Consider the following 72,089-nt stretch of genomic DNA (forward strand, 5'->3'; position numbering starts at 1 on the left):
TATTTTAATCTCCCACGAAAATAATGTTTAAATTTACATTTGTATTCGTTTTAAATAAGCTTTTATCTAAAATCGACTGACATTGCATTCAAAAACATTTACTCGCGCTATGCCAGAATACTTTTTTTCTTTCAAGTTTTTAAACCAAATCGCATGACCTAAGCATTCGCAGGGACCTTTTCTGTTCTATAGACTGTTTCAAAGGTAACAATATCCTATTATAACCTATTACTTATTTTCGATCACGCCACCGGAAACCGGGCCTTAGTCCTAGTCTAGAGTTTATCAAATAAATGACACGCATAGTCAAGCAAAAGCACACACTCCAAAATACAAAATGTTAAATGTAGCCTATTTCTGTCAAATAAACAACTACAAGAGCCTACATCTGACAGCTTCTGTTTTGTCCCACAGAGCACGCTGCCATGTTTTGACTGAAACGTGATTCATTTAAGCTTTCAAGCTTTGTTAGATAACGTTACCGAAAGTGAAACCCCGTAGTATACACAAATGACTTACTGTGGTAGAGTAAACAGCACCACAATAAGCGCAAAATGAAGCGACTAATCATTTTTACACAGATTTTTTATATGAAAAAGCGAGGTTATTCTGCTTCTTTAATGGTGCGTCTATCCCGGTGTTGCTGCTCCCGTGAATGCACTTCCTATTTCCTCCTTCACAGAGCCTGCATAACTTCGCACTCGCAGTAGTGATGGGAAGTTCGATTCTTTTCCGCGAACCGGTTCTTTCGGACGGTTCGATTCAATAAACCGGTTGAAAAAACCGGTTCATCGGTTCTTTCACGCTCGACGTAATGACGTCATTGGCGATGACGTAATGGCGTCACGTCTATCAAACATTCAAATATATAAAGTCAGTAATCATAACTTTAGTCAGTTAAAACTTCATAATCATGAAAGGTTTACATTTGAGTTTTGCAACAACACCTAAATACAGTAACAGCAATAATGTGCATATGAGGATTTAAGTCTTCAAGATATAAAGTAAATAAATTAGGTGTCATCAGCGCAGACACCATAATCCACTTACTAAACATAATCCATTGCGATGTATTTGTTATTAAATGAACTTACGTTTCGCCAGATTGCCCTTCATCCAAGCCCTCGAAATACCCGCGCTCATAATATTACTAGTACAGAATCAGAATCAATCACCAAAAGAATCCCTTCGGTTCAGACATGCTGTGAGTCAGTTGGCTTCACGCTGAATCGCGCATGCGCAGTATCATCAGTTCATCGGTTCTCAATTCGGACGCGTCCGACAGAAACGATTCTCGGTTGAGTGTACTGATGATCCGAAAACCGATGCAACCGGTTCTTGATTCGAGAACGAGAATCGCTCTAACCGGCACGTGCTGCAGTTCAGTGTCATCAGCTGCTCTACTCGTGTTCATGTTCTGTTTACTACAAACTCAATTTGTGAATGTCATCATTAACTATAAATACAGTACAGATATCTCATAAATCATCCCTTATTCCTATATAAGAGTCTTTAGAGTCTTAATTATTGTCCAACTTCGAAAACCCATTTGGCCTATACATATACAATATACAGATTGGAAACATTAATCTAAAAAAAATAATAATAAAAAAATCAAAATAAAATATAGTTATTTTATCACACTTTCCTATGTTTAACAAAATACTTACAAAATTACACGCATGCGCAATATCATCAGTTCATCGGTTCTCAATTCGGACGCGTCCGACAGAAACGATTCTCGGTTGAGTGTACTGATGATCCGAAAACCGAAGCAACGGTTCTTGACTCGAGAACGAGAACTGCTCCAGCAGTGGGCGTGTTCGTTCATTATCTGGCTCGGCTCGGTGTTCATCTTCAGTTCGGTCTTCACAGCATTTCATTCAGTGTACTGTTTGAGTAAATGGATTACCCCGGGATATTGGTTTATTCTGACTCAGAGGGAGTGTCAGTCATGTTAAAAAAGTTAACAGCTTAAGTAATTTGTGGATTTATGCTTATTGGAGACGTGAACCGTTTCAAACGATTCAGTTCGATTTGGTGAACTGGTTCAACCGGTTCACTAAGAAGAACCGGTTAAATTGAACGATTCGTTCACGAATCGGCCATCACTAACTCGCAGTGTTGCCAAATCCGTGGTTTTCCCGCGGTAGTTTAGTAGCAATTGTTTAAAACCATATATTTAAACAATGGTAGGCTACATCACGATAAAAATAAATGAATCACTTTTTTAAAAATACAATAGTAGCTAATACAGTACAACAGAAATGTAATAACCATAAAACAATAAAATATAGGATCTTAGAAACAAACAAACAACAAATTAAGTCAATACAAGTGCAATTTTGAAAACCAAGCAAAACTATTTACAAATTCTCCGTAATATAGGTCTACTGACTCAGTTAATGCACAAGGGGCAATTCTATTCTTTATTCACTGGTGGGTTGCCAACTACTGGTGTTACCACCTGTCACATCATTCACAGTTCTATGTATGTGAAGTAGTCAAGATGTAATCGTTCCTGAACCTGTTTTGTTTTGCCTTGTTGCAGACATGGCAAACACACATCAGACAGATGCATGGCTTGTTTAAAATAATGTGTGAACAATTCTAATCAAAAACAAATTCACACAATACTTCTTCAATTTTTTTTTATTTTTTTTTTCTCATTTATTAGTATTATTTATTATATACAGGTGCATATTCATATAATTAGAATATCATCAAAAAGTTGATTTATTTCACTAATTCCATTCAAAAGTGAAACTTGTATATTATATTAATTCGTTACACACAGACTGATACATTTCAAATGTTTATTTCTTTTAATTTTGATGATTATAACTGACTACTAAGGAAAATCCCAAATATATATTAAACAGCATCAATGTTCTCAGGCTTGTTTCTAGGATTTGAAATAAGTAATTGGACTAATATATTTATAGGTCATGATGAGAAGATAAAGCTGAAGTAATCAATGCCATTGGACAGCATTTCAAAGACAGTGATGCTGGTCTAAGGCTGGAAAGCTCTGGGACACTTGAGGAGACTGGCTGCACAAGACAGCAGCAGCAACTTTCTCCTGCACACCCACTGAAGCTAAGCAGGGTTGAGTCGGGTCAGTACCTGGATGGGAGATGTCCTGAGAAAATCAGGTTGCTACTGTGAGGCCACCAGAGGGAGCTCTTTCTGTGCTCTCAGTAGCTAATAAACCATACTGTAAAAAAAAATGCTGTGTATTTATTATGAACCACAGAGTCTTTGTCTAAAAGAATGGGGTATGAAATAGTATCTACATTACCTGCACCCACCCACCAAATCATTGCAAGTAGTTACTGTAGTTCAACATAACAAGTGACATAATAGTTTGAGTTCTTACAACCTTCATGGAATCACATATTATAGTGTATTTTTTATTTTTTATGTGCAACATAGCCTACTATTCTGAGACAAAAAGCTTTAAGGTCAAACAAACTCTGAATATATTGAAAGTGAAAGTAACATCACATACTCAGAATTAAACCTATCCAAAGTGCACACACACAGCAGCGGGCATCATTTATGCGGCAGCACCCTGCGAGTAGTTGGGGGTTCAGTGCCTTCGGCCTAAGTCGTGGTAATTATTGCCAGCCCGAGACTCAAACCCACAACCTTATGGTTAGGAGTCAAACTCTCTAACCACCAGGCCACAACTTGCCATGTGTTTTTGAATCAGTAATGAGTTTGACCCTTTCAGTAAAGATCACTAAGCTGAAAATAGTTCCAATAGCATTGAATTGGTTAAAAAAATTAACACTTAGCTTTAGGTATAGAGTTAAAGTTTTTGGACATGTATGTGCAACATAATGAACACCACACATCCCACATCCTTCACTGCCTCTTCCTCAAACCTTTTTTTTTTTTTAAAGGTCGAGTCATTCGTGTTTTTTTGAAGCATTGATTGTGTTTACAGTGTGCAATATAACATGTGTTCATGTTTCGCATGTAAAAAAACTGTATTTTTCACACAATTCACATATCTTTATACCACTGTTTTCACTGTCATAAAAACGGGCTGATGACTTCCTTGTTCTATAAAGTCCCTCCTTCAGAAATACGTAACGAGTTCTGATTGGGCCAGCGGTTCCTGTGTTGTGATTCGACAGCAGCTGAGTGCAGGCTGCCCTCCTGGAAACGTGATTGGACTAGTTTTGAGAAGCAAGTGGGCAGAATTTGTTTTGAAAACCTGGCAAACCTGATCTGAACACACGTGCTGGAGAGTTTATAATCACAGGAGCGTTTTTACTGACGAGATGCGCATGAAAATCGTATTGGATTTTTTTGCACAGCCCCTACCATCTAGTTAACAAAGCTAAACAGCTTTGCCCTTTGTGTAATAAGTTACAGAAACTGTTAAACGCACCAACTTAAATAATAAAATACACTTACCGGTTGTGGTCCATAAACAACACCTTCACCAGACAAAGAGGGAACTGCTCAATCTTTCAAGAATAATCTTTGTGCGAATCCGGCATTAAACTGATTGAAATTGAGAAAGTTGTCCTCAGCAAGCTGTCCTCAGCAAAATGTGCTGCACATTGTTTTACATGTGGATTATAATTTTCGGGAACCGAGTTAAACATAAATTGTAACCATTAATCTCCAAGTACAGCATCCCTGGGAAGCCCAAACAAAGATGATTGGACTCCGAGATGAAAATAACAGCGTTTGAACGACATGGCGACAAACACAAACGCAACTCTTCCTCTTGTCTGTCGGAGTGCAACAAGGCCACGCCCCCCTGTTTGTGAATTCATGTGGGCGGAGGTTAGTCAAAAAACTGTTTTAGTGACGTCATTACTGCAGGAACTAGAGGGATGTAGTCCAAACGGGTCGTTCGTTTTTAGGCGAATTCTGTTAAATCAAATATCTCGCTTGGCATTGAACTTTGAGCTTTATAATTTTACAGATATTATTTATACTCTAACAACAACATTACACACTAACTAAAGTTTAAAACATGGGATAACGAAGAACATGACCTTTAAAGTAAACTCTGCTTTACTGAACAAGTTGCGCTTTTTTTCCTAATACATTCAGCTAAAATGACAATTTTCTTAGTTCAAAAAATCTAGCTTATGCTTTAGGGAGCCCTTTTACATTGTAAGGTTACAATTAACAACTTAACCCAAAATTAAATTAAATTACTGTTTATTTTAAATATAATAATCAACACAACTTAAATTTGAATGCAGACATGTAAATTACACATATATATACTATGCTTTCTCATCTTGGTGTGTTGTTACCGTAGACTTATGCAGGACAGGAAGAAGCCCCTCTCCTAAGATCTAAACACATACGCTCTCAATGCCCAATCTCATGCACAAGATGTGTGGAGGCCCAAAAGATCAAAACACATTTCTTAAGAAAACCAACCGCAGCAGGTTTCAGTTTGATTCAGAGGCTGAGCTGTGAGTGTCTGTCTATATTTTAGTAAGACTGGTCTTGTGAGATGGGAGGATGTTATACACTGCAAAAATGGTAACGTGCAACACTGTTACCATAAAGAGATATTTCCACTCGATTTAACCCAGAATAATTAATTTTGTTGGTGTAAATCAATGTAGGTTGGTTCAGTGATGTTAAATAACATGTTGAGCTTGAATAAAACTAGTTTATTACATATATGCTACAACCATTTCTATCTGACCATAGTTCATCTAAAACACATATTCTACTAATTTTAGCTTTTTAACACAGTCAGACAACTATCTTAAAAAAAAAAAAAAAAAAAGTCTGTAAAGGTAAAAAATTAAGAATTTATTTAACTAAAAGAAAGAGCCGAAGTTTAAGAACATTTATGTAAATATATAAAAAAAAACAAGCATTCAATGTGTATGTGTGTGTGTGTGTGTGTGTGTGTGTGAACTAGAAGGGTTAAATCGAGGAAGGATTCACTCATCGCTCGCTGTGTTAGATCAGACTGAACAACTGAAGAAAATGTTTGACTTGTTTGTTCTGTTCTGTTTGTGCTGGTGCTGTCTGATGGGTAAGTAACACATGCATTTTACAGCTTTTTTTTCAGTTACTGTGTAATCATAATGGTTGCTACTGTTTAAACATACTGTATATAGCACTTTCATCTGCTTTAAATGCTTTTGAAGTGATCAAACAACTAAAGTCATGGAAATTAAATACTTATCTTTCTTCTCATATATCTCACCTTTCATTGTTGTGAGCTTTTGCTGTTGTTCTCAAATACGCATTGAAGCATTAAAGCCTGATTTCAGGCTTTGTAAACAATTAACAATCATCATCGCAGACCTGCAGGTAATAGATAGTCACGAAGGAAAAAAAGAGTAAAAAAGTGAATAAAAAACTAAGAAACGAAGGAAAATCCCACACATTACCAATACTTGCAAAAGTATCAAAAAGAGACATTTATTGACAACATTTTTGACAGTTTTTTTGATACTTTGCCATGTATTTGTATTGTACGGGATCTTCTTTTGTAAACAACCAGAAGCATTAATCTGACAAACTCTCTTCATCAGGTGTGTTTAGTGAGTCAGTGTCAGTGATGGAAGGAGATACTGTCACTCTAAACACTGATGTTACTGAAATACCTGAAGATGATGACATAGTGTGGACATTTAGAGACGACCAATCTCTCATAGGTGAAATCACCAGAGCTGCTGGAATCTTTAACACATCTGATGATGTTCCTGATGAGAGATTCAGAGACAGACTGAAGCTGGACAGACAAACTGGATCTCTGACCATCACAAACATCACAACTCAACACACTGGAGAATATAAACTAGAGATTAGTGGAGCTGAACTGACATCAAAAACATTCAGTGTTTCTGTCTACGGTGAGTAGAGAACCTTTTTGATGACATTTGCATATCTTGTTTTATTATAACAATACAACTTATGGTCAGGTGAAAGCATTTTTTTTTTCATCTAATCAACATTATCAACATTATATCACTCTTATTAATGTTATTATTGTTACAGTATAAGAGATTGCAGTTGACTTTGCTAGCTAAACTATTGTAATAATGTCATTCCACTATTGCACCGTACTGCCACTTGGCAACACATACGTTTGAACAATTCACCAAAACCTAATTTTAAAAACAATAATAACCTTATAATAAAAAAAAAAAAAAAAAAAAAAACCTGCATGTTATGTGATGTAACCAAAGATGCACTAAAAAGGTTCTCTTAAAGAGACAGTGGCAAGGAAATGAACACAAAGAGTATGTTCTCATATGACCACACCATGCAGTAGAGGGTTAAGAATGAGGAGCCTATAAAAAGGCATAGTATGTCCTCTTTAAAACTTATGCCTAATTTGACCTATAAAGCAATTTGAATGTTAATATTTACAGTCGTTTTAGGGTGTTCTTTTGGGTGAAAAAACTAAGTTTTAAAACTGGATGTAACTTTACACAGAAAAGGTTAGTACGCTGTTTTTGTAATGTTTTTCTTCTTATATGTTTGTTACACTCTTAAAAATAAAGGTGCTTCATGATGCCATTGAATATATATATATATATGTATAAACATTTAAACATATGAATGTTTTTTTTTTTTTTTTTTAATGGTTCAATAAAGAACCTTTAACTTCTGAAGAACCTTTCTGTTTCACAAAAGATTATTTGTGGTGAAAGAAGATTCTTCAGATTAAAAAAAGTAAGAAAGAGATGGTTCTTTAAAGAGTAACTAAAGCCTAAACCAACTTTTTTTTAGTTAATGATCTGTAAGAATGGGGCTTTATTCATTCTGTTCATTGTTTCAAGTAACTTTTTTGACATTTGAGTATAAAGTGTTTTAATTCTACAAAATATGGTGTAAAAACATCTGAGTGCTCCCCTCTTCAGGTTGAATGGTGGCTACTGCAGTTGATTTTTCCTATTGGATGTTGCGGTAGCAAGTGACGTAAGCAGTTTCCAGCTCACCACGCCCCTTGCTACGAGTTACCACGCCCCTGGCAGTATAAAACCATCTTGTTCCGTCAAAATCACTGTAGTGAGTCAGGAGTTGGAACTGCGAGTAAAACGACCAGGATAAACTATTATAGCATCTATTTAGCATAGCAATTATATAGTTATTTGGATATTCAAGTTTAGATTTATAGATTTATCTATATTTAGTACAGTGGTCAGGATGGTACGTAGGTGTGTTGCTGGTTGCATCTCATGTTCACGCCCCACCCACTCAGCCCCACCCTCGGTTCATCCCCTCTATCTCCGCTGTGATCTGCCCACTTTTCTGCATTTTTCAAATATTGTCAGTGGGTGGACCAGGTTACCCTTTAAAGAACTTTTGACTGAATGGTTCTTCTATGACATCGCTGTGAAGAACCTTTTAAAGAACCTTTATTTTTAAGAGTGTATATGCGGTTATATTGAAAGGTGAAGTAATTTACCTTTACATTTGTGGGTTAATTTGTGTTGTAATCAACATTATACCACAAGCACTGTTTATTGTCAGCACTCTACAGCAATTATTTCTTATTAATATTTATCAATTTCATGTTTCCAGCTCCTCTGCCCACTCCTGTCATTACCAGAGACTGTTCATCATCATCTTCATCATCTTCATCATCTTCATTCTCATCACAGCAGAATTGTTCATTGTTGTGTTCAGTGGTGAATGTGGGTCATGTGACTCTCTCCTGGTACAAAGGAAACAGTTTATTGTCCAGCATCAGTGTGTCTGATCTCAGCATCAGTCTCTCTCTACCTCTGGAGGTGGAATATCAGGAGAAAAACAGCTACAGCTGTGTGATCAACAATCCCATCACAAACCAGACCACACATCTCAACATCACTCAACTCTGTCACACATGTTCAGGTATGCTAGTATTGACATTAACTTTAATTTACTTTACACTATATCTCACAGTTCTACAGTGCTGGTGTATGATAGTGACTGTTTTAGATCTGACAGACAGATTCAGTCACACTAACCGCTCATTTTGTTCATTACAGATCAGAGTCTACCTTTATCTTATTTAGCGGTGATCTCTGTTTCTGTTGCTGGATCTCTGTTTATTGTGGCTGCAGTCGTGATCTTCTGGATCTACAAGAAATATAGAAACACTGAACAAGAAGGCAAGTGTAAAAACAAGTGTTCACTAAATAATTGATTGAATTCTCCTAATTCCTGTAGTGAGCATCTTCTAGTTAAACAAATTGAAAACAATCATGTTTAGATATCAGGATTGGCGGTTCCAGTGGATTGCACTGTTGTGAGAAAACTACTGTATATGTTTACAGGGGTTTCATTTGCACACACACACACAAACAATTCAAACAATGTTAAAAACAAATTTTGAAGGTCACTTTTAGCACATTTACAACAATATTTGTCAACTTTAGAGATATTTTAAATAGTTAAATATAAATATTAAATCTTACACCTAAATGTTAAATGTTGAATCTAAATGCTAAATCTAAACCTAAATGTTAAATCTAAATTTTAAATGTAAATGCAAATCTAAATCTAAATCTAAATGTTAAATATAAATCAAAATGTTAAATATAAATCTAAATCTAAATGCTAAATCTAAAACTAAATGTTAAATCTAAATATTAAATGTAAATGTTAAATCTAAATGTTAAATCTAAATGTTAAATCTAAATGTTAAATGTAAATGTTAAATCTAAATATTAAATCTAAATTGAAATGTAAATGTTAAATCTAAATTTTAAATGTAAATGTAAATGTAAATCTAAATGTTAAATCTAAATCAAAATCTTAAATCTAAATCTAAATCTAAATGTTAAATATACATTTAAATCTAAATGTTAAATGTAAATCTAAATGTTAAATCTAAATATTAAATCTAAATATTAAATCTAAATGTTAAATCTCAATCTAAATGTTGAATCTAAATGTTTTGTGTAAAAGTAAATATTTAGCTAATATGCAAATTCAAAAAGTGCCAAAATAAAAGCTCAATGAGGTCAGTGTGTGTGCATCGTGTCAAATAAGTAACTAATAAAAACCATCTCATCCGAGGAAATTGACTTTTGGACATGGATTATCGTGATAATGACTACCTAAAATAATAAACACATTTGGAGAAACTGTATTTGAAGAGTAGGCTAGTGTCACTATTAAACAATTTAAACATTGTTTGAAGCTAAATGTGACAAAATGTTGCTGTTATTTTCAGCGTGAGTTGCTTTACAAATGGTGCCCCATACTGACAGCCCTAATAACAATCTTAGAAGAACCAGATCTAGTTAACACCAGAGATGTATAGTAACGAAGTAGAACTACTTCACTACTGTACTTAAGTACTAAAACGCGGTATCTGTACTTTACTAGAGTATTATTTTTTCCCCTACTTCCACTTTTACTTCAGTACATATTTTCGATGAGTTTAATACTTTTACTCCGATATTTTTTTATGTGCTGCATCGTTACTCGTTACAATTATAAAAATGTTACGAATCATTCCATTACAGACCCACATTACCACTGCCAGAACTGTAGATGGCAGGTTTGATGAAGCTGGCACATCATTGAGCGAATCAAGTGATTAAGAAGACTGCGCGTGCTGACTGAACTGCTGTGAAGAGAGAGATGAAAACAGTTCACCGATTCTTTTGCGCTCGACGTAATGACGTCATTGGCGATGACTGCAAGCCTTCGGTTTACATCGCTCATAACATTAGCACAGAATCAGTTCAGAATCAATCACCAAAAGAATCAGTTTGGTTCCGACGCTATGTGAATCTGTTTGCTTCACGCTGAATCACACATGCGCAGTATCATCAGCTCCTCGGTTCTCGAATCGGACACGGATTCGTAAACGGTTCTTGACTCGTGAACGAGTCAGTCTGTTGTTCGTTATCTGGCTCGGCTCGGTGTTCATCTTCAGTTCTCTCTTCAAATCAGTTCAAATCAGTCAGTCTACTGTTTGAGTAAATGAATTACTCCGGGATATTGGTTTGTTTTAACTCATAGGTCGTGTCAGCCACATAGAACAAGTTAACAGCTTAAGTCATTTGTGGATTAATGCGTATTGGAGACGTGAACCATTTAAAACGATTCAGTTCGATTTGGTGAACTGTTTCAAAAAGATCCAGTTACATCTAATGATGATATTTTAAACTGTGTTCCAAAAATAAACGGAGGTCTTACGGGTTTGAAACAACATGAGGGTAAGTTATCAATGACATAATTTTGCAAATTGGGCGAAATCTGTTTTTTGTTTAAAAAAGTTACAGTCAAAGGAATTGCGATTGTCCTTTAGGTTAATCATTTGAAATAGTAAAAGCAATATGTTCAAACTTTTGACTACTTTCTTTAATAGCTACATAACAAAATACTTGTACTTTTACTTTAAGTACTTGAGTAGTGAATTTTAAAATAGACTACTTGCAATACTTAAGTACAAAAAAATTTGAATACTTTACTACTTCTACTTAAGTGTGGTGCTTAAAGAGCACTTCAACTTCTACTCAAGTCACTTTTTTGATAGAGCACTTGTACTTTTACTCAAGCATGGGTCTTTAGTACTATCTCTGGTTAACACTGAGTTTTGTTGTTTTAATCCATCTATTATTGCTGTTGAAACAGTTCAGACTTGTGATGACGAGACAATTTACACTGAGCCAGTGTTCTTCAAAAGAAATTCACATAAATCGGTAAGAGAATTTAACCATGTCTCATGTGTCTTTATATCATTTCAGCAGTGATTCAGATATAGATGTAGATCTTTTTTTTTCACCATATAAAAAACATTGACATTAAAAACATTGAAGGAAACACTTTCCAAGTGTTTGTTTGTCCTTGACAATCAATGTAAAGATAATTTGTTTGTTGACAATTAAAGACCAGAGAGCTAAATTTTAATTTAGGAAATCTATTCTATTTTCCCCTAAATTTTGTTAGCCATTTTTTTCCTGGATTCTATGTTTTATAATTCAAATCAAATTTACCATAAAACATTGTCTTATTAAATTAATAAAACCTTTAACAGTTGAATCAATCTTGAAATATTAGACCACTTAATTGAAATGTAATTAAGTGAAAACCAAAAAAAAAAAAGAAAAAAAAAATTACATTGTATTATACAATAGTAATGTATTTTGGTCATAATCTCTTCAAGTTAAACCAGACCTTTTTTTGAAGGGTTGTTGTGAAAGACTTTGACTTTCAGTTTCAGTTCGTGTTTGACCATAGTTTTTCTCAGAGTGAAGCTTGTGAAGTGACCCTCACAGAAGCTCTGGAGAGAAGTTAATTTGATATATTTGTTTTAGACTAATATGCCTTCATCTTGTGGAAACAGCTTCTCCAAACTTTGGCCAAGTGGAGATAAGAGCCTTCTGAGGCAAAATCCCAAGTTTAATGAACTTGCTGTAATGCTAACAGCAAATTCTAAAAAGTGAAGTGACATACAGCCAAGTATGGTGACCCATACTCAGCATTTAACCCATCCAACCCATTAACCCATTAACTCACTCAACAGTGTTGGGGGTAACGCATTACAAGGTTACTTTTTTCAAGTAACTAGTAACTTGTGCTGTGTGAACATGAAGTTTTAGAATGTGACTGTGCATTAATTCATCCCACTCACAAAAAAATGAAATACAAATATTTTGTATTTCTCAAAATTAATTAAAACAGTGAAATGCAAACTCAGAATAGTACACAAACCTGCAATAATTCTACATGTTAAATAACACAAATGTATCTAATGCCATTGTATTAACTAATGTCATTGCATGCTGACCTTTGATGATCCAGTTCAACCATACTAATAAGCAAAAATGACTTTAGAAAAACTATCAATTGTGCTTCATTGTTTTTGTTTTGTTTTGTTTTTTTATTGCTGAAGAGTGTTGAACCTTATTTAAAAAAGTAACGCAAAAGTAATATAATGCATTACATTCCATAAAAAGTAACGAAGTAACATAAGTTAGTTACTTTTTTAGGGAGTAACACAATATTTTAATGCATTACAATTAACTTTCTCAAACACTGTCACTCAACAATAATGTATACAGTTTGTATGGGTCCTAGTGCATGTGGGTATTAAGGGAAATTAAAAGGTGGATAAGATAACAAAAGAAGCCCTGATCGAGAGCACATAGATATATAAATCACACTTAGCAAATCAGAAATTAAATTTATCTTGATTGAGCTTTATATATATATATATATATATATATATATATATATATATATATATATATATATATATACATATATATATATATATATATACAGTAGCTTATATAAATTAACATCCCAATGAATTCACAACTCAGTCTAGAAGATGGCTGTAATGTTTGCAAACCGCCAAGAAAAACCTAAAGAGGTAGAACAAGACAAAACAATAAAATAAATACAATAAAATGAAAAAACAGAACACTTAGGAGAATCAGCAGTTAAAATCAATGTAAAATTTACTCTTGTGTTTTATTTAAAAAAAAAAAAATCAGTGTTTACAATAACTCGAACAGCATAAGATGTGACACTCACCAGCTCAGATGATATTTTTGGCTTAATCTGAATTTTCCATCTTTCTTTATTCATTGATTCCATCTGTTCTGAAATGCCCTGTAATGTATTCAGACCTGAATGTCCTGTAATGTTGGTGTACCTCTCGGAAAAGCTTTTCTCTGACTTCTGCTGAGCCCATGAGCCCATTGAGTTTTAACAGACTGCGTTGCATGCCGTGTATTTGATGGGAATAAGGAAATCATGTATTCATGGGGAAACGTTATGTATGGGGCGGCCTCCTCTGAGCTATAATTGACTGGTCATACTGCCAGACATTTTTTTTTTCTCCTCAGGTCTTTGATGAATAGAAAGTTCAGAAGAACATAATTTATTTGAAATAGAAATATTTTGTAACAATATGAATGTTTACTGTCATGTTTGATCAGTTTTGCATCCACGCTGAATAAAAGTATGAACTTACATGAATAAACAAAACTCTTACTCAACACAAGCCGGGTACAGGTTAGTGTATCACAGATTCCACAAAAAAAAGAAAAAAGAAAAAGGAGCACAACTTTGTTTGGCCTAATAATAATAAATGTTTCTTGAGCATATTAGAAAAATAAATCAGCATATTAGAATGATTTATGAAGGATCGTGTGACACTTAAGACTGGAGTAATGATGCTGAAAAATCAACTTTGCATCAGAATAATAAATTATATTTGAACCTGCATTCACATAGAAATTTGTTATTTAAACTGCAATAATATTTTACAATATTAATGTTTCTATCCATATATGCAACCTTGGTGAGAATATAACAAAATAAGGAACTAAAAAGTCTTAATTATTCTAAGCTTTGTTACCAAAGTATATTGTGTTATTTTTTATGTGTATTATTTTTATAATTTTTGACAGAATGGTGAAGAGGAAGAACGTGTTGAGTTTGCACCTACCGCCTTGAGAAGTGAGAAACTTTCATCAAACACATCGAGTTCGGAATCTGTTGGCTTTAGGAATTCATGAGGATCTCCACATGTGTCATTAACATAAAATACACAGAAAAAAATAAAAATGTGGGGACATCCCATAGGCGTAATGGTTTTTATTCTGTAGAAACTGTATATTCTATGGCCCTACACCAACCCTACACCTGACCCTAACCCTCACAGGAAACTTTGTGCATTTTTACTTTCTCAGAAAAACTCATTCTGTATGATTTATAAGCGTTTTGAAAAATGGGGACATGGGTTATGTCCTCATAAGTCACCCTCTCCTTGTAATGTGTCATACCCATGTCATTATACAGAGTTGTGTCCTGATATGTCACAAAAACAAGCACGCACACATACACACACACACACCTGGAGCCCATTGTTCTTGGCTATATATTCTTCACTCTCTGTCTGGCTGGATTAATGTTAATTGTGATTTGTTGGTTGTTGTTTGTCCTTCGTGTTTTACATTCCGGTTTCTTCTGAATCGTGTCCCTGTTGTTAGGTTCTGTTTTGTTTTTGCCTAGTTGGCCTTTTTGTTCTCATTTATTAAAGCTGCAGTCGGTAACTTTTGACGCTCTAGCGGTTAATAAACAGAACTGCTTGCGTCCTGCGGAAGAACATCGTAGCCGGAACTACTTCTCTCTGTTTATATCTATGAAGAATCACAAAGGTACTGGGTTACTCCGCCGCGGTATCCCCGAAGCAATCTAAAATAGTCTGAATATAAACACTTATTATAGGTGCACCCTAGTGATTCAGGACAAGCTAAAAACACGGTTTGGAAAATGGATTCATGGTGTACTCGCTTATTATATTCATTTTTCTACATTTTGAACACAAACAAAGTTACGGACCGCAGCTCTGATTGGTTGTTTTCTTACCGGGAGCGATGGAGTTTCTGCAAATGGCAATAGGAGCACCGGGAGGATCCAGAGGAGCTTGATTTTTTCACAGATTATCTGTCTCATATTCTACTGTCAGGACATAATGACAGGTTCAACAAATATGTAAAAAATATATTTTTACAAAAGTTACCTACTGCAGCTTTAAATAGTAATTTCTTCCCTGCACTTGGACCCAGACCCTGTTCTTTCTTTGGCGGTCTCTATCGCTCCGTGACAGCTATTTTTTTTTCCTTGGTGAACAGAAGAGACTAATACAAAATAGAAAAAAAAAAAAAAAAAAATTGATGTAAAGTTGCTTTGCAATGATTCGTATCGTAAAAAGCGCATTACAAATAAACTTGAATTGAATCGAACAATAGTTAAAGTGAACTTCAAACTGGCTCTGAATTTTTCTGTTATTTTCAATGCCCTCCTTAAGTATTGGAACAGTGAAGACAAAATTGCTTTCTCTGCTGTGGAGTCAAGACATTTGCAAATATGATTAAAAGATGAATATGTAACAAAACTAAAGAATGTCACATTTTATTATTAGGTCTTTTGACACATACATGTCTTACCAAAAAAAAAGGACAGCACTTTTAGAATTCATACAACTATTTGATGTGAACATAAGTACTGGAACAGCTGAATTTAAGGCAGATGTAAAAGATTAAAAGTTAATATTTAGTTGCAGATCCCTGGCCTGCAATCAGAGCAGTGAGTCTGCAACCCATAGACATCGGCAGTAAAACTTAATAATGAAATGTGACATTCTGTTGTTGTGTTTGGACAATAGTTAACGTTGGTCAATTTCTTTGAAAGCAACATATAATTAATTATCATTCTTTAACTTACTATTATAATTATAATATCATAATACAATATGCCTAAATCTTAAAAGAGTTTTTCAGATTTTTTGTTATTTTCTATGACAGTGTTCTCTGATAGAAAATGAAACTCACAGAATCCAGCTGGTGTAAATGATATCAGATCTGTTTTTAATTGCATTTATCACAAGCATACAAACATTTTTTTTTAAAGTTCCTTTTCTAGTTTCATTTACATGCAAAGTTAAAGAAACCAAAACTATGTCAGAAATGTTCTGTGCTAAAAATTGTAAACATTAATGAAATTATAATCCATGACCGGTTCTTACTTGCAATAATAGATCCCAACACAGGCTTCTGAGAGGAGTTTGGCTTTTCACAGTATTTTAGCTCTTCAAAAACATTCACAAAAACAGCAAATCATCTTCATCACACAGTTATGATAATTGCTCACAGTGTACATTTATTTCATAGCTTGAGCCTAAAGTTCAGTCATCACAAAATGAAATCAGCCACTTCCAATGAAACCATTAAATAAATGATTCTGTGACTCACATGTTCAGTGATTCGGCATCAAAACTAAAGGTATGTTTCAACCCATGCAACAATTCTAGTGTTTTATTATTCAGATTCTTGAATCTTGAAACTTGTTTTAATAACATATCCTAGATTACACTCAAACTGATTTGAGTAGATTTCTTTATTATAAAAAATACTATTTTGCATACCTGTAGCTAAAACAAAATGTATATATCACGTTTATTCCTATTTTAACCTCTTAACTGTCACCCATCCCCCCCCCCCCCGAACATACACATTAAAAGTACATGATTCAATCTTAAACCACTTGAAAAAGCATAATTTTGATATGTTACAAAATTATTATTATTATTTTTTTTTTACTAAAACACAATTTTAGTAATGTCACAGTTGTTTTAATATATATTATGTCATAAAGCAAAAAAAAAAAAAAAAAAGACAATATATATTCTTTATCAACTGATAAATAAATGGCCTATTCGCAAGGAGATGTTGTATTTCAAAAACAACTGCAGAAACATGTTATAAGTGGTCCATTTAGTCTGTTTTATATGCTTTATAATTTTCCAATAGAGAGAAATTTGTTCAGGCTTGAAATGACATGCGAACCTCGGGGCAATTATATTAAAGAGAATTACCAAATATGGTTCAGATATGCAAGCAGTCACTGTCAAAACATCATTCAAGTAATTTACCGATACCTTAAAAAAAAAAAAAAAAAAATCATTATTTTCAATGTCAACAGTCAGAGTCTAAATGCAAAAAAGTGCCCAATATAAGTGATCGGAAAAAGCAACCTAATTAGGTATTTCACATTTGTTTATGCATACATATGACAGTCAAACCTGAGTCGTCATTCATTAATAAAAAAAAATATAATTATTCATTAATAAAAAAAAATTACAACAATACTAATCTCCATCCATATCCATGAGTTTTATCACCAAGGCCATATGTAAATCTTTTTCACAGAGGTCCCCAGGAGAAACAACTACCGTCCAAATCAGGCTTAAGTCTTGGTATCAGCATCAGCACACCTGTGTTTCTAACGTTGTGATGACTGTTTGCGTGCAGTAGATGCACATTTGGGAACTTTTTTTTAGCCAGTTAGCCTATACAATTTACATTTATTCATTTAGCTGACGCTTTTATCCAAAGCGACTTACAATTGCTAGATATGTCAGAGGTCACACGCCTCTGGAGCAACTAGAGGTTGAGTGTCTTGTTCAGACACATTGGTGTCTCACAGTGGATTCAAACCCGGGTCTCTCACACCAAAGGCATGTTTCTTATCCACTGCGCCAACACCACCACAATGTATATGTTTGAAAACCACCGAAACTGACCCCAAACCAGCCCAAATTTTGTCCAAGCTAAATTTTACCCGCACCATCACATTCAAAACCGCTCAGTTGGGCGGGAACCTTTACCACATGGGTTTACATAAGGAAGACTTAATCACTCTAGCATTCCTAGTGGAGAGAAAGAAAACTGCCAACAAAATTCTTATTAACTCACTCATGCCTGGCCCACACTGGGCAATCATGGGATTAATCGTTGGGACTGCGGTGAGGCCAAAGCTGAGGGCCTTGCACTGGGTCTGTTTAGGTTTGGGGTGGGCTGGCCCAAGCCAACTATTTCCCTGCTAAGAGACTGATATGGCCCCGCAAGGACATGATTGCATGGACAGTCACTCCCTGCTTTGGTCTTGGTGGTCTACAAAAGTGACTACAACATCACTTCACACTAATGTTCTTCCAGAAAGTTTTCTTTTTTTCTTTTTTTAAATCGGCCATGTTTACAGCCCCTTCTGCTAGAGTGCTTTAACCATGCAACAGTTGCAGCCACCAGCAGGACAAGAGCAACAACAGCATATACAGCACATATTCCTGCATTAAGACCTGAAGACATACTTGATTCTGTAAGCAAAAAGAAACAGTGAATAGTATTAGTGACCAGAATCATTTTTTCAGATTTTTGTACATCTTTCTAACTCTGGTCAACAGTATTATGTTATTGATTTAACTGATAAATGACGCCATCTGGTGTTCTTCTGAAGAACAGCTGCTAAAACAGCATCACAAGCAGCAGTGTTCAGAGGACGACTGACTGTGTGACACATTGGTTAACTTTAGTCAAAATGTATATAAAAAAAATAATAAAAACAGTCCACAATGAAAACAAATACTTGGTTGAATTAAGTATACTGTATATATATATATATATATATATATATATATATATATATATATATATATATATATATATATATATATATATATATATATCAATTAGAGAGAGAGAAAAAAAAGACACTTACCAACGACAGTGACACTGAATTTCTCTACGCTGATGATGCTGATGCGGTGTCGGTGGCTGATGCTGTGGACGATCTTTACTTTGTATTCTCCAGAGTGTGTGTTTGTGGTGTTCATGATGGTCAGAGACCCAGTTTGATTATTCATCTCCAGTCTGTCTCTGAATCTCTCATGATCTGTACAGATCTTACTCTGATCTCTGGTGATTTCAGCGAAGGGAATGTCACTAAAATGCCACGTCATCACATGATTTGGGTTTTTTATTACACCAGGATGTAAAATGAGAGATTCTCCCTCCTTCACTGACTTACTCTTCACTTTATCTCTCTCATTAGCAGGAACACCTGAAACACAAAGCAACAAAGCTGATTGTAGCTCAATCTTGGTGAAAAAAATACCATAAACTTAATGAGAGACCTATGTATGTGTTTTCTTGCTAAATGTGATATGACTTACTATGAACAGCAACGTTGAAGATCTTGTGAATGACTCTTCTGCTGATGATCTGTAGTTTATAAACTCCAGCGTCTGTGGTTCTGATGTCTGTGATGGTGAGATCACCCGTCTGACTGTCCAGCTTCAGTCTGTCTCTGAATCTCTCTTTACACTGATCAAGTGTACAGATCTTACTCTGATCTCCAGTGATTTGAGCGATGAGAGTCTTATTACAATACCATCTAATTCTGTCTTGATGGTTCATCTTAACATCGGTGTGTAGAGTGACTGAATGTCCCTCCATCACATTTGCTGTCATGCCATCTGTTTCAACACCGGACGCATCTGAAGAAGAAATAAACAGGCCATAAAAACATGATTCCTACTGATCATACAGAGTAGAAGTAGGAGCATGTAAACAAACAACACATGGGGACATTTCACACTAATACATTTTCATTCCACTGTGCTACATCTCTAGTGTTTTACATGTACACACGAATTAGACAGATGTGTTCTGCTGGTCCAATCAAACCAGCTGTTCATGATGATCTGCTGATGATCACACTGAGCATCAGAATGGGGAAGAAAGGTGATTTACATAAGATCAGAATGGGAAATATGGGAAAAAAACAAACAAACAAAAAAACCCAGGTTATTTCCAAAACCAGAAAATAATCCTCACGTGACTTCTCTGACCTCAATCACAATAGATCTGACAACACTATAGGACAATTTTTATAAAAAGTACAGCTATCCCAGAATATAGCTCTAACTGCACTGGGGAACCAGGCCAAAGACAATTCAGTTAAGAATTACAGCTACCTGACAACTACCGTAAGTGAGTCTCACTCTGAGTTGGATGACATTTTTGCTGTTGTTTGGAATATTTAATACTCAGAAGCATACAAATGTTAAGCCTGCAAGTAAAAGGAACCTTAGCTGTGATTCATTTAATTAGTTAATTCTTCACAGGAAGAAATGTGATTACTGAGCATCAGAATAGTAAAGCAAGTTGTGAAAATGGCTACTTTTAGAAATGATTACGTAAGTGTGTCGTCTGCTACAAAAACACAAATTTGTGAAAACAGTGTTCAGTCTATAAGAATGTATAGTTAAATTAAATTAATGCATTTAGCAGACACTTTTATCCAAAGCGACTCACATTGCATTCAGGCTAACAGGTTTTTCCTAACATGTATTCCCTGGGATTTGAACCCCCACCAATTAAACACTATTTATAATTTGTTTATGTTTGCGTTTACAAAAGAAACACTGGCATAGTGAAAAACAAAACCACTAATGAATAATATTATTGGGTGGACAAAGTTATCTTGCTCACAGTGTGCAAGTATTTTTAAAGCTAAACAGCACATTATAAGGTAGTTTAAACTAGCGATGGACATTTTAGCATTTACACTTCATAATACTTTGTGAATGTACTCCACAATGTAACCATATTAAACTGTATTCTAAAACTGCAAAAGAAAAGGCACCGATTGGCTAAGTTACACTCACCAGTGACAGTAATGCTGAATCTCTTAATTCTGATGATGCTGTGGTGAGGATGGATGTGGCTGTTCATCTGTAGTTTATAAAGTCCAGCGTCTGTGGTTGTGATATTTGTGATGGTCAGAGATCCAGTCTGATTGTCCCGCTTCAGTCTGTCTCTGAATCTCTCTTTACACTCATCATTTGTACAGATCTTACTCTGATCTCCAGTGATTTCAGTGATGAAAATGTCATTAAAATGCCACGTCATCACATCATCTGTGTTTTTTATTACACCAGGATCTAAAGTGACAGGTTCTCCCTCCTTCACTGACTTTGTCTTCATTGTATCTGTCTCTGCACCTGGAACATCCGGAACACAATCCAACAGTTGATTATAGGACATTTTTAGGAAAAGTAAAACTATAGAGCATGCCTGTGTAGCATCACATGCTTAGGATCCTGTCCCAGTCATGGGATGGGATTTATGTGAATTACAGCATCTGAGGACCATGCACTTTTGGGGCAAAAAAAAATAAAAATGTTGCAGGTTAAATGACTCACCACGAACTGCAATACTGAATATCTTTTGAATGACTCTTCTCCTGAAGATCTGCAGTTTATAAAATCCAGAGTCTGTGGTTCTGATGTTCATTATGGTCACATCACCACTTTGACTGTCCAGCTTCAGTCTGTCTCTGAATCTCTCTTTACACTGTTCATCTGTACAGATCTTACTCTGCTCTCCAATCAGTTGAGCGATGCGAGTGTCATTAAAATACCATTTCAGTCTGTCTTGTTGGTTTGTCTCAACACCAGTGTGTAGAGTGACTGAATCTCCCTCCTTCACGGAAAATGAGACTCCATCGGTCTCAACACCAGAAGCACCTGAATGAACAGATAATTATAAATCATTTCTGGTATAGTGTGTTAACAATATAGAAAGGAAAAGTGATATGAAACCATATTTTCTAAAGATGTTAATGATTATACTGATGACTAAAAGCATGGCTAAAAGCTAAAGCTAGGAAGCAAAGCTACAAGCTAAAAGATAAAAGCAAACTAAAAGTGTACTAAAAGCTGGAATGACTGATAGCAAAAGCAAAGCTAAAACTAAAAGCTAAAGCAGACATGACTGATAGCAAAAGCAAAGCTAAAACTAAAAGCTAAAGCAGACATGACTGATAGCAAAAGCAAAGCTAAAACTAAAAGCTAAAGCAGACATGACTGATAGCAAAAGCAAAGCTAAAACTAAAAGCTAAAGCAGACATTACTGATAGCAAAAGCTTAACAAAAGCTAAAGCAGACATGACTAATAGCAAGAGCTAAGAAGCATAGCTAAAAGCTAAAATCAGGCATGACTAATAGCAGAAGCATAGCTAAAAACTAAAAACCAAATTTGAGCATGTGGTCCGAATTTTCCCGCTCTTGCAGGGTCTAAATAGAAGATGTGCGCGTGGACAGTAATGCATCACGCATCACTCAGCTTGTTTGCCAACTGTCAATAAAAACGCATAGCGTATTTCATTCCCTTGGAATTATAAAGTTATATCTGATATTTTTGTCAAAATTGAGCTATTCATGTATTCTTATTCTGTGTCAATGTATTTAGGTATGTGATAGATTTTTTAATGTTGTTTACATTATGGGACTTTTTATAAAAAAAAAAAAAAACACACACAAAAAAAAAACAATAAGGTTCTATCTACTCAGTCGAATGGAACTCAAAACCTTTGAAGCTCAATATCTCAAAACTACTTGGAATGCAGAAAGAACCTTATAATTCCAAGGGGACTATTTAGTTAAAATAGTTTTGCCATTTATGTGCTCTTAAAGTATCATTTCTAAAAAATGAGGAAGCAACGCAAATAAGAGGAACACACACACACACAAAAAACATAAAAATCAATACACTGTAGGTAGAAATCACAAGTTAACTAGCCTACTGTGTATTAGAGACTTTGGTGTTTATGTAGTATTTTTAAATATCCTTTTAAGAACATATTAAATGGTAACACTGACACCTTGGAAGGTCTTTGCTTGAGTTAACTGCTTAATTAATTTTACTTTATTTTTTATAATACATTTAAGCTTCTGTTAAGCTTCTGAATTTAATTTGCATTACTGTTTGCTTTTGATTCACTAAAATGTCTAGATGTCTAGCATTCATAAACTGAAATAATTAAGTTTAAGTAAGTGATTTTCCACTGTATACACACAATCAAAATGAAAGGTATGGGTATGTGAATTAGACTAACCAGCTGGCTAACATCTACAGATAAATTACAAAATGTAGCCTTTATTTTGTTGCCTTTTTTGTCTGTTAGACAACTTTAGTTATTCCATATTGCTGATATTTATCTTTGTTGTGATAAGTAGCTACTTCACTGTAAAACCCAAGTAAACTTAACTCAAACCGTTTGAGTAAACAGATTACCTTGATTTAAACCATGTAAGTTTTAAAACTTTGCATTCAAGTAATTAAGTGATTAACTAAGTGCTGATTGAGAATTAGTGATGAGCAGCTGCTGTTAACAAACAGAATCACTGAAGAAAAGAGAAACACAAGAACTACTACAACTGACTTCAGACACAGCCTTAGATGAAATCAACTGAAATAAAATACATGAAATCTCTCAAGATCTGATTAAACAACCCCACAAACAGCATCACCAGCTCCACTTATTAATAACCAGACTGACTTTATTTCTGTCAGACGTCTACAGAAGATCTTATTGAGAATGAACTAAGGTTTAGATGTTGATTTATTGTTTCATTTGAAGTAACCATGTTAGAGATCAGTGTCTGCTTTAGTTGGGCTCTTGACCCGCGATACTTCCGCGGCGGATCCTTTTGCTGTGTGGGTCAGTACCGGTACTAGTACCGGAGCATCCCTAGTGTGTCGGTGCGGAAATCGATAATTTCATGTCACCAACAGCCTGGGCCGGTCCCGATTAGGATTTACATGCTGAGAGGGAACCATCACACACCAACTCGGAACAAGATCGCGAAATGGCAAATTCAGTTATATCATCGGGATGTCATCGTGAACTTTAGTCATATCACCCAGAACGAGGGGGCATATGGTGATTAATATATCACTCTTTATACACACACACACGTATTCATACATTCAAGTACATATTCATGTTTAAATAAGACTTAAGTAGGCTTCTTGTACTTAAGGCGCCATTATAACTGCTCTAGTTTTCGTCTTATCACAAAACATAATAATATGTCTAAAACTCTAACAATTTCATCCTAAGCCCTCAGCTTAAAACCGTTAGAAATAATATATTGATATTTCTTTCAAGTGTAAATTTAATAATCTGATTCGGAAATGAAACGCCATGGCGCCATTTGTTTTTGAGCGTTACAAAAGTCTTACCTGACACGAAGAATGCAGACAATGTGAGAGAAATGAAGAGGTTCATTTTTTTGCCTCTAAAAGACGAATTCACACCGCACTCAACGACAGACAAAGTGAAAGTGAAAGTAAGCAAATAGGTCTGGGCGATATGACCTTAAAGAAATTCCCAGATTCTTCCACCCCCAAATTCCCCCCCCCCCCACACACACACAAACAAGTTGCAAATTTATTTTGTTTTTAATTTCATTTTTGTTTTTCATTTTATTTTCCCATTCTGGGATCTGGACTTCCCCTGTTTGATTGTAAACTGTGAAAATGTAACACAACATTCTTATAACACCAGGTGCAGTTTGTAAATGTTTGTAAGACATTTGTACAAACAAATGTTTGTTTGTAATGTTTGTAACGGAGAGTCACTTTTACCGCAAAATATTAAAAATTACATCAAGCATAAATAGCATGTTTTTTTTTATCAATCTGTCATGCCATGACATGCAATGCAAAACAATACAAAAGGGGCTATCATTTCAACATTTTCAAATTTGTAAATGAGACAAGATGATCAAAAAAGCAGGATTACATTTATATACATCAGCTATTAAGATTAAAACTGGCAACTCCACAGCGAGTCAGTGTAATGGAATTAGATTAAAGGGTTAGTTCACCCAGTAATCAAAATTATGTCATTAATAACTCACCCATATGCTGTTCCAAACATGTAAGACCTCCATTTATCTTGGGAACACAGTTTAAGATATTTTAGATTTAGTCCGAGAGCTCTCAGTCCCTCCATTGAAGCTGTGTGTACGGTCTACTGTCCATGTCCAGAAAGGTAAGAAAAACATAATCAAAGTAGTCCATGTGACATCAGAGGGTCCGTTAGAGTTTTTGAAGCATCGAAAATACATTTTGGTCCAAAAATTGCAAAAACTACGACTTTATTCAGCATTGTCTTCTCTTCCGGGTCTGTGTGAGAGAGAGTTCAAATCAAAGCAGTTTGTGATATCTGGTTCACAGACGAATCATTTGATGTAACCGGATCTTTTTGAAAGAGTTCACCAAATCGAACTGAATCGTTTTAAACGGTTTGCATCTCCAATACGCATTAATCCACAAATGACTTAAGCTGTTAACTTTTTTAATGTGGCTGACACTCCCTCTGAGTTCAAACAAACCAATATCCCGGAGTAATTCATTTACTCAAACAGTACACTGACTGAACTGATGTGAAGAGAGAACTGAAGATGAACACCGAGCCGAGCCAGATAACGAACAATAGACTGACTCATTCTTGAGTCAGACTGTGGAAATTTAACACTGGACTTCAAGCAACTTGGGCTATAAGCTTCTCCACCCTTCCTCCAGACTCTAGGACCTTGGTTTCCAAATGAAATACAAAACTTGCTCTCACCTGAAAGAGGACTTTGGACCACTGGGCAACAGTTCAGTTCTTCTCCTCAGCCCAGGTAAGTCGCCTCTGACGTTGTCTGTGTTTCAGGAGTGGCTTAACAAGAGGAATACGACAACTGTAGCCAAATTCTTTGACATTTCTGTATGTGGTGGCTTTGGATACCTTGACCCCAGCCTCAGTCCATTGAGTTGAAAAAGGTACATTGCAATTATTCAGTGAAAGAGAGTCCAAAGTATTCAAAAGCATTAAGGTCATATAAAAATGATGATTTTTTTTTTCAGTATGTAAATAAAGGAATACTCAAAGTTCAGTACAAATTAAACTCAATCAACAGCATATTATAGTGCTTTATAATAAACTAGTTATAAACTAGTAATACAATAAGGCCTACTAGCTAAAATATTTAGTAATGATTGTGATATGTCAAGTGACAAGTGACATGTGACATGTGGCCAAGAATGGTGACCCATACTCAGAACTAGTGTTCTGCATTTATCCCATCGAAATTGGAATACTGCCCCCATGTGCTGTCAAAAATAATAACAGTGTGTGTTTGGTTTGCTGCTATATTGGCAGCAGAAAGCATTTGGCAATCATACCCACAATTATGAGGGAGCTTATGGTGACAGGTAGTCAGTGCAAAAAAAGCTTTCTTCTTTGCAGTATAACATTATGTATAAGTTGTATAACCGTGTCCAATTGATCATCAGAAAATCTACACACATTTGTCGTCGTATGCCCACACGAACCCTTGGAACTGGAATTTGACCGTCTCATTCAGTAAGTGTTTACTATGTATTACTATGAATTTGCTCTTAACCTCATTCTAATGTTGCAAAATTCAGAGAATTCTAAACATGTGACTGCATGCCGAAGTTTAGTCATTTGCATAAAACACACCCAGACATCTCTATATAAGGACTTTCCACACAACCTTTACTTTACAAACTTTTCCCAATGTAATCAAACTAGACTCTCTCTCTCTCACAGCTCATTGAGCAATGTCAAGTTTGCTTTTCTCAAAACCAGTTCAAGCCAGCGGTCTTTATCCAGATGGAACCCACAGATCAAGATACGACACACCCAACATGATTGTAACACTTTCCAGAGTATGTAATCCTTGCGTATGGGTGGTTGATGTTGCTCCTACTTTTTTGTAAATGTAGAATACATATTTGAACAAATTTTACAAGTGAAAATAGATTTGAGGAATAAAATGCATTTACAGGTTTCACACACTAATTTGTGCATATGCCGCATCACATTACTATCTTGTGTACAATTAGTAATATAACACGACTGCATGCTAAGAGCATTATACAAAATACAAAAATGATTTAACTAAATAGAGAGTACATTTATGTTTATGTACATGTAAAAATTTAGTGTTTTGAGACTGATTCAGTGCACAAGGCATACAGTATCTCACCTCCTCCTGTGCAACATTTAACTACCTTTTTGAACAATGATAACAAATTCGATGTATTTTTATTGACCAATAATTATTTGTATATCACATATATAAAAAACGCTGAAAAAAGTCTGACATTTCTGTCTTGTAAAATCAGCTGTATTAAATACTCACCCATTCAGGAACAGTTAATCACAGAAGAACAGCAACAGCTGCAGCACTTATTCCTATAACTGAATAATGGAAATTCTTTGTATATTTTAATAAATCCGCAAGTAAATGTGGTGGACTGAGTCACCGCTGGCTGAACTGGACAGGCGATTTTCACATCAAGCGTATTTTTCCCCCTTCTCCCAAAACATCTTCTACTACTGTTTCAGCTATTAAAATGGTTCAGTTTTGTATGTAATGACAAAGTGATTATATTTAGTTTCATTTTTTATTAAGTTAATTTAGAAAAACATTTGGAGCATTTTTGTTTGTTAAAAATAAGTTTTTATTTTTTTAAGTAACGACCTCGCGGCCCGCAGCGAGTATATGTTTGATCAGTTTAGCCTTTTCAAATCATCACAACTTGCCTAAAATAAAGTCTATAGATATAAAACAATTCAAGGATATAACAATGTTTAAAAATTAAACCTAGATAAATGAGTGCTATATCTAATAGTTTGTGCAGAGAGTGGAAGTTAAAGTGTGCTTTGCAGGGCATGGAGGCACCAGAGCGATCACTTGAATTTTTTTTTTTTGTCAGTGCATACGCCGTAATTTTTGCTCATCAAGGTAAGACTCAAGACCTGTACAAGCGGTGTGATGAATAAATCTGATAAAGCAGTACTTGGAGGACAATTTTCTTGTTTGGATCTCAGAAACTACCCTACAACACCTCAAGTGACAAAATGGCTAGTATTTATCGCACTATAGCAGTAATAAGGAATAACGAATTCCTGTTAAATTTAAGATCTTTATTAAAGATTTTGACATATTACAGTAGCTTTGATACAGCACTTTATTTCCCACACAAACAGACTAAAAATATAGCCACCATTATGACATTTTTAATCTTATTGTTCTCAGCAGGAATGTCTCACTTCAGTGTTCAGTCGGCAGTGAATGAGCTCTCTGAGCTTACAGAAATACAGCTCAACATGAAAACTGTGGCATTTACTGGAAACTTCATGTCTGTTATGTTGATGTGCATGTAAAGATGATGGAGATGATCAATAATGAAAACATTTACAGATAGGATTTGATTTAAAAAAGTTTTCTAAAATTGCTCAAGGGTAAAGACTCACCATAGACAGTAACACTGAAGTTCCTTATGATGATGACTCTGTAGTTGCTGATCTCCAGTTTATATTCCCCAGAGTCTGTTGTTCTGGTGTTCATGATGGTCAGAGATCCAGTCTGATGATCCAGCTTCAGTCTGTCTCTGAATCTCTCAGTCCCTTCATTACACTGAACATCTGTACAGATCTCACTCTGATCTCCAGTGATTTCAGTTATAAGAGTGTTTTTAAAATATCATCACATCATAATTTTTTATTTCTCCGGGATCTAAAGTAACAGATTCTCCTTTTTTCACTGTCTTCGTTTCATTTAGTTCAGTGGCAGAAACACCTCAAACACAAACCAGCAGCTGATTGAAAGATATATCTTAGGGAAAAAGACGACATATACCGTTCACACTTTACATTAGGGCTTCATTACTTAACATTAGTTAATTATTTAGTTAACAAACTGCCAATGAAAAATTCTTATGAACATTCATTAATCTCAGGTATTCCAATATATAACACATTGTTAAAATCGAAAGTTGCAACTGTGTCATTTAATGAGCTAACATGAACTAAGAGTAACTATTTCTCATTCTGAATGTTATTGCATTAACTAAGATTGACTAATGAGATATTTTTGTAAAGTGATACCTATTGGTCTTCATAGTTCTTTTGCACCTGTATATATTTTTCTGTATTGTTATATTACAAAGTTATTTTTGTTATAAGAAAAAGGTATTAAACCTGTTATACTGTATTATGACCATTTTTTTAAACTATATTTCAATAGCGTGATAATACTGTATACTGTGATAAAAGCATTAGCATCGCAACACTGGAAACATCAAGACCCACGCGGAGCACTGTGGGAGTTGTAGGAATAGCTCATGGGTGGTGCTTTCAAAAGGCTAACATATTCTCTCAAAAAGGTGAATCTCGCCTAGTGCACCAACTGCGTCTGGGACGTCCCCGACTGCGATTTACATGCTGATTGGGAAACACCACACACTCCAGTTCGAAACAAGATCGCAAACGGGTGGGTCCCTACTTTGCATTAGTTCGTTTGGGACGGCCCTGGTGATGTGTGAAATACGATTTACAAGCGTATGTATTACTGTTAAAGGACGTTGCAACAAACCGATAGAAAGTACAATGTGTTTTTCCCAGCATATATAGATAGATACTCGGGGGCAGGCGAAACCAACCCATTTAAGCGGGGAAAAACCCAACAATCATTACAATATCACACACCACGACTGATCCATCACTCTTAATACACACACATACACACATGTATTAAACATTCAAGAACATATTAATGTTTAAATATCATTAATTATGATTAATTATTCTCAAATGTTAAACTTAAGATGGCATGTATGTCATATGCTCTAGTTTTCGTCTGATCACAAAAAAATCATGCCTAACCAACCGACATGTAAAACTATCACAATTTCATCGTAAACCCACAGCTAATTAAAATCTTTAGAAATGATATCTTAATATTTCTGTCAAGTGTAAATTTAAACGCCATATGGCGCCATTTGTTTTTATATAAAAAAAAAAGAAGAAGAAAAAAAAAAAGACTGAGCGTTACAAAAGTCTTACCTGACACGAAGAATAAAGACAACGTGAACAAAACGAAGAGGCTCATTTTGGAATGAACGCATGTTCTGTGGATTTAACAGCTGTTTTGTTTCTAAGGATCAAATCACACTTTAAAGCGACAGACGCAGTTGTGGAGTAAAGTAGGCGATTAATTATTCTAAAAGCGAAAGTGAAAGTAAGATAAAGTTAAGTGACGTAAAATAACAAGATGTGATACAAACAACGGTTAAGAGGCTTAGACAGTGCTCTAGTGTGAAAGGTGTTTTTTTTTTTTTTAGCAGTTGATTCTTCATGATGGCTTATTTATCTCTTAGATATTACATTTATTTATTTAAAATAAAATGCTATAAACTACGCACTGAGCCCATGATGGCGAGTAAGAGTATAACATACTCTTCAAACCTTAAACTCATCACTTCATTTTCACCGTTTTATCAACTATAGATAAGTGAAGCAAAATTGTAATCAAAATCATTAAGTATCTCATCTATGGTAAGTAGAAATCATTTGTTCGAACGATCACTTTGTTTTTTAAGGAATATGGGGTATATTGCAATGCCCTTTCAAAAGCAATAAGGTCAGTGGAAGAATGTAATCTACAAATAAAAAAAAAAAAGTAAAAAAAAAAATCTGTATGTAAATAAAGTAATCCTCGAAGTTCAGTACGGAACTTAATCAACAGCATATTATAGTACTTTATAATAAGCTACTAATACAATTACTAGTTAAAATATTTAGTAATGATTGTTATACATCAGTACAAGTGAAGTTACATGTGGCCAAATATGGTGACCCATACTCGGAATTAGTGCTCTGCATTTAACCGATCCAAAGTGCACACACACAGAGCAGTGAACACACACACACGGAGCAGTGGGCAGCCCTTTTTTGTTGCTTGCTGTCTGGGACAATGCTCCAAAGAGCAAGAGCAAGCAGAAGGAACTATCTTGGCTAGAAACCTCTGTATATATTATATGCAAAGTAATCTTTAAAATCCTGCTAACCAGCAGAATCACTAAAGAAAAGAAGAGAATATGTCAGGGAGACCAGCAGAAACAATGAATACAACTGGCTTAGATTAATTCAGATAAACTAATGACACGTGAACACATGAAATCTCTCAAGATCACTCAAGTGAAATCGTGACTCAGCTTGTTCAGTTATTTCTGATAACTTAGAAACTCAAACTCAAAAAAACAATTTAGTAGCAAAGAAGCTTGCACAATTGAGCCATAATGAGAGAATTCAATCTATATTAATAGTATTTATCAGATGAAATTATTTTATGTGGGTTCATTTTAAAGAAAAAAAAAAACGAATTATTTTATTTAAAAATCAGAAAAATGTAAAAACGAATTCTCTAAAATTGAAAGGTTAAAAAATATTTTTTACAGTACAATAAAACTTGCTTTCATGCTGATAATTTGCATATTTCAAAAGCTTGTTGAAAACTTAAAGCTGCAGTCTGTAACTTTATTTGGTTTAAATTGATCCGAACTTTAGTCCGATTCACAGCATTTAGCTTATAAAAATGCTTTCTATAGCCTTTTATCACAGCATCTGGAATAATAACATTTTTCATTTTGATGATGGATTGTAATCCAGAAAGAATCATGTGTTTATAAAACAAAAGGAAATTAAATTAAATGAAATTATATTCCAGTTTCAAGTGTGCATCTGATTACAGAAAGCCTGGGATAACACAAGATTGGTATTTTAAAGACGACCAGTTCGAATGGAGCATAATTAGCTTTTAGGGTTAAAATAATTTATTAATATGAAATTTGAATGGTATGACAATTAGAGATTAGACTGTACATAAAGTGAAATATACATGCTTATAAACATTATACTCATAGTCACACAATGCTGATATCGTCAACATTAATATTTTGCGAAAAAGTATAACAATAATAATAATTTGCATGTTTTGATGTGACATGAGCTAACCAACCTTTAGATTAAATCACCATTGGTAGCACAATATATTGAAATGCTTTTTTCCTCAATTTATTTTGCCAGGAATATACAAATAATAATCGAAAATAATAAATTCAATCAATCCATAATGACAATACATCAATCAGAAAAAATGCACAACAATTTGATTACACAATTTATCAGCATGAAACACAAAATGTAGAATAGAAATGTATACTAAAATAACTTCAGATAGTCAGCATACATGGCAAATAAAAGGACGAAAGGGTATTGTGCGGGAAGTTTTATTTACAGATGCTTCCTTGAATGTTTCCTCCTTATTCCTCTTTAAATACCGAAATCAGAACAAAACAATCATACATTTAGCATAATAAAAGCTTTAACAGACTTTTGCTGGGACCTGAGGTGACCTGAAAGCCAAATCTAACCTGAGGTAGAAAAACAACATCTGGCACACCCCACACCAGTAGAACAGAATTTCCTCAGATTTTAGATCTTTATTTTTGATCTGTTCTACCTGATATGAAACTGAGATCATATTTCTAATCACACCGAGACCGTACAATTGATACCAAACATGACATGGGTAAGATCACTTATTCTTAACTTGAGGTCTTGACACTTCTATTTCAACTTTCAATGACCTGGACCATATGCCAGTTTTGTTTTCACAAAGAGATCAAAGCACACTTTCAGGGGCGAAACCACTTTGGCCTCTCATATATGGAGATGGCTCTCACTGACAGCAGTTTGTTCATTGTTTGTTTGTGTTTTTTATTATTATTGTCATAACTATAGTGATTTATACTGATATTTATTTATTTACTATGCAAAACGCTGGAGGATGATTGGTGTTTTTTTTCTAACATTCTTAATATTTCCCTTGAGCCCTTTGACGGCCATTTTTGTTGACCCAAAAATGTATGCAAATGTTCGTGCCTTTACCTCACTAGATATCTTGTAGATGAATTCTATTGCACTGAAAGTCTTCTATATATAATATATAATATTTTATGCCGTTGTATATATATATATTGAAAATATTACCATTGCACTGTTTGGTTGGCAAACAATATGTGCATTTTCCTCTGGCGTTCCAAATAAATCAACATGAGTGAAGTTTGCCTGTCCTCCAAACTATCACAGCATGTCAAGTGAGAAATGTGTTCAGACATGCTTTTGGGGCTTTGCATAATGCCACCTTGCATGATTCATTTTCAACACTCTCCTCCCATAAAATTTGTGTGTGATATTGAAAGTCAGACACACCAATAACTGTGTCCACACCTTTTCATTTATCATTTCTTTACATCCTGACAGTACTTTTATAACACCAAAAGAGATTTGTGCTTGCAGCTGTCAGTATATCCGGCTCATATTGTTAGTACTGTTTTTGTGCATGTAAACTGATTTACAACCTCGTGTTTCTATATAAATCATATGTTTGAGTGTAATACTTACATTCTGTCCTGGTTGTGTAGAGTCATTATGGCAACAGAAAATCACACCTGTGGATACAGCTACAGAAACCAGCAAAAAAAAAAAAAAAGGCCAACACAAGCATATATTCCTGCTACAGACTGACCTGATTCTGTAATGATAAAGGCAGACATATACATTCCCTAGGTCTTATAGTGGCTTCAGTGATATCTCAAAATAATATGTATACCTTTATACTTGGATAGTCTGTTGTATGATATTGAATGAACTGATAAATGTTTCTGAAGATCAGCAATTAAAAAAAAATAAATACATAAAGTTTCACAGTGCTATTCAACAATGAACCAAATATTGTCGGAATTAGTCAAAATGTTATAAAGTCAAACAAAGAAATTGGAAAAACCCGAAATATAAACCAAATAAATGATACTCACTAATGACAGAAACACTGAAGCTGTTAATGACAGCGACATCTGATAGCACACTAGTTTTAATGTAGTAACAATCACTAGGTCTATATTAATTGTTGCTGTACATTTTTGTAAAGAGCATCACACTGCATGTGCTTATTCTAAACTTCCTGGTATTTCATGAATGGGACCTGAATAAAGAAGTATGCATGCTGCAGTCTAGTGCTCCATCTAGTGTCATAATCAAGAATATTCCAAAAATATGATTAAAGTTTAGTGCATTTCAGATTTAGAGACAGAATATTCACTCACATCGGGAATTAATGTTAGCTTAGTTAAACTTGAAAATATTTATTGGCAAACAAACTCACATTTGAGTCGTTAGGAAAGAAACTGATCTGTTTTAATAGCATTTACTCTATTGACTTTAAGCACTTTAAAGACAAAAAAAAGTCCATAAATACTGCATTCAAATATTTAATATTATATATATATATATATATATGCATATACACACTGAACAAAATTATAAATTATACACTTTTTGCCCCTATTTTTTCATGAGCTGAACTATGTACACAAAAGGCCTATTTCTCTCAAGTAGCGTTCACAAATTTGTCTAAATCTGTGTTAGTGAGCACTTCTCCTTTGCCGAGATAATCCATTCTCCTCACAGGTGTGACATACCAAGATGTGGCTTTTTTTTTTTTCTTTGCCCCATCACATTCCATATTTTCAAATAGTTGTTTCTTAGCCCGAAAAAATAAATAAAAAAGATCCAGATGATCTCAATTTCAAAAAAGTGTCCCTTATGACCCTGGTCCAGGGTCACATTTGTAAATGTAATATCTGACTTCCGGTCTCACCTTCTTTCATTTATTTTGAGTTTTACAGAACAGCTTGTTTTACAGAAAAACGTGTCTCCACATATACATTTCTAGTGCATTTAATCCATTAATAACAGCAGTGTCAGCGAGTTTTTGGATATGGTAAGATTAACGTATTTTACTAAATAAAGAACCAAATTTCATGGTATGGCCCACCCTTCTTCCTCCCTGTGGAACTTTTATCCATAGTCCTAACACACATTTAGAAAAGATTTACCGATGCATTAATATCTTACCAAACCACATCTAGAATACCTTTAACAATGTTACACTCTTAAAAATACAAGTGGTTAAAAGGTTTTTGACAGCGATGCCATAGTAGAACCATTTTTTTATTATTAAACAATAACCAGGTCTTTTTTTACCTTTTTTATAATCTGAAAAATCTTCTTATGCCACAAATAACCTTTTGTGAAACAGAAAGGTTCTTCAGATGTTGATGGTTCTTTACGGAACCATTTAGACATACAGGTTTTTCTATGGCATCATGAAGCGTTTTTAGTTTTAAGAAGGCACTCATTTGTCCATTAACAGAGTTTGTGTATATTACACTTATCTATCAATGAAAATATGTATTTCTCTGAATAAGTATGAAATGGATGTGTTGTAGGTGGCATCAGTTTTAAGGTTTGATGTATAAAAACATGGTTTGAGCTGTTGGGATGACCAGGTTCTGAATGAAAGTGTGGTATTACTGGAAGTGTGTTGCTGTTTTCTGTTTGTTAATAATATAATAATAATAATAATAATTTCAAAGCTATTGAGTTTTATCTTAGCTCAGTTATTTCTGGTAACAAAATCTAAAATTACAATAAAATTCAGATTCCAGTTCTTGAACCCAGTCTGATTTAATACCATTTATCACATTAACATATAGATTTTTCACATTTTTCATCCATTGTAAGTATTTAGCCTTTATATAAACAAAATATTTCAGTGTTTATTAGAAAAATAAAATACAAAAACACTAAAAAGTCAAGTTATTCTTCTCGAAACACATCTCGCGCCTCTTACACAGCTTGGGTTACAGGCTTTTGAGGAGTTTGGCCTATTACAGTACTACAACTCACAGATTTATTTTTCTCATAAAATGTCCATTACAAATACAGGCACCATGATGTAAGGTAAGGAGCTCTTTGAACAGATGACTCTAGAAACGGCTCTGATAAACCTGAGAAAGAAAGAGAGAGTAGCACAATTAGAGGTCATTTCCACTGTTCAGACATAGAGATGTAAACTGTCCCACATACTGTTCAAGTGCAGGAGATCATTTCCATTACACCGTGATGGCATTCTGCAATACAAAGACATTGGGAAACCAAACATTAAATAAGGTCAGATAACAATAAAATACAAAACAGCTCAATGTGGTTAAAAATGGAGAAAATAAGAAAAAAAAAAAAAAAAATACATAGTGAACATTCACCTTAAACGCACCCCAGGTCTTCATAGTCCTCCTCATGTGAAATGCACAGGCTTGGCAGTAAAAAACCTAATCAACATCTCAAATGGCATAATGTGACACTTAACACATTTATCAAAAATAATATTAATCATAATGATAATAATAATAAAAATACCCTCAGGACATTCCACCAATCTAGACATTCAATGGAAGTAACAAACATCTGAAATCTAACACAAATGTGTTTGTGGAATGCGGCTAAAACATGATTCAGATGATTAACACTAGCAAACAGCAGTCAGTAACAATCATAACATAAAAAAAAAAAAAAAAAAAAAAAAAAAAAAACATTACATAAATACACATTTGGTGTTATGTAGCTGCTTCTCTCCATACTGTCTTTTAGTGCAGTTCTTACAAGTTCAGGTCCTGAGATTCATAGTTTGATGATGTTACATGGACAAAACTTTGCTGGATTTGAACCACCTTTCTAACCACACAGGTTTGTTAGCCAAACAATCATACTTCAGCTTGGATATATTCAATTTCTCAAAGGTTCCTGTTCAAAATGTCAGTTTAGAGTTGACAAAGCTGGCAGAACAAAAGAGAATTGCTGGTTAAATTAGCTGTAAAACACCAGCATTCAAAACTCATAATAATGGTTTTTCAATATCACTGTTCCTTTAGCTAAAGTTTTGTAAACACTCCCTGTTGGCTGTGATAGTGTTGTCAAGATGCCAGTTCTTAAATTGTGGAGATGAAATATGGCTCAGTTGGACTGACAAGCCTTCCTGTAAACACCTAAATCAATGTGAATGTAATTTTAATCAGACTAAAAGGGGCGGTGTAGGTCCGAATTAATCTAATTAATAGGAAAAAAGTAAAAATTTAAATGCTTGAGTCTTATCTATCATCTCTGTTTCAAACATATGCATTGTGCACGTTTACAGTTGTCCTATAAACATCTGCATGTTTTTGTCTTATGAACTGCTCAGCGGAGGAGATTGGATATTTACTTGAAAGGTCTACTGATATCTCTCTTCTTTGAAATGCCATCAGGGGAGAAAAAAAAAAAAAAACAGCAATTCTCAGGTGGCATTATTGCAGTGGCTTTTTCCAGGTCTAAACTATAGACTGTATAAAAACATGGACTTAGTGTCCGTGACGTCACCCGTAGACTCCTGAAGAGCGTTTTTGAAGCTTAAAGTGTGCAGAGCGGGCCGTCGCCATCTTGGCAGCACGTCACCACGCAACTCTCCAGGACAATCAAAAAGCGGGAGCTGGTTGCTGAAGCCACGCCCACCTAGCGCAATGGCAGTGTCAGAAGCAGCAATCCACCTGTCACTCAAGTGGCCACGCCCTTAATTATTAAATATAAATTACCCCCCTCACAGTTGTCATGAAGGGCAAAATTAGCTATATAGACCAAACTCATCTTTGGACCAGGCTGTAAACATGTTTTTTCTGCTCTAAAGTTGGGGATTTTAACATGGGGAGTCTATGGGACTGACTCTCTTCTGCAGCCAGCCTCAAGCGGCCAGTCGATGAATTATAGTTTCACTCACTTCCTTATTGGCTTCAAGAGAGAGAGCGGGAGGTTGTCGCTCGGTCTGAACACAGCCAAAGTCGCATCAACTGTTCTAACCTCAGGTTTCTATGGGAACCGGAGCTGCTAACAGCCGCTGCTTTGACAAAATAACTTTACCAGTCAGCGATGGGCTCTTTCATTATAAGGTGGGACAATTTTGCCATATTGCATGTTGCAGTTTCTCCCTTTCATAAGTATAGGAGTGAAGTGTCTTTGTATTTATATAGCCTTGGTTGCAGTGGTTGCAGTAGTTTGTAGTGGTGTTTGGACAGTGGATGCTCCTTTAGCATTATCATTCGGTGCAATGCCATTATTAAGCTTATGTAGTTCAGGAATGTCCGCCGTCCCAGTTCCTGTTTAAAAAAAAGAAAATTAATAATAATAATAATGATGATGATAATAATAATACAAAAACTTAAAGTTGTCAATTAGGATAATAACAGATTCTAAGATAAAAGATTATGTGTGCACAATTTATATTTTCATTTTGTAAGATCAGCTGTAATACTTGCCATTTTGTCTTGATCTATGCCAATGGTAAATCCCAAGAATAACTGCAGCCACCAGCAGAAGAACACCAACAGCAATAGCAGCATGTATTCCTCCTGCAGCAGTTGACGACAGACCTGAAGCTGGAACAGCGGAAGACAGACAGTCAATATAGAGATTGGCTAATAATCGACTTTACCAAAACGTTTGACTGACATTTACAACTTTGTCTAAAATATTGTATGATATTAATAAATGACAGCAACTAAAACTGACTCTCACAATAAAACTGACTAACATTCTTTTATTTTTAACAATTCACAATAATTTTAAAATTCATAGTGTGACATGAAACTCACTTTGAAGACTACCCGGCCAGTTTGACATGCATGCTAAGGTAACAGATGATCAAAGATGGAATCATATACTGAGAACATTTAAGCATCTTAAACTGTTTTGTAAAATTGCTCTGAATGACTTAATGATACTCACCGGTGACAGTAACACTGAAGCTCCTAATGATGCTGAATCTTCCGCTGTTGATCTGAAGTGTCTCTCTGTTCCTGTCTGGATCACTTTAATACACCTCTAATAAATAGTCCTTGCTGATCCATAACATGTTGCTATGTTTAATTAATTTCTTAATTCTCTTTAGTGTCCCTTTCAGTGAATGTATCAAAATGATAAATTATGTTACTTTGTTTTATTGGCAGCCTCGGCCTGAGTCTGATTCATTGAAAAGTGAAGTGAAAAAGTGAAATTCATTGATGTTCAGTGCCACTCAATCTTTTGGATTCTTTGAGCTGCGAGTTATTAGCATCTACGTCCTGTAAGAAAACACATTCACAAATGGTAAAAAGTATAAACACTATTTACTAGAGACTCGGAATTGCGTGTTTTTTTTTTCTTCTCCTGTTGCTCGTACAGAGGTTTTCTTTCCCTAAATATTTCACACAGTCTTCTGTGTGCATTTATATTTATGTCAGATCAGCTGTATGCAATACTTACATTCTGTGTTACAGCTGTTTGTCTCCTGCGGCGACAGTAAATCACACCAGCAGCAGCTACAAGAGCAACCACCAGCAGAACAACAATAACTATTCCTGCTACAGCAGCTGAAGACTGACCTGGATCTGGAACAGCTGAAGACAGACAGGCATTATTACTAGACAGTGAATGATAATCCATCCAGTATTTAACAATATAATTTACTGATATTAACACTTTATTTTATTTTTTATTTTTTTCACTTTTGTCATCAGTTATATGAAACTGATTTAATTGATAAATGGCAAGCATTTGTTTTAGCAATAGCAGCATCCGATCACTGTGAGATCAACAGGAAGCCATGCTGACAGGAAAATGGACTAAAGTTTTCCACTTTCCTTATTACTAACATTCACATTCCAGCACGTACTAGTTTAATTAAAGCTATTGCAGGTTTTTTTTTTTTTTTTATTCCTCACCAATGACAGTAACACTCACCAATGACATTAACACTTAATCTTTTCACTCTGGTGATACTAAAACTGCTGCTGCTGGTGATCTGTAGTGTATAATCTCCAGAGTCTGTAGTTCTGGTGTTCGTGATGGTCAGAGATCCAGTCTGATGATCCAGCTTCAGTCTGTCTCTGAATCTCTCTTTACACTCATCATCTGTACAGATCTTACTCTGATCTCCACTGATCTGAACGATAAAAATGTCTTTAAAATACCACATCTTACAATCATTTGGGTTTTCTATTTTACCAGGATGTAAAGTGACAGATTCTCCCTCCATCACTGAGTTTGTTTCATTTTGTTCAGCGGCAGAAACACCTGAGAAACAAACCAACAGGTGAATGAAGGATATTATTTTTCGGTGGAAAGACACAGCATTTAGACTTTAAGTCTAAAAAAAACCCAACAATTATCCACATCTTGTACTATCACTCATATTTTACATCAAATGATGTGCAGTTGGATTCTGGTGAACTAGTATAGGTGGATTTAAACACATGATAACAGAAGGTGATCAGAGATGATGTAAGACCCTGACATCTTGAACAGAATAAAACTGATAAAATAACAACTAACCGACAAATCGTGTTTTTGAAGAAATTATCTATATGATGTATGCAAATTAATATACAAGTGAATAGAAAAAAAAAAAAGATAAAAAAATATTAATGTTGGGATTTAAATGCACAAGAGTACTTGCTTAATGGCTCACCACGTATGGCAAAAATGAAGGTCTTGTCCCTCTCACTGTTTATGCTAGTCTTGAGGTGATAAAGTCCAGAGTCTGTGGTTCTGATGTTCATGATGGTCAGAGATCCAGTCTGATGATCCAGCTTCAGTCTGTCTCTGAATCTCTCTTTACACTGAACATCTGTACAGATCTTACTGAGATCTCCACTGATTTCAGCGATGCGATTGCTATTAAAATACCATCTAATTCTGTCTTGTTGGTTTGCTATAACTCTAGTTTGAAAAGTGACTGAATCTCCCTCCGTCAAAAACACTAACACTCCATCTTCACCATCAGCGAAAAAACCTGAAGAATAAATGAACAGGTAATTATGAGCCAAAAAAAGCTTGTAGGTAAAGAAATGTTCCTGGATTTATAATGTACAGTAACACATGCAAACAAACTGCAGAAGAACATCATATATTTACACATACAGACAGACAGATGAGTGTCATGAATGATCTAATGCAACTTACTGAACACAAACCACATCCTGTTTCAAATTTAACTTCCCCCGCAATCTGTGCATTCACATAACTAAGCATTTTTATACTCAAATTCATAATGAATATTATCCATTAAGACGAACACATGTGCCTTATAATCTTTCATCAAAACAACTTCCCCTTCCTTTCACAGCGGCAACTATTGAGAAGCTGTTGTTGCAATTTTGAGCACAACGAAAACATATATATATATATATATATATATATATATATTTTTTTTTTTTTTTTTTTACTTGAATAATGATCAATTATTTGCACTTGACTCAGATTATGGCTTAGTAACATATATGCATTGCCAGATTTGTTCAGTGGTTGGTTCAAAGAGATGCGATGATACAGTAGCTTCTGTACAGCTACTGCTGTCATGATATTTGTAGATATAAACACATTAATGATGTGATTTCAAAATATAAGACTTGTATTTTAAACATAACGACTCACTATAGATGGTAACATTGAAGATCTTTTCACTAATGCCGCTGCTGTGGATGACCTTCAGTTGATAATCTCCAGAGTCTGTAGTTCTGGTGTTCATGATGGTCAGAGATCCAGTATGATGATCCAGCTTCAGTCTGTCTCTGAATCTCTCAGTACCTTCATTACACTGAACATCTGTACAGATAAAATGGAGATCTCCAGTGATTTGAGCTATTTGAACACCGTTAAAATACCATCTAATCTTCTCTTGTTGGTTTGTTGTAACATCAGTGTGTAGAGTGACTGGTTCTCCCTCCATCACTGACACTGACACTCTGTCTGTATCAACACCACATGCACCTGAAGAAGAAATGAACAGTTAATTATAAGTCAAATAAATTACACCACAGCAAAATGCAGTGAAAATGTTTTTCTATAGGTCATGAAGGTTGAGAGATCTGACTGGATTCTTAAATGTAACATATGCAAACAAACAGCAGAAGAACATTACTGATGTACACATACACTCATCAGACAAACATAAAGCCTCTTGGATGTGACTTGATGAGCACCATACAAACCACATCCTGAATCATTCACAGTTTTGCTCTGTTTATATAAACCTTAAATATTAAATATTAACTTAAATATTCACAATGTTCATTGTAGCAAAGTAAGTGTGATTCCAAAACCTGCATGCCATTTTTGATTTAGTAGTGTCCCAATAAGCTATTTACATTTACATTTAGTCTTCATTATTATTAGTCTTTATTTCATGCAATAGATGTTTATAATCCACAAAACAACTTAATTTACACAAATGAACCAGATTAGAGCCATCTTTTCACCATGACGATGATTAAATGACTTTATTAAAAAGGTAAAAACATTTACTGATGCTCATGAAATAAACAATGCATTAAGAGCCATTTTGTATTTAACAATGTAACATGTAACATAGTAACGTGACATAGAATTACAATCATATGTTTCCATCTAGAGCACAAGTTCATATTTTCACTATATGTCCCTTCAGTGTGGAAAAATGGATCTCAAAATCAGTCACAAACTTGAAGGAGTATGTAAACTTATGGGCTTATGTATTGTGTGTATTCAACTTCATAATGAATATTACTTATAGGAATAGTAAATAGCTGATCATTATGCACAGAATATTTTTATTTTATACAAAGAATTGTTGTACAATTTGTATAGATACAAAAGTTATTTGCAACCAAATACTGTTTTAAGTTCTGCTGATTAAATCTCACATATAAATAACATGTTTTCATTTACATTTTTTTGAACATTGACGAATTCATTACCATTTGTAAAAGTAAAGTAAAGCAAACACAATTAAGCATTTCTGGTGGTTGTGGTGGTTTCACTTCTATTTATGGTAAAACTGCTGCCTAAAACTGCTCAAATTTTATTTCCTGGATGTCAGATTTTTTTAATTTGGAGGCTATTTTGTTTTATTCAATTCTCTTAGAAATTGAGCTTCTTAAACACGTCTCTGTACACTTAAACAAACAATCAATCAATCCAAAACTCACTCTGTCGGCCCCTTGGGAGTGTCAGCCACGTTAAAAAAAAGTGAACAGCTTAAGTCATTTGTGGATTAATGCTTATTGGAGACGTGAACCATTTAAAATGATTCAGTTCAATTTGGTGAACTGGTTCGAGAAGAACCGGATACATTGCAGTGTACGCGCACACAATAGACCCTGAAGAGAAGACGATGCTGAATAAAGTCGTAGTTTTTGCTATTTTTGGACCAAAATGTATTTTCGATGCTTCAAAAAATTCTAACTGACCCTCTGATGTCACATGGACTACTTTGATGTTTTTCTTACCTTTCTGGACATGGACAGTATACCGTACACAGAGCTTCAATGGAGGAACAGAGAGCTCTCGGACTAAATCTAAAGTATCTTAAACCGTGTTCTGAAGATAAACTGAGGTCTTACAGGATGGAACAACATGAGGGCGAGTCATTAATGACATTATTTTCATTTTATTATTATTATTATTATTTTTTTATCCTATTTACTTCAGCCGCTACGGGTGACCATAACAATAACTTGTAATCTTTACAATAATATCAGAATAATGCAATGAGCAAGTCTGCGTTTATTAGACAATTAATAATATCACATCGGTTTGTGCTTTCAGAATCGGCGAATCTGCTGCGGTCGTTCCATCACATGATTCACATCTGCAGCAGAGACCTGAACCAGGAAGTTGGTCACCTGATAATAACCATAGACAGTAAAAGAAATGGACACAGCGACCCCATTGGAACTCAATTGAGAAAAATGAAGCCCAGTTTTAGCGTTTTTTAGCACTTCCGTTTCTGACGCGCAGACTCAAAAGAAGCTTGACGACGTCAGCAACCTGTCTGCCAGATGTAAATCTTCTAAGTGGCTGTGCGTGCAAACTGCCATCGTTAATCTTGCAGAGACGGCGAGCTTGAGCGGGGAGTTCTTTGTCGTGAGTGAGCAGGAGTAAGTATTCTGATTAATTATTTTGTATAGTATTTTAAAATGTAACGCCAGTACGCCATATTAAGTTAATTGCCTGCGAGCTTCTCCTCCTGTCTGTACGGTAATGCGACAGAGAGCCGAGTGGTTATGACGCAATCGTTAGCCTATTTTTTACAAAAACTGTTTATACGGGGCCATAATGTAACATAGAAGGTAATGGAGCCCTTTATACATTGTCGTGTATCTTTAGAAATAAATAATGGACAAACGGAGTCTTTAAACGCCTCAGATGTAAAGTTATTCGCTGTCAAAGTGACGCCAAAATGAATGGGAGTCAATGGGAATGCTAACGCAAGTGAAGTTCTGCTAAAAGATGGCAGCCCCCACCCGACTTCAACTTCCGGTCGAGTTCCTTGCCCCTTGATAATAACACAGTAACCAGTTAAACCCATAGACAGTAAAAGAAATGGACACAGCGACCCCATTGGAACTCAATTGATACAAGTGAAGCCCATTTTTAGCATTTTTTTAGCACTTCCGTTTCTGACGCGCAGACTCAAACTAAGCTTTGATGATGTCAGCAACCTGTCTGACAGATGTAAATCTTCTAGTAGCTGTGCGTGCAAACTGCCATCGTTAATCTTGCAGAGACGGCGAGCTTGAGCGGGGAGTTCTTTGTCGTGAGTGAGCAGGAGTAAGTATTCTGATTAATTACTTTGTATAGTATTTTAAAATGTAACGCCAGTACGCCATATTAAGTTAATTGCCTGCGAGCTTCTCCTCCTGTCTGTACGGTAATACGACAGAGAGTCGCGTGGTTATAACGCAATCGTTAGCCTATTTTTTACGAAAACTGTTTCTACGGGGCCATAATGTAACATAGAAGGTAATGGAGCCCTTTATACATTGTTGTGTATCTTTAGAAATAAATAATGGACAATGGGAGTCTTTAAACGCCTCAGATGTAAAGTTATTCGCTGTCAAAGTGACGCCAAAATGAATGGGAGTCAATGGGAATGCTAACGCAAGTGAAGTTCTGCTACAAGATGGCGGCACCCGGCCGACTTCAACTTCCGGTCGACATCCTTGCTGCCTGGTTAAACCGTAAGTCCGTAACAACGATTACCAATCCAGCCCTGATTACATTCGAATTGAACCAGCAGCAAATTAACTGAGCCCTGCATTTGTGCCAGATGTTGTTGCGTGCTGTGTGCTCCCACAATAAATTCGAATTTAAGCGTATTATTTATTTTCAGAATCGAAAGTGTTTTAGAGATCGACTTGCCTTTATCCGATCAGAGCAAATGGTGTGATGAGTAAACAGGCGTTACATTTGAGAGCTTTTGTTGTGACTCGCGAAGCATGCTATTTATGTTTAATACTATTTTGTTACTGAAAACATGACCTTTTAACCGCCATTTGCGTTTAGCACAAAAACACCGGAAGAGATAAATAAATGTCTTACCATGGTCGAGTAAACACCAGAACAATACAAAAAGCGAAATAAAGACAAGCTTCATTTCCACCAGGTTTTCGAAAAAAAGCAGACTTTTGTAAAGTCACAGGTTGCTTTTCATTAAACCAGACGAACTTCCTCGAGTGAAAGTGAAAGCACTGCAGCGCGGTGACGTAAACGCGTAAACTGGGAGCCTCCCTAAGGCGACACATGGGCTGCGTCCGAAACCGCATACTGCGTACTGGGTATTACATTTGAATTTGAACGTACTACTCCACCGTTAGAAAAGTACGTTCTATATAGTATGAATGTGGGTAGTATCAAAGTCCTTTCAGGACGGTCTCTGGTAGTATGAATGAAATTCGGACGTACTACATCCGCCATGTTGACATTGTCACGTGACATACGTCGTCACAACAGCGCGTAAATTTAAAGAGCCCAATCTACTGAGCGGACATCGGTGATGTTTTTCGTTATTCTTACCGCTCTAATCTGCGTTTTTACGTCGTTTGAATTAACAATCAAAGCAGGCGCCGGTCAGCTGTTCGCAGATCACGCCTTCGTTGACAGCTTGTAAATCCTTTAATTAATATAAATTTAGCTTTCAATTTTCTACCTCAGAATAACAGCAGCTACACCAGAATGACAGCCTGATTTTATGCAAGGATATAAAGTAACTTATTGTAATAAATGAATACAAATAAAATTACACAAAAGGAACATAAATCAATTAATAAACTTGAATGAATGCTTAGACAAACACACACACACACACACACACACGCACACACACACATACATTATAGAAATATACACAGAAACACACACACATATACACACATCCCAATATATAAATAAATAGATACATAATGTATACATTGTAGACGACACACACACACACACACACACACACACACACACACACACACACACACACACACACACACACACACACACACACACACATTAGAAATATACACAGAAACACACACACATATACACACATTCCAATATATACATAAATAGATACATAATGTATACATTATAGACAATACACACACACGCATGCACGCACACACACACACACACACACACACACACACATATATATATATATATATATATATATATATATATATATATATACATATATAGATATAGATATATCAGCAAAAAACGTGTAACCTATTGAAATTTTATTCTAAAAAACAAAAACTACATAACAGACTGTGAACAGCATCATACAGACATTGTGCACAGAATGAGCAGGTCTTTCATGGGGATTTTGAGGAGACCGATTGCCTTCCCCACCTCAGATGACAGGCAGTGGAAGCAGCTTTTCTTCTGGTAACTGGAACAATAGATGGCTGTCACATACAAACTGATCCTCCAGCAAGTGAGTGTTCATCTGCCTCATCACAGCATATAGAGAGCCTGTAGAGAATCCTGCACAGGTTTGATTCAACACCAATGATGCTCGTGCAGAGAACACTGTTGAGAGAGCCTTCAGGATGATGAAGACAAGCTGTGCTCCATCTTCTTCTTCAAGGACTTGGAAGTGAGTCCTGCCTTTGTGTCAGATGTTGTTGCATGCTGTGCAGTGCTCCACAAACTATGTCTTCTGAATGAGGTCATCGTTGATCCAGAAGTTGTGGAAGATCATGAAGATGATACACTGGAACCCCAAAACACAGAAGTCAGCACAGGAGAGCATGTGCGGGACAATCTGACCACAGCTGTGTCACACCAGACGACCGTGTGCAGCTCTTCAAGAGCAGGATTACCAGTAGGATAGTTGAACAGGTTAAGACTCTGCAAAAAATACATGTTCTCATATTGCTATTGTGTAAGTTATGAAGGTAATTTTAAGACTGTCAAATCAAGATATACCTATATTAGTTATTTAAGAAATATAAATATATATATATATATATATATATATATATACTAAAAATTACATAGTAAATATTTATATTTAAACATGTGTGTGTATTTATATTTATATTACACTCATAACCGGGAATTCATATTACAGTTATAAAAAAATCTAGCAACATATCATACCAATATATTTACAAGTAGTTTAATTTTACAATATGTATTACTTTATCCCTGGGGTAAATTTTTGATTTCCACTGTTTTTCACTCATTTTAGATACCCAAATTTAAAGTCCTCTTCTACACATACAGTTACTGAACTGAAGCTGCTGAAGTTTATTTTCCTGTCATTATTATAGAAACGTCTTAAGAAATTCCCTTTTGGTGTTGCGCTATTATACTACTTTATGAAAATGTTATTGTAGAATGTAGAAATGAAATAAATAAATAAAGAATAATTTTAAATGTGACCTGGTGTATGGGTATTTCTCTAAAGTGTGGCACCCATTCTCAAGACAACATTTTTCAGATGTTAAGATGTTGCTTGTTTAAAAAACAACTGGAAACTGCTACAAAATCAGTGTGCACACAAATGCTTCAAAAGTTACTTGCTATTAAGTACTTTGTAACTGACAAAATAGCAACTGGAAATAACTGGAAATTAATATTATAATAAAAAAATGGCATAAATCAGTGATGATCCTAACATAAATACATGTAAAGAGTGTGTGTAGTTAAGATTATTTTAATTTATATACTTTATATATTTATTATGGTTTCATCAGTGGATGAGAACAAGTGTGTTCATCAATCTCTGTAACATCAGAACTGGATTTACACATTACTGATGATTTATGATCAAGTTGAGTAACTTATTACCAATAGTTTGCCATCTAAGTTATCCAACAATTTTAATCAGAATATCAACACTAGTAAAATGTAAATTAACTTGTTTCAATTACTTAAAATTTTATATCATTAAATTACTTAACGAGCCGTCTGTAGAAAGCAGCCTTAACAAGCTGAGGCAAAGCCTCCGATCGATAATGATTATTAAACATTATTTAAAACTCAATTTACAAAATAGTCTCATCAGTTTACGATGTGTAAACCTTTAAAAAGCAGTCGTTTACTTGGATTATGTTAAAGAGCGAGTAAGATGAAAATTCTAAGCTTCTTATCACTGTTTATATGTCCTGTACATTAAGTTTAAATCCATCCAAGGTTAAAAAACATTGTCATTTTGTCAAAATATCATTTTAAAATTACCTCAATTCTCAGAGATCCCCAAACGGTTCGCGCGAAGCTGTTCAAAAGATTCAGTTTCCTTAAACCCCACCTTTCGGTAGCATACTGTGTTCTGATTGGTCAACTAACATAACCAGTTTGGATTGGTTGTTCCGCACACACCTCCACGGTAAACTATGCGTTAGCATCTGTTTGGGGTGAATTATGTCTTATTCCTCTCATCGCAAAGCAAACAGTAAAATAAAAAACATCAGTTTGAATCTGAATGAATGAAGCAGGGGTGTGGTCACATTGGATATAACGAAGGGAGACATGAAAAACAGACATCGCGTTGTTTTCATATGGATTACTTTATCACAGAATATCTGTTAGCAGAACTTTCTATAGATATCTTTCTCATGTCTCTTCGTTGAGTATTCACGGAGTTACACTTCATTTTAATGATGTGTTTGTACATGACGATCAGCACAAACAAAGGCTGCAGACAGCACACATACTGATAAGACGCTCGGGAGAAAACAGACACATAACTTCATAATCATACTTTGCGTTGTGATTCGGAGATGCTCGTTGTTCTAAATAAAGTTGGTAATGAACCATCTTTTATGGCCAAATGCTTTGAAAATCCCGATGTACTCACCGAGATTAGAAAAGCAGTCATCAGTGAAAAAGGGATTTGTTGTACTGCTCTGGTATTGTGGTGAAAATGAATTTTAGCCATTGGTTCTTCTGATCTTCATTCTTTGGCAGTGAAAATAAAACAAACGGTCTCCTCGACATGATGCTTTCACACCAACCAGAGCGTTTGTGTGTGGGGGTGGGGCAGGTCAGAGTTCCGTTTCTCCCAACACGGTAGGCGGAGATTATTATGCAAAGTGCTCCTAGTGACGTACATAGAGATGGGCAAAAGATTTGAAATCTATAACAACTCGTTTCAGCGATTCAGAGTCGACTCCTTACTTTAGAAGCCAATAACTTTATAAATCGTGTACTTTTTGGTTTAATTATTTGCACATTGTTTACACAGATGGACAGCTACATCATACACTGTAATACAGGTAATTTTCGATTTCCCATCTGTGTGGCTCTTTAAACAAGTACACTTTAACCACAATGAACAGCATTTATCCATAAGGTACTTACACTTCAAAACAGCGGCGTCACAATTTTCAGTTATTTTCGAATATGAGTATGACGAGTCCTCTCCCGTGGCCTCATGGGATAAAGTAGTGTCTATCCTATGCATGCTACGGAATTCGGGCGGAAGTAGTAGGCCATCTGGGTACATCTCGCCTACTGTTTTTCGAATACTATGAATTCGGACATACTACTTGCTTCGCATACTGTTTTTCGCCTGCTATATAGTATGGAAGTATGCGATTTTGGACGCAGCCATGGCTACGTGGCATGAGCGTGGTGCCTGCGTCGGGTTTTCTGTGTCTTTACCGAGCACCAACCTCCCACTCTCTCTCTTGAGGCCAATAAGGAAGTGACTAAAACTGCAATTCATCGACTGGCCGCTTGAGGCTGGCTGCAAAAGGGAGTCAGTCCCATAGACTCCCCATGTTAAAATGGCAAACTTTACAGCAGAAAAAAACATGTTTACAGCCTGGTGCAAAAAACGATTTTGGTCTAAATAGCTCATTTTGCCCTTCATGACAACTGTGAGGGGGGTGAATTTTTTTTATAACTCATCCGTTTAAATTATATTAATACTTAAAGTTCTGCATAATTAAGGGCGTAGCCACTTGAGTGACAGGTGGATTGATGCTGCTGACACTGCCGTCATTCTAGGTGGGTGTTGCTTCAGCAACGAGCTCCCGCCTTTTTGCCCATTTTTGATTGTCCAGGAGAGTCGCGCGGTGATGCGCTGACAAGATGGCAATGGCCCGCTCTACACACTTTAGGCTTTAAAAACACACTTCAGGAGTCACGGACACTACATCCATGTTTTTATACAGTCTATGGTCTCTACACACCAGCAGCAGCACACCAGAACCGTGCCTGATGCAGCGGGCCAATTTATACTTCTGCGTCGAGTGTATGCCGTTGTGTATGTCGTACCAAGCCAACCAATCACAGATCTTGCAGTCCGCGTCGTCGCAACGCGTAGTTACATTTTTGAGGTGCGCGTCAGGGTACGGCGAAGGGTACGACGTATGGTACACATAAATGCGTATGCTACACTGTACCTACTACGCGCACCCAACGCAGAAGTATAAATTGCCTTTAGGTGACATGGAGGGAGGCCGCTGACAGACCAGGCTCTTTTTTTTTTATTGAATTGCTAAGAGCATACAGAATCAATGCCAGGGGTAAATACAATTGCGGGTACAGCTACAAATTATATAGTCAGGAGAATAATATGCAAATGACATAGTGAGACAGTTTTAAGGGCTTTGGAATTGCTGGATGTACTGAGCGTGTCCAGGTAGGATTTAAGTTCCTTATAAAAAAATAAAAAAGTAGGGCTTAGCATCATGAAATTTACATTTATGTATAAAACATTTTGCTAGAAAAATAAATAGGTTTATCAGAAAATATTGGTCCTTTTCATTTTTATCAAAGTTGTGCTGACCAAATAAAACATCTTTATATAACAAAGAAAAACTCTGTGATGAAAATGTGTTAACAAAGATACAAAAATTCTACCAGAACAGACTTGTATATGTGCATTCCCAGAAGAGATGAGAAATGGATTTGTGTTCAGCCCCACAAAAAGAACATAAAGTGTCAATATCAGGAAACATCTTTTTTAAGTAAAGCTTCACAGGAAATAAAAGATGAAGTAATTTGTAAGACATATCCTTAACCTTATTGTTTATTGGGGGGGGGGGGTGAAATGCTATTTCATGCATACTGAGTTTTTTACACTGTTAAAGAGTTGGATTCCCATGCTAAACATGGACAAAGTTTCAAAAATTAAGTTGTACGTTTGACACGTTGTACGTTCTGGTTTGTCACAAGTTTCGGAAAGTTTTTTTTCGAGTATGGCTTTGTGTGACGTTAGATGGAGCGTAATTTCCTTATATGGGTCCTAAGGGCACTTCTCCCGGAAGAGCGCGCGCTCCCGTAGAGCAGAGCACTGAGAGCACAACAGACGTTCACTGATCAGAGCGAGAGACCGAATTGTCACAAAAAAAGTGTGTTTTTGGTTGCCAGGGCTTGCACAGATTAAAAACAAAAAAACAAAAAACAGCATTAAGGGACCAGTGGATTGAGTTTATTTTTACAGAGCATCAACGGAGTTGTGCAAGTGTTTTTGTTTGTTCCCTGCATTTCGAAGATGCTTGTTTTACAAACAAGACCCAGTTTGACGCCGGATTTGCATATCGTTTATTTCTTAAGGATAATGCAGTCCCAACAACAAAGGGTCACGATCGTGTGTTGGAACCGCAGGCGGTGAGTAAAACTGCTTCAAATAGGTCCGTGTTGTTAACTATCGGCGCGTAAGCACATCAAGTAAAGAACATGCGATCTTGGCATCAAACTGCACTTTCCACATGTACAGCTTAAAAAATAAAAAAAAGATGACATAAAGTGGAACTAAGCAAATATATACAGTTTCAATACATACCACATGGAGACGTCCTGCTGTAGTAGTTGCTGCTGCTGCTCTCGTTCAGTTTCAGCCTCGGGATCTGATTCTGGATCATAAATATACGCTGAATCTGACTGTTAGCCATGGTTTGTTTTGGATGATGTTTTTTTCCTCACGGTAATGTCACAGTTTCTAGCGCTCTCAACGCAAAAGCCTACTGGTGCTCGTGATTCTTTAGCTCCGCCCACACATCACGCCTCCAGCCACTCGTGTCAGGAAAAAACGGTACAGACTATCTTTCTCTTATAAATATAATAAAACTAAAGACTTTTTGGAGTTATGAAGGATGCAGTACTACTCTATAGGTACTCAAGATTAACAGGATATTGAGTGAAAACGAGCATTTCACCCCCCCTTTAAATATTTAGATGACAAAGTCTGCACTTTCTTTCATGTAATATCGACAAACTGGCCATTCCAGTACAACACAATCTCATTTTGAAATAGCTGTCTAATTTTCCTGTTCCAACTACAAGAGTTAGATAAAAAACAACTATTTCAATTCGTTGTATCAAAAGGATGAGCAACTGATAAGGAAATCTGGGATCTAGCTGAATCTCTGAGAAGAGTTATTGCTCCATAAGGGATGGCATCCATTACAATAGCAAACTCTTGTGGAGTAACAGGTATATTGTACTTGTTCAAAAACTCTGAATATGAATACAGGTATCCATCAGTATTGATTAATTGAGAAACCAGAATAAAATTATTTTTTAACCCAGTTTGGAAAAAACAACAACTTATTTTAATAGATAATATCACAATTATTCCAAATAAAGTACCGGTGAAGACTAAAATTGTGTTTATAAATTAGGTGCCAGGCCAAAAGCGCTTTTTTTATGAAAATGAGACAATTTAAGGGGCAATTTGGTGATGTTGTAGTTACATAGCAATAGAAAAGGGAGACCACCCACCTTAGAGAAAACAAGACTAGGAAAAGTATTCCGGACTAATTAAGTACTTCTTTAACCAATTTATCTTGAAAGTATTTGTTGTAGCCAATTCTGATGTGTTATGTTTTTTGTTGGTGGTAAGTTGCATGGGGGTGACGTTCTTCCACCTGCACACTAGGGGGCATAGGCATGGCATTATGCTAGTTGTGGAGGCTATATGATTAAGACACAGGTGAGCCAGGAGGAGGATCAGGAGAAGCCAGATAGTTTTTCAACCGTGCATGCGTGCAGGTGGTTGGATCATGTTCAGCTATTGGCACTATGTTTAATGTTGTATATGGATGAGCTCAATTGACATCAGTAATGCAAGCAGCAGTGTTTGTAAGTAATTATATTCTTCATTGAATAAAGTCTTAATCGAGTGCCATGGGAGACCTGATTTCTTGCACCATTACGCGTTGGAGACGACTTCAAATTCCCTCAAATGTTTTTTTTGTGGTACGATCGCCATTACATTAAGTTGAAAAACTATCTGGCTTCTCCTGATCCTTGGCTTCAATGGACGGATAGCGCGGATGTTGGAGGGCAGAAGCACAGCACTCCAGCTGATTCTAATGATTGAACACCGACAGGTGAAATTGGACGCTGAGAAATGAAAGTGGCTAAAAGCAACGCTGGAGAATAACGGTAGGATTGTTTTGGAATTGTTATAAGTTGTGTGGAAGAGAGTGGACTTCTCACAATCAAGATATAGGTAAATTCTGTCTCAATTCTAAAATAAAGTCTTTGGCAGCTTGTCTAATCATCATAATGAGTAACGTGGACTTGAATGCACCTGTCAATCAAGGTGAAACGGAGAATGAACTTGGTAAAAGACCAGTTAAACTCACTGTTAAAGCTTTGGAAGAAAAAATAATATCACATCAAAAGGAAAGGAACCTTAGGATAAAAAAAACTGTATAAACTAAGAAAGGAAGTTGAGCAATGGATGCTTTCAAAACCCAATGTGTCTGAGGTACAGATGACATATGATACCTTTTTAAAATTGAGTGTGGAAACAACAGAATTGCATGAATCATTGAAACCTTTGTTACCAAATGAGGAAATGTCAAAACAAAATAAATGGTTTGAAATCGAAATGAACAGTAATACAGAAATGATAAAAAGAATTGAAGGGTGGTTGCTTGACTTCAAGGAGCAATGCAAGGGTGATGAAAATGATGGTGGTGATGATGTTGTTGATGGTGAGGTTGATAACGCTGTGCAACATACAACTGTGATCACTGATGAGATCGGTCCAAATGACAGTATTTCTAATGTTAATGAAAAACGGTGTACATCAGCTTCTTGCTCCAGCCATAGGTCTTTAAGGTCATCAACCTCCTCTGCGTACCTTAAAGCAGAGGCTGAAAGAGCCGCTCTTATTGCTAGGGCAGCTACCCTAAAAGAAAAGCATGAACTGGAGGTACAGGAGGAACAAATTAGACAAAAGAAGGAGGTGCTTGAATTGCAAAGTCAAATTGCTGCTCACACAGCGAAGGTTACGGTGCTTAAGTACAGAGGTTCTGATGTGCAAAGCTCCAGTGCACATTCTGATGGAATGAATTCATATCTGAAAAGGTCAGAGTACAAATCCTCTCTTAGATCCTCTGCTATGGAATTTGTTCCACAAAGTTCAAGCTATCATTTCAATCATCCACCAAAAGGAGGCAGTAAAGCCTCAGTGTCAATGGAAACATGTCTCAAGGATTCAAGCCATCAGTTAAATTATCCACCAAAAGGAGGCACTAAAGCCACAGTGTCAACTAAGGCACGATCTAAAGAAACCAGTTTTCAACAAGGTGGAACACAGGTTCATGCTCTGCTTCATAAACCTCAACAAACCAATCACACCACATATCATACACCGGAAACGGCTATGCTTTCCACGCAGGAGTCCATGCAGCGTGATGGTTTAGTGCAAACCAACGTGGAACAACAAAATTTTCTCACTATTATGCAAAGGCAAAACGACATCACTGCTTTGCTAGTACAGCAGCAGTCTTCACTATCATTACCCCCAAGGGATATACCAACCTTCGATGGAGATCCTCTCGAGTACAGAACATTCATTAGAGCATTCGAAAATGGAGTAGAAGGAAAGGCTGCTAGCAATCAAGATTGCTTGTACTTTTTAGAGCAGTACACCAAAGGACAACCTAAGGAGCTGGTCAAGGGCTGTCAACACATGCCACCTGAAAGGGGGTATCAAAGAGCTAAGACACTTCTTCAGAAATGCTTTGGAAATGAACAAAGAATTGCCACAGCTTACATGGAGAAAGCTCTGGGATGGTCACCAGTGAAAGCAGAAGATGTCAAGGGCTTGCAAGCCTTTGTTTTGTTTCTACGGGTTTGTTGTAATGCAATGGAGGACATTAGCTACATGACAGAGATGAATATGCCATCCAATATGCGTGCTATAATTTTGAAGCTACCATATAAACTGAGGGAAAGGTGGAGAAACACTGCTTATGACTTGCAGGAGAGGCACTGTCGTCAAGCAGGTTTCAGTGACATTGTCAGTTTTCTTGAGAGGCAAGTATCTATTGCCTCTGATCCACTCTTTGGAAATATTCAGGATGCATCCATCTTACCATCAAAATATCATGTTGGCCATAAAGTTCCCCATGTTCGCTTCAAGGGAAGGGGAAGCAGTTTTGCTACCTCTGTGGAAGCTGTTACTACTGGAAACACACATCAAGTCTTAGAAGAGAAAAATTTAACCAAGTCAACAAAGGTGACGTGTCTGCTGTGTGAGGAGGGTCACAGATTGGAGTGTTGCCCCAGACTAGAAAAGAAGCTGCACAGAGAGAAAATAGATTTTCTAAAGGTGAAAGGTGTTTGTTTTGGGTGTTTGACTGTTGGACACATGAGCAAAGACTGTCATAAACGTCTATCTTGCAAGTTGTGTAACCTGAAACATCCTACCTGCCTCCATATTCATTCAAAGGAAAAGGAAATCAAATTAGAGGACACACACCAAGAAACAAGTCATGTAGTTTCTCCTAAGACTTGTGGCCATATAGGGGCCGGTGTGCAAGACTGTGTTTTGCCAATTGTGCCTGTACAAATCAAGGCTGTAAAAGGTAGTAAGGTGCTGAAAACCTATGCATTTTTAGATCCAGGCAGCACAGCCACCTTCTGCTCTGAGCGACTCATGAGGGAACTAAAGGTGAGAGGAAAAAATGCCAAGATCCTGTTGAGAACCATGAGTCAAGAAAAGTTTGTCGACAGTCATATCATCTCAGGACTGGAAGTATCTGCACTCAATAGTAATACTTTCTTTGAATTGCCTGATGTATTTACACAATATGTGATGCCTGTGACTCGTGATAACATTCCACGACAAGAAGAGTTAAGTGCCTGGCCACATTTACACTCTGTGGAAATTCCTGTCATCAATGCGGATGTGGATCTATTGATTGGAACCAACGTTTCAAAAGTAATGGAACCATGGCAAGTGGTAAACAGCAAGGATGGAGGACCTTATGCTGTCAGAACCCTATTGGGATGGGTTATTAATGGACCACTAAGAGGAGGCAATGAGACTGGAAGTAGCTACCCTACCAGTACAGTCAATCGAATATCTATTGCTAACATAGAGGAACTGTTGGTGAAGCAATATAACCATGACTTTAATGAGAAATTAACAGAGGAAAAGCCAGAAATGTCTAGAGAAGATGTCAAGTTTATGGAGATCATGAACAGTTCAGTTGAACTCTGCAATGGTCATTACTGCATGAGATTACCTTTCAGGGAGGAAAATGTTATCATGCCCAACAACCGTCATGTTGCTGAACAAAGGGCCCTCTGTTTGAAAAGGAAATTAATGAAAAATGCTACCTTTAAAGAAGAATATACTCACTTTGTGAGTGATGTCATAAATAAAGGATATGCAGAAAAGGTGCCAGAAAATCAAAGGAAAGGAAAAGAAGGAAAAGTCTGGTACGTCCCGCATCATGGCGTGTACCATGCAAAAAAGGGAACGTTGCGGGTAGTATTTGACTGTGGTGCAAGCTTTAAGGGGATGTCGCTCAACAGTCAGCTACTTCAGGGACCTGATTTGACAAATTCATTGCTTGGAGTTCTGATTAGGTTTCGTCAAGAAGTTGTAGCAGTGATGGCTGATATACAGGCGATGTATCATCAAGTTAAAGTGACAAAACAGGATGTTGATTTTCTTCGCTTCCTGTGGTGGCCAACTGGCGAATTAACACAACATCTTACTGAATATAGAATGATTGTTCATCTGTTCGGTGCAATATCATCACCCAGCTGTGCCAGTTTTGCCCTAAGAAAAACCGCTGAGGACAACAGGGCAAAGTTTCCAGTACACGTGACGGACACGATCAAGCACAATTTCTATGTGGATGACTGCTTGAAGTCCCTACCTTCAGAAGCAGAGGCCATAGCCCTGGTAAGAGATCTGACAACTGTATGCCAGTCAGGGGGGTTTCGGCTGGTGAAATGGATTAGCAACAGCAGGTCAGTGTTGGAATCTATTGATGTGGAAAAAAGAGCTAAAGAAGTGAAACAATTGAATCTCGACAGAGATAATCTCCCTGTCGAGAGAACACTTGGACTGCAATGGTGTGCAGAAACTGACACCTTTAGGTTCAAAATGGCAGTCCAGGAAAGACCACTGACAAGACGAGGTATCTTGTCTGTAATAAGCTCCGTGTACGATCCCATTGGATTTTTAGCACCCTTTGCTTTACCTGCCAAGTTGATGCTGCAAAATCTCTGTAGGTTGAACTGTGGTTGGGATGATCACATTTCCCCAAACTGCCAACTACAGTGGGTAGGGTGGCTAGAAGATTTAAGAAAGCTTAGTACATTTAGCATACCAAGATGCATTAAGCCAAAAGATTTTGGACCGCTTACCAGTGCCCAATTACATCACTTCTCTGATGCCAGCGAGGACGGATATGGTACAGTATCATACCTGAGGATGCAGAATGACAAGAAGAAAATTCATCTTGCCTTTATTCTAGGAAAAGCAAGAGTTGCTCCATTAAAGAAAGTGACAATCCCAAGGATGGAACTAACTGCTGCTGTGCTTGCAGTTCGAATTGATAGGATGTTGAAAACAGAATTGCAGCTGGAGTTGGAGTATTCTACTTTTTGGAGCGACAGCACAACTGTACTAAAGTACATTAGGAATGAAACAAAGCGTTTTCATACCTTTGTGGCCAATAGGATCTCAACAATAAGAGAAACCACTGCTGTTTCACAGTGGAGGTATGTTGATACAAAGCAGAATCCTGCTGATGAGGCTTCACGTGGGGTAAAAATTGAGTACCTGCTCACAGGCAGCAGATGGATCCATGGCCCAGATTTTCTTCTAAAGAATGAAAGGGAATGGCCTGTTAACATTGTGGATTCTGTCTCTGTCAGCAGTGATGACCCAGAGGTCAAAAGGGAGGCTACAGTTAATGCTGTAGTCATTAAAGATGTCCTAAATGTAACAAACACTGTCAACACAGATGCACAGAATTCAACAAATCAGTTGATAAATTATTTCTCTTCATGGAAAAGGCTAAAGATTTCAGCTGCTTGTTTTCTACAGGTGAGAAAGATGTTGCTGCTGTTAAGTCAGAAGAGAAGAGAAATACAAGCTTCTGTGTCCAGCAGTGGACTTGATATAATTCAACAAAAGAACAAAGTGGAAAAGGAGATGCAAATATTCAGAACCACACTGACTGGTCAAATCATGTCCCCTGAAAATCTTGAAACCTCTGAAAATGCCATCATTCGATACTGTCAATTAGACCGGTTCAATGAGGAAATAACTGTTTTGAAAGAGGGAACATCTGGAGTGAAGAAAAGCAGTCATATTTACAAACTTGATCCAGTATTAGAAAAGGGGCTCTTGAGAGTGGGTGGAAGGCTCAGTAGAGCAGCAATGCCTGAGGGCATGAAACATCCAGTCATTTTAGCTAAAGACCAACATATCTCCACTCTCATTCTTCGCCACATTCATGAGCAGTTAGGACATTGTGGAAGAAATCACCTGCTTTCTCGACTTCGTCAGCGGTATTGGATTACCAGTGCAAATGCTGCTGCTAGAAAGATTATTTCATCTTGCGTCATTTGTAGACGCTTTAGAGGGAGGCTGGGTGAACAAAAGATGGCAGATTTGCCAAAAGACAGAATTCAACCTGACCTCCCACCATTCACAAGTGTGGGTGTTGACTACTTCGGGCCTTTTGAAGTGAAGAGAGGCCGCAGCTTTATAAAGCGCTATGGTGTTATCTTTACCTGCATGGCCAGTAGGGCAGTGCATTTGGAAATGGCATATTCATTGGATACCAGTTCTTGTATCAATGCACTGCGCAGATTCATATCTAGAAGAGGCCAGGTATCGCACATCAGATCAGATAATGGAACTAATTTTGTTGGTACAGAACGTGAGCTAAGAGAGGCTCTGTCTGCTCTTAATCATCAAAAAATTCAAAAGGCATTACTTCAGTCAGGAGTGAAATGGAGCTTCAACACTCCTACTGCATCACATCATGGTGGAACATGGGAACGAATCATTCGTATGGTCAGACAGGTGCTGAACTCAGTCCTTCATCAGCAAAGTATGGATGATGAGGGATTACAGACTCTTTTATGTGAGGTGGAAGCCATATTGAATGACCGTCCAATCACTAAATTGTCAAATGATCCTAATGATCTGGAACCCTTGACCCCAAATCACATCCTCTTGTTGAAAGGCAAACCAGCACTCCCACCTGGGCTTTTTGAGAAGAGTGATTTATACACAAAACGACGTTGGAGGCAAGTTCAGTTCTTATCGGATCTCTTCTGGCACAGATGGATCCGGGAGTACTTACCTCTGTTACAGGAACGACAACGGTGGTCTAAGGACAAGAGAAGCTTCATCATTGGAGACATAGTCATTGTGGCAGACTCTACTGCCCCTCGTGGATCCTGGATGTTAGGGAAAGTACTGCAGACCTTTCCTGACCCACGGGGACTTGTGCGGTCTGTTAAAGTTCAGACCAAATGCAACATTCTGGAGAGACCAGTCACAAAGATTTGTCTTCTGCAAGAAGCGGGATAAAGATTGATGTATACATGGACATTATGAACTAAAAGCCCATATGTGCATGATGGATATTTTATTGGCTCCATTGTTTGTATGGTGTTTAATTGTTACATTATTATAGAGTAACAATCAGGGGCCGGTGTGTTGTAGCCAATTCTGATGTGTTATGTTTTTTGTTGGTGGTAAGTTGCATGGGGGTGACGTTCTTCCACCTGCACACTAGGGGGCATAGGCATGGCATTATGCTAGTTGTGGAGGCTATATGATTAAGACACAGGTGAGCCAGGAGGAGGATCAGGAGAAGCCAGATAGTTTTCAACCGTGCATGCGTGCAGGTGGTTGGATCATGTTCAGCTATTGGCACTATGTTTAATGTTGTATATGGATGAGCTCAATTGACATCAGTAATGCAAGCAGCAGTGTTTGTAAGTAATTATATTCTTCATTGAATAAAGTGTTAATCGAGTGCCATGGGAGACCTGATTTCTTGCACCATTACGCGTTGGAGACGACTTCAAATTCCCTCAAATGTTTTTTTTTGTGGTACGATCGCCATTACAGTATTAAAGAAGTAAAATCTAGTTTAGACGACCACATTCATAATTATTAATAACCACAGACTTTTTAATACAATGCTTCTTATGCTTCCACAAAAAATCAAATAGCATTCTATCAATATCTGCACATGCAGCTTTATCCACATATAAGGAGAGAGCAGGCTAAGCAATTCTTGAGATACCCTCAGCTTTAGCAATAAGAGTTCATCCTCTCAGAGATAAATCTCTCTGTAACCATGATGTGAACTTCCTTTTAGCTTTCCCATCAACTGGGTAAAAGTTAAGTCTGCATCTGACTTTATCATCCTTACATATGGATATACCCAGATAGGTCACCTGTGACTTAACTGGAATACCGTAAAGAGAGAGAGAAGGACAGGTTTTAATGGCTAACAACTCACATTTATTAAGATTTAGGTTTAAACCGGAAGCTTTAGAGAAAACTTTAATGTGTTGGATTGCAATCGGAATCTGTAATTCGTCTTTTAAGAACAGGGTAGTGTCGTCAGCTAGCTGACTAATAAGTATATGTTTGTTGGCAATAGTAATACCTTGCAGATGAGTACTCAGAAGAAAAGAGGAAAGAAGTTGTGCAGCCACAAGAAATAAATAAGGGGATACAGGGCAGCCCTGACAAACTCCTCTTGACAACTGAAATCTAGGTGAGGTACCCAATTTAAGGTTGATGGAACAGTTGGCATTATTATAAAGAGTTCTTATAAACTTGCAGAATGGATCACAGAACCCAAGCTTTTGGAGAGCTATACAAATAAACTTGTGTTCAAGAGAGTCAAAAGCTTTGTAAAATTCTACAAAAAGAATAAGATTGTCATCATCAACTAATTCGGTTTAGTCTAATAAATCTAGAACATGTCGGATATTGTTTGCTATATTTCTTTTTGGCATAAATCCTGATTGAGTCTCATCAATAACTTAACTCAGAACACACTTAAGTCTTTTGGCCAAAGCCCAAGCTAATATTTTATAATCGTTATTAAAGAAGACGGATAGGTTGCCAATTATCTATCAATGTTGTATCATTTTTAGGTTTTAGAGTTGAAAGCCCTTGAGTTAAGCTAGAAGGCAAAGTTTCTGACTGAATACTCCCCAAAAACATCTTTAGCAGGAATGGTGCTAATTCTTCAGCAAAGGTATTATAGAACTCGGCCGTTAGGCCATCGGATCCAGGAGGTTTGTTATTTTTAAGGCCCTCAATCCCCTCAATTACTTCAGAGATAGTTATAGTTTTATCACAGGCAAGCGGCTCATCTTTAGATATTGATTTAATCTCCTTTAATGACTGAAAAAAGGGAGGCTGAGTCCTTACAGTAATTATATATATATATATATATATATATATATATATATATATATATATATATATATATATATATATATATATATATATATATTGTATAGAAGTTACTACAAAACGAGGCAATATCCTTAGAATTATCTGTCAGAATGCCATTGATTTGTAGAGAATTAAAGATTCCTAGCGTTGTGTTTTTTCCATTCTAAAAAAATAAGCAGGGCTCTGTTCACCTTGTTCTAGCCATTTCCTCCTTGAACGAACGTAAGAGCCTTCAGCTTCATATTTATAAATATTGTCTAATTTAGATTGGAGCTCTGTAAGTCCTGTTCGATCAGTTTCCGATAAGCTTACTTGAATTTTGCTTTGAAACGTTATGATATTTGATATGACCTTCTCCTCTTCATCCCTTCTCTGTTTTGCCAAAATGCTGCTAAAATGTCTAATACACATTCCTACTTCATATTTTAACATATTTTTATCAAAATTTAAGCAAAATTTTTTTCAGAAGACACTTTCACCCAGTAATATCGAATCAGAAAGGAAATTACTTTTTTCAATTTATCATGCTTAAGTAGAGATGAATTAATTTTCCAATAAGAATTTTTTTTGAGCGTCCTGTGGATAGAGGAGTAGAAATAAGAATAGTGTGGTGATCCGTTAAGGGAGAGGGAAGAATGCTTACTGAAACATTATAATCTTTGAAAGAGTATGGTACAAGACAATAATCTAAACGATAAAGTCTTGAACGACTCTTGTTACCCCATGTATAAGTTATAGTATTTGGAAACTTCCCCCTCCAAATATCAACTAAATCCAACTTCTCCATGAACATTTTCAATTTTAAATTAGGAAAAGTAGACTGCCTAGGAGGAAATCTATCAATATTTTTTATCAGGAGTGATATTAAAACCCCTTTACGTGCAAACATCGCCGACGGCACCAGTTTATTATTGTTTCACTTTCACAGCACATTAAACATCACTGTCTTACTTCATCTGGACAAACTGTGCATCAATTGAAAGTTTAAAGACTCTAGCTTCGATATTTGACCAATATTTTGATAAAACATTGTTGCAGTGACAGATATTGAGTGATTTATATCAGGAGTGCAAAATAATAAATCCGTATTATGCCACATTTTGAATAAAAATTCACCACTCACTCATATTCAGTCACGTCAGCAGCGGTTTATTTGTGTTCACATAGACTCACTGAACAGCGTCAATAAGGATTTTTAGACCAAAGATGCATATCTGCGGAGATATATGGATATATTTACTGATGTTTACTTCATATTTCTTCAGACAGAATCGTCATTTCTATTCATTTCTATTCATTCAACAGCCTCTCCCAGCGATCTGTGTATGTGTTTGCTGTGCCGTCAGCTCGTGCTGTGTGTCACTCAGACTCCGATTGGGCCTTCCCAATGTCAATCTTAGAGTGTCATTCCTGGACACCGCCCCATCGTATCTCATGCTTCCTGCACACTTCCTGGTAGTTATCTGGCCAAAACAAGACCGAAACACCTCTGTACACACTAAATATCCGAATAATAAACCCGTGATTACGATAGTAAAGCTTGGTATGAGAATTTCTTGAGATCTGGGGCGTTTTTATAAAAAAAATCGAAAATGTACATCGGAAATGCTAACTTGTGCAGCGATGAAAAAGGCTACAAATAACATATTTTTACAACAGTAAACGACCAAATTCCACCCCTGATCGCTAAAGGAAGTTATTATAAACACTGGATCGGGGTTTAAAGTGAGTTTTGAGTAAAAGTGTACTAATAATTTCATAAATTGTCAGATGTAGCTTGATGCTAACGTTAGCACCAATGCTACTAATAGCAGGTGCTTTTCTTCTTCATAATGCATTTTTGTCTCAATAATTCACGTAAGGTCATAAGAAAATGTTTTGTTGTATTTTTATAGTAAGACTTTTGATAAATAAGGGCTAAATGCAAAGAGAGACTGAAGTGAGATCGCTGCTTTGTTGCTTTGTAAAGCCTGAAAAACCACAATCAAGGCTAATAAAGGTGGAATAAAAACAAAAGAATAATGATAAAAGAATAATGCAGATAATGTGTCATACCTGGCGGAGGTGTGAAAGACTCGTTTGGTGAGAACAATATAATAATGAATCGGGCAGCTTTCAACAGTGAAACATACACAAAGAGCACAGGAATGTTTACATGTGAGATCTTACAGAGATGACAAGGGCCATAAATCAATCTGATTAGCCTTCTCCAAAAACACACATGACATGGCATTAGAAAATATTTCATAAAATTCACAGTTTTACAGATTTGATTATGAAATTTTTTATGAAGTTTTGGAAGACTTGTGGCCTTAGCTACACTGTGTTTTCAAACTCATTTCCTACATCAAAAATTTTTTAAATACTTTTGAAACATATGTTTTTTATATTTTTATTTTTGTTTTTTATGTTTGAGCTTATATATCTCTATTATCATAACAGTCTGAGTGATTCTGATTCCTGAACAGTAAACTTTAAAATGTCAGCTTTGTGAACAAAGGTTGATTATGTATCTAGTCAGAAAGAATCATGAGCAGAAACCTTTTTATTTTGGGTATGTAATTTCGGTCTCCATGCCAAAAAAGGGGGGTTACTAGTAAGGGGTTAAAATCTCCAATTGTCTCCTGTTTATCAATAAAAACAAATAAATTATTAATACAAATAACCAAAATAAGAAAGTGTCCCATAGGATCTATATAACGTGGGAAGTCGTGGCCTAATGGTTAGAGGGTTGGACTCCCAATCGAAGGGTTATGAGTTCTAGTCTCAGGCCGGACGGAATTGTGGGTGGGGGGAGTGCATGAACAGCTCTCTCTCCACCTTCAATACCTCGACTTAGGTGCCCTTGAGCAAGGCATCGAACCCCCAACTGCTCCCAAGGCACCGCAGCATAAATGGCTGCCCACTGCTCCGGGTGTGTGCTCACAGTGTGTGTGTGTTCACTGCTCTGTGTGTGTGCATTTCGGATGGGTTAAATGCAGAGCACAAATTCTGAGTATGGGTCACCATACTTGGCTGAATGTCACTTCACTCACTCACACTCACTCACTCACTAACTCTGTAACATTGAACCTGCGAATGTCACGTGGAGGTTAGGGATAAACTCAAGTGCAGACAGGATGCACAACACAGAGGGTTTATTGGTGACAAAAAGGGGAATACAAAACCCACAAGGGGGAAAACAATGACTAGTGCAAAGACAAGCAACTTAACAAGACTAGAAACAAACAATAAAAAAAGACTCTTCTCACAAGAACACTTACTACAGAGAAACTATCACAAGACTCACAACGTATCTTCAAATTGTAGCAATGTGTAACAAAGTAACAATGAACCGCCCAAGACAGTGAACACAAGGGGATATAAACAGGGAGACTAATAATGACATAACCGGTGACAAAGGTAAATCAATAATGACAAAACTAGGATAACAAGGGACAAGGAAACGAGACAGCACATGGCCCAACGACCAGGCCATGTGCTTGCACACAAAACACGGGCCTGTCATGATCCTGCCTCAAGACTAGAGGAAAATCAAGGACACAAGGGCAGAATCATGACAGAACCCCTCCCTTAAGGAGCGGCTTCCAGATGCTCCTCAAGGGGACATCAAACGCAGGACATGACTGACCTGACTGACTGAGACACAGAAACAAACCAACAAGACATGACAAATAACAATAAAGGTAAACATGAATACACTATGACAGGGTTAGGGTGGCAAATCAGAAAAAACAAACAAGGAAGGGGAGGAGGCGGGACAACAAAGTTCATGGGGATGGGGGGGGGGAGTCCAGGGTGGATGGGTGGGGCAGGAGTCTTAGGTGGACGGGATGAAGGCTGACGACGAGGGGTCCGGGCAGGTCTGGGTGGTGTAGGTTGGGGAGTGGTCTCTGGACACTTGACCACATCTGTGGAAATGACAGGAGTGACTTCTGGACACTCAACATCTTCTGGACACTTGACAACATCTGTGGACATGACAGGAGTGACCTCTGGACACTCAACATCTTCTGGACACATGACAACATCTGTGGACATGACAGGAGTGACCTTTGGACACTCAACAACATCTCTGGACCCTGCATCGCCGTGGAGAGAAACTGGCTCTGGAACCGTGCTCACTGCTGTTGGCTCGGAATCAGCGCTCACTGCGGCTGACTCGGGATCGGCGCTCACTGCAGCTCTAGGAACGGGGACTGGGGACAAGACAGGTCTGGCAGGGACCTCTAGGATCTAGATAAGGTGTGACAAATATTCTGACAGGGTCTTGGCAGCAATGACAACTGGCATCTCTTGACAAGCCAAAACGGGCTGCAACACCGCTTCAGCAGCAGAGTCGGCCGCGGCTCTCTCCTCAGCACTCACGACTGCTGACTCAGACACTGTCCTCTCTGTTGCTGATTCGGGATCAGCGCTCACTGCGGCTGGCTCGGGATCAGCGCCACTGCGGCTGGCTCGGGTTCGGGAGGCATCGCGGACTCAGTAGGAGACAGAGACGGAGGACCGGAAGAACCCCTCTTCCTCCTTGGTCGCGGTGCAGAGGCCGCAGCTGGGTCTGTGACTGGTTGGGGAAGTTCAGTCTCAAGCAGGGTTGACTCTGACGCCGAGGATTCCTTGGCAGATTCCCACGAGAACCGTCTCCCTCGCTTCTTGTGGAGACTGAAGGGTGTGGGAGGTACCTCAGGATTCGGGGAGGGATGTGCCTGATCCCCCAGTGTTGCAACGGCCAGAATACGACCCTCTGAGATCACTGGCAGGTTGGCAGAAGGTGGGGACCTCGAGGGGGAAACCTGCGGCTCCTCCTGGGAGAAACTCTCCCATAGCCGGGCATAGTTCCGCAGGATCCACTCACCCTCGGACGCGTATGGGAGGGTAACCCTCCTCTTGTCAGTGGGGGATGACAACCAGCATTGCCTATGGAACTCCAGTTGTCGCTGATGTTCGGAGGGTCATTGATCATTGTGCATGATCATATGGTTAGATATATCGCCCAGCCCTAACTGTAATGGTGTGTCCCAGTCAGTGTCATGAATATGCATAAATGCTTGCACTTTGAGACATTATTTTTGATACTGCATGATCATATCGTTAGATATATCGCCCAGACCTAATTACAATATCCTTAAAGTTACCTTTTCTAAACTCATTAACACTATAACACAATAAACCTAATCAGGTTTAATACTCACTCTTACACTGTGCAGAGGCAAGTATAGTAAATAACATTCAAGTATCACATTAGACTCTGGTAACAATTACAGGTAAGTACAGTGCAAACTCTATACTCAAACGTTGAAAATCACAATTCAGTATATAGCTACATTACTCCAGCATTTATAAATTGTATAAACTTTTCTGATTACTCTCTTTTTATCATTTTATTAATTACTTTAATCACAGTTTTAACCCAATATCGGTTTCTATATTTTAACATTACATTCTCAGCAAATGGATTATAAAATTATTAACACACGGAATCTGATTTCTTATACCATGAAATGCTCTTTTTACAGTTAATGGCTTATGATGGAATGACTCTCAATAAAGTAAAAATGTGAGTGGGATGACTACAGGCCTACTCACACGAGTGCATTAGTTTAACTTCTTTAACACTACACACGACTACTTCAGGTTCTTCAACATGGATTTAGTGCATCACCTATCACTTATCTGACATTTATGTGTGAATCATGGTATTTTTACACACTTACTAGTCATTTTCACTCATGCAGAAAGTTACATCTTTTATCAGGATTGTTAATCTGATCATCTGCCATTTTAGGTGCAAAAACTCTGAACCATGTAACATTGAACAGATGTTCAATATATTTCTTGCAAGAACTACTGTTTTAGAAGCACATAATACCGCTGTGCATTATTTGAAGGTGAATTTTCGTCAGCTTACCTGCATGAAAGTATGAAAAAGACAGTTGGGAACACTCTCTGTAGCGTGTGCACTCAAACTCACTCGTTACATACTGATCGCTCTTTCACTCTACTAGCATCAGTGACCAATCCTCAGCCTAGTGTACAGCTAAGGGTGCCCTCTATTGGTGAAGCTGAGTTTCACAACAGTAACACTTTTTCTAAAAATACATCACAACAGTATTATCACCAAATGTCACTGTAATTCTTATCATCAGAACTCTGTTACTGAAATCAAAATTTAAAGGGGCAATGTTTATATGTGTCTCTTAAAGGGGCAATAAACTCTCAGGGCTACACTCTCCCCCACAAAATTTAATGTCTCCGGACATTTCCGTGAACAAGGAAAACATCACTTTAGAATACCTCAGCCATCCAAGGCCTCCAGTAACCCTTAGTCTGTGTTACTTGAGTCTCTGTTACCTTACAGTTTCTTTGTACCAAGGACGGTTAACCCAATGTATCATAGCTCAGTACCACAGGCTGGTGTCTCAGTCTCTGGGGTCGTTGTCTTACCACCTGTTTCTCCCTTTGCATCAGAATCAGAGAGTCGGCTTCGTATTCACCATTCTCAGGCCTATCAGGACTTAAGTCAGTTCTCTGAGATTGTAGTGGCATATCCTCTTCACTTTGTAGTGGCATAACCTCTTCGTGATGCTGAGGACTTTGCTGAGGCTGAAAAGGCTCTGCTAGAGGATTCAATAAACCCTGTCTTTGCAGTGTCCCTCTGCCAGGTGATGCCACTGGTAGTTGCCGCTGCATTCGTCGCTGGAGGTGTCACTCTGCTCTAGCTGTTGCCAATGCTGTCGTTCTGGCTTGGTTCTTCCCTTTGAAAAGCTCTGGGACTCCTTGTGTTGCTGACGAATCTGTGCTGGTGGATGATCAACGAGAAGGAAATCACAGGGCAGCAGAAGATTTCTGTGAACCACTCTGTCTCTTCCTTTACCACTTTCTGGACTGATCTCATAAACGGGACTGCCATCAGCTTTTCTCTCCTTCACTTTGTACACTTGGCCCTCACAGTAGGACTGGATCTTTCCAGGACCCTACTCTGGGAGTGAGGTTTCTGAGGAGAACTCTGTCACCAGGGTGGAGGTCTCTCCCCTGAACTTTTCTGTCATAGAGGACTTTTCCCCGAACTGCTCCCTTGACAGCTGTTTTTGCCCGCAATCTTGTATGCCTCGTGCATTCTCGTCTTCAAGTGACTCACGTAGTCATCATAGGTGTCACCGGCCTCATCTTTTTCCAGATTAAATAACAGATCAATAGACAGGCGAGGAGAACATCAAAAGATAAGGTAATAGGACACATAACCTGTTGCCTCATTCTTTGTGCAGTTGTACGAGTTGACAACTTTAGCAAGGTATTCCTTCCAATCTTCCTTCTCCTTGTCCTCCAGGGTGCGCAGCCATCAATCGGTTTTCAAACCCTTTACCCATATCGTGATGTAGTCTGCTGGGAAACCCGAAATTAAGGGCAAAATCATTGAAAATCTTGTCAACTACAGTCTTGGCTGCTTTGTTCCTTGTTGCGTAGGCCTGCGCGAATCTCGTAAAATGGTCCATGACCACCAATATATACCCATCGCAGAAGAACATCTTGACCCACATGAACCTTTAGCCACTGTTTCAGTAGTATGGACACTGCAGGGTTTTCTGCTTTCACTTCAGCTCTCCTTGGCCTTTAATTTTCACAACCTTATTTGATCATATTTGCCAAGGGTGCCAATATTTGTGGGCATGACTGTGTGTGTGTGTGTGTGTATATATATATATATATATATATATATATATATATATATATATATATATATATATATTTATATATATTTCACTGGTAGTCTACAGTATGAAGAATTTTTGGTTATAATATGTGACCAATCACGGAAAGTAGGGACACAAGTCGATTCTGGGGCATTTTGAGTTATTCTCAGATTCTGAAAGTGTAGTCTCCAAGCTTTCCAACGATGTGTAACACATGGAAATCTGATTATATTTGGAGAAGTTGTGGCCATTTGAAGGTAGGCACTCAAAAAAGCTCAAACAGCAGAAATAGCCTCTGAAGATTGCGCAGTTCCCACTGCTGCGAGTGACAATGGGGCTCATTTACATCTCATTTAGATAAGCCATACCCCCTGCATAGCAACGACAAACACAACGGGAAAAATCGGACCGCATACTATTATTAATAAAGGAGAACTTGCATTGTAAATGTCAGTAATTTATCTTTTTTGACTTTTTATAAAAATAATTTAGAGGCTGAAATATCTTTTTATAAAAAAATCTTTAATCTTTCAAATGTGGCCATCATTTTTAATGTTATTATTTTAATGTTTATGTAAACAAAAAGTACATATTGATGCTAATTTTATTTGTTATTTGCTGGTTTTCTACATAAAATTTGGTGAATTGATTTCATTGTGTAGCATTAGGACTTTTTTAACAGAATTCTGTGATAACCGATGAGCTAGCTAATAACAATAGGTAGATATGGGAAGTTCTAAACATGGACTAAACATGAGATAACGTGTACGTGTTCTTAGAATGAACACAAAACGACAAACTTTGATGTTCATGGAAACTCGCCCCATAAGAAACAGAAAAGTATTCTTGCAGATCCGAAGTTTGCACTGTGCGTCTGTTTGCCTCTAAATGTTACGGATTTTCCCCATTTCTCTGTCTTTATTGAAAATAGCCACAGACACGACGTAGTTCTGCACAAGGTTATTTTTATTTCCCGTTCTCACAAAACGCGCCAAACCTTCACACAGGAAAAACAGTCTCCCTTCCGGTCACGCAGACTCTCGCGATAATACATTCCCTCACACATGAAGTTAACAATTTCAATCTCTTCTTTAGATAAGGAAAAAAAAAAAATTACGGGTGTTTTTGACATAAAACATTGTCACACACACAAAAAAAAAAAATATTTTCAGAACACAGTAACATTTAAGTGCGTTTGCGTATTTAAAAAAACAAAAAAAAAAACAAAAAAAACTGTACCAAGATAGATGCTCAATGGACCAGATATTACAGTTTCCATACACCCTCATACAGCGCTTTAAGAAGTATAAGAGAGGAAGCACATTTTTTCGTCAAACAGTCGGCAAGTTGTGACTTGGCTTCTGACCAACACACTTCTTTGATTTTGTTAGCATGTATGAGCTCTTTGACACCGCTTATTTCTAATCTTAGTCTCTTCTCTGTGACCTGTTTTGTAGACTTAAGAGTGTCAAACAGGGAATGGTTACCAGTAACACAGATAAGGGGAAGAGCATTAAGATCAGCTTTACCAGTAGTGAGCTCAGAGTAAAGCATAGCCAAGAACATAGCATTGTCAATACCATCTGAAATGGCAAAGGTTTCTACTGCCAGTGTGCTTCTTACCACACGTCTGATTTTTTTAAATTGCCAAAACAGTGGAGAGAACTTTCCTGTTTTTTTCCATGAGAGCAATTAGAGCCCCACCCTGTGTGCCTCCATCTGGAAGTTTACCCAGTGAAGCATCACTGAAAACCACCAAACTCAAATCATCACTGTTTCCCAAGTATTCAAACTTAAGTGTTACCTTCTCTGACTTAAGTTTACGGATCACTCTGTTCACTTCATGTATGGACTGAACAGTAGCATTCTTAATGTTGGATAATAGGCTACATGTGTCAAACATAACATCTGGTCTTGTTTGTTTAGCAACCCACAGAACCTGTCCTATTTTGGATCTGGGTTGTTCTCTTTCTTTCTCGTTTAGTGGAGCCTCTCTCTGTACAGCACGTGTTGCCTGTAAGTGAACTGGTTGTAGGTTTTCAATATAACTGTGCTGATGCACCTGCACTACACCACCCACAGTAGCAATGTTCTTCCCCACATATGAAAAACTCTCATGCTCTTTACGACCCACGTGAAATGCAGATTTAAGTACAGGGATGACATTAGTTACAAAATGCTCTGAACCTGCCCCCCAAAAAAATCATCCACATGGCATGCCAGTACTCCTGTCACCTCAGACTGCTCATTCTGCCAATAAAACACTGCAGGATCAACCCGTGACATTTTACCACCACTGTTCAGCATGAGTTATTTGACCTTGTTGTACCAGTAGAGAGAAGCATCTGCAAATCCATACACACATTTCTTTAGTTTCCACAACACATTGTCCATGCCCGCTACTGGTGGGGGACGAATGTAAATGTCTCTTGAGAGTTCCATTCCCTGCAAAAAAGCAGACTTAATATCCATAGAATTCACTTGCCATTTGTTTT

At 36.9% G+C, this 72,089-nt stretch overlaps 4 protein-coding genes and 1 long non-coding RNA gene across 5 annotated transcripts in view; 1 reads left to right on the forward strand and 4 right to left on the reverse strand.

Annotated features, from left to right (window-relative positions):
• LOC113040260 (Duffy receptor gamma form-like) overlaps positions 1-654 on the reverse strand; it is a 7,312-nt gene extending 6,658 nt beyond the window's left edge. Inside the window, exon 1 of the mRNA XM_026198603.1 lies at positions 520-654. The gene's annotated coding sequence lies outside the window, so the exon portion shown is untranslated. The remainder of the gene's footprint in view (positions 1-519) is intronic.
• A 5,302-nt stretch (positions 655-5,956) lies between these two features.
• LOC113040705 (SLAM family member 9-like) lies at positions 5,957-8,822 on the forward strand (the record flags this gene model as incomplete). The annotated part of the gene is made up of 3 exons (XM_026198976.1): positions 5,957-6,031; positions 6,537-6,857; positions 8,536-8,822. Coding segments are annotated over exons 1-3 (657 nt in total), but the record flags the coding sequence as incomplete, so codon positions are not given.
• Positions 8,823-13,281: 4,459 nt separating this feature from the next.
• On the reverse strand, positions 13,282-21,076 carry LOC113040560 (uncharacterized). Its single transcript, XM_026198865.1, has 5 exons — positions 20,978-21,076; positions 19,481-19,804; positions 19,027-19,368; positions 18,509-18,625; positions 13,282-13,322 (listed from the first exon to the last, which is right to left on the reverse strand). The coding sequence occupies exons 1-5, from the start codon at positions 21,042-21,044 to the stop codon at positions 13,282-13,284; spliced, it is 891 nt and encodes a 296-aa protein (XP_026054650.1). The 5' UTR covers positions 21,045-21,076.
• Positions 21,077-35,534: 14,458 nt separating this feature from the next.
• On the reverse strand, positions 35,535-36,446 carry LOC113040706 (uncharacterized). Its single transcript, XR_003275291.1, has 3 exons — positions 36,129-36,446; positions 35,953-35,996; positions 35,535-35,873 (listed from the first exon to the last, which is right to left on the reverse strand). It is a non-coding gene; the product is annotated as an uncharacterized LOC113040706 (long non-coding RNA).
• A 1,760-nt stretch (positions 36,447-38,206) lies between these two features.
• LOC113040261 (uncharacterized) lies at positions 38,207-45,674 on the reverse strand. Its single transcript, XM_026198604.1, has 8 exons — positions 45,289-45,674; positions 41,362-41,697; positions 40,397-40,720; positions 39,670-40,002; positions 39,193-39,326; positions 38,944-39,011; positions 38,677-38,913; positions 38,207-38,327 (listed from the first exon to the last, which is right to left on the reverse strand). The coding sequence occupies exons 1-6, from the start codon at positions 45,341-45,343 to the stop codon at positions 38,946-38,948; spliced, it is 1,248 nt and encodes a 415-aa protein (XP_026054389.1). The 5' UTR covers positions 45,344-45,674; the 3' UTR covers positions 38,207-38,327; positions 38,677-38,913; positions 38,944-38,945.
• Between the last annotated feature and the right edge of the window lie 26,415 nt (positions 45,675-72,089).

The sequence above is a fragment of the Carassius auratus genome, chromosome 22 (assembly GCF_003368295.1).
Source record: "Carassius auratus strain Wakin chromosome 22, ASM336829v1, whole genome shotgun sequence".
Classification (NCBI taxonomy): Eukaryota; Metazoa; Chordata; class Actinopteri; order Cypriniformes; family Cyprinidae; genus Carassius; species Carassius auratus.

What these genes read in the sequence shown, in the direction of transcription:
- LOC113040560 (XM_026198865.1), bottom strand. Translation starts at nt 21,044, where the DNA reads ATGAACAGCCACATCCATCCTCACCACAGCATCATCAGAATTAAGAGA. An exon ending in ATTCAGTGTCACTGTCGTTG is followed by an intron (nt 18,626 to 19,026) that starts GTAAGTGTCTTT and finishes TTTTGCTTACAG; the next exon opens with AATCAAGTATGTCTTCAGGT. An exon ending in GCACTCTAGCAGAAGGGGCT is followed by an intron (nt 13,323 to 18,508) that starts GTAAACATGGCC and finishes CTACCTCTTTAG; the next exon opens with GTTTTTCTTGGCGGTTTGCA.
- LOC113040261 (XM_026198604.1), bottom strand. Translation starts at nt 45,343, where the DNA reads ATGAAGCTTGTCTTTATTTCGCTTTTTGTATTGTTCTGGTGTTTACTC. An exon ending in CTTCATTTTTGCCATACGTG is followed by an intron (nt 40,003 to 40,396) that starts GTGAGCCATTAA and finishes TTTGTTTCTCAG; the next exon opens with GTGTTTCTGCCGCTGAACAA. An exon ending in AAACAGCTGTAACACAGAAT is followed by an intron (nt 39,012 to 39,192) that starts GTAAGTATTGCA and finishes GTTTTCTTACAG; the next exon opens with GACGTAGATGCTAATAACTC.